Source organism: Glycine soja, chromosome 14, assembly GCF_004193775.1.
Source record: "Glycine soja cultivar W05 chromosome 14, ASM419377v2, whole genome shotgun sequence".
Lineage (NCBI taxonomy): Eukaryota > Viridiplantae > Streptophyta > Magnoliopsida > Fabales > Fabaceae > Glycine > Glycine soja.
The window spans coordinates 24,001,420-24,063,500 of record NC_041015.1 but is presented as its reverse complement, the minus strand read 5'-3'; the positions used below and the strand labels follow the sequence as shown (position 1 = coordinate 24,063,500).

Sequence of the window (62,081 nt, the reverse complement as noted above, 5' to 3'; positions counted from 1 at the left end):
ATGGCCTGGTAATGGAGCGATCAGCTAGTTGTAAAGTCATTCTAGTTGGCATTATCTCCAATTCTCCCAATCTTCTGCACATGGAGAGTGGCATTAGATTAATGTTGGCTCCCAGGTCAATAAGTGTTTTTCCCACAGTGACTTCTCCAATTGAATAAGGAATAGTTACACTCCTAGGATCTTTATGCTTGGGTAGAAGGATCTTTTGAATCACTGCACTACAATTTCCTTCCACTACGATGTTTTCCTGGTGAATATACTTATGTTTCCTTGTTAACATATCCTTCAAGAATTTGGAGTAGAGTGGCATCTGCAACAAAGCTTCTCCGAAGAGCATGGTTATTTCCAGTTTCCTGAAAATATCTAAAAATCTCACCAGATGACGATCTTTTTCTTTCTTGGAAGGTACCACGGGATATGGTACTTCCACACCTTCATCCACAACTTTTTACTTCTACTCTTCTTTGCATTCTTATTTTTTTCTTCTTTTTCATTTTTTTCATTTTATATTTCTTTTTCTTTTTCTTGGTCCTTCAATTCTTTATTTTGGACCATTATTTGTTTCCCTTTTTCCTGATTGCCTTGACCTCTCACATCATTTTTCTTAACTTTAGTACCTTTCTTTTCAGCCGCTTTCTCCTTGTGCACTACACTTTCTTCATCCTCAACTTCCACAAACCTCTTACTTCTTGTCATCACAACTTTGCATTCCTCCTTGGGATTCTGTTCTTTATTTGCCACAAAATTGTTGGATGACTTGTCAGCTATCTGCTTGGCCAGTTGTCCCATTTGGACCTCAAGGTTCTTCAGTGCTGACTTAGTGCTTTTATGATTTGACATTGTTACCTGCATAAACTGAGTCAAGGTCTCCTTCAGCTTAGTAGTCCTTTAGAATATGTTAGGCCCTTGTTGGATGGGCCTGTTTGAAGGCCCACTCTGGTCTTTGTTGAACTGGTTGCCAGGGTGTCCTCCACTGTCCTTGTTGATTATAGGGACCCTGTTGGAAGCCTAAAAATCCTCCTTGAGTATACCCTTGTTGTTGTTGATTTCCCATATAATGAATTTCTTGAGTGTTTTCTTCAGTGGGAATACATTGGCCTGTTTCATGAGCCTCACCACAGATGGTACAACCTGTAACCTGCAAAATAGACGAGTGCGTAGGTTGACCAATAGACAACTTAGTTGGTAGCTTACCGAGTGTTTCTGTTAAAATCTCAAGTGGCTTAGAAAGAAACTTGTTCTGTGCCAATAAAGCGTCATGTGATGATAGCTCTAACAAGCTTTTCTTCGTGGGTTGATGGGTTCTGTCTCATAGAATGAGATGATCACTGGCTAACATGTTCTCAATTAGCTCAGTTGCTTCTTCCGGGGTCTTCAGTTTTATCTTTCCCCCTGCAGAAGCATCTAGCAATTGCTTGGTTTGTGGTCTCAACCCATCTATAAACATATTCAATTGAATTGGCTCGGAAAACCCATGGGTGGGAGTTCTTCTCAATAAACCTCTGAACCTCCAATGCTTCACTCAGATATTCATGAGGGAACTGATGAAATGAAGAGATTGCAGCTTTCCCTTCCGCATTCTTGGACTCTGGGAAGTATTTCTTTAGGAACTTTTCAACAACTTCATCCCAAGTTTTCAAATTGTTACCCTTAAATGAGTAAACCACCTTTTGGCCTCTCCTGCCAATAAAAATGAGAATAGGCTGAGTCTAATGGCTTCATCTGGCACACAAGCAATCTTAACAGTGTTGCATATTTCAATGAACGTTGCCAAATGTGCATAGGGGTCTTCATTAGGTAATCCTTGGAATAAATTCCCATGTATTAAATGAATTAAAGAATGTGGGTAGTTGATGTTGTGAGCTTGCACTTTAGGACGTGCAATGCTAGTAAAGAATTGTGATACTGAGCTGCTTAAATAATCCTCAAGGGTGCTTCTCTGGTACTGCTCCTCTGCCATGTTAGCGGTTTTAGGAAATTGAGTAGCGGATTCCCTTGATGATGGTGAATCAAGTGATAATGAATCAGAAAAATGAGTTTCTTCCTCAAGAATGAATGCAACTGTTTTGTCTTGTAGAAGTTTCCTTCTCCTCTCGGCCCTATTCCTTCTCAATGTAGCTTCAATTTCTAAGTCCAGAGGAACTAAATTGTCTGTGGGAGATATATGCATATAAAATACTAACAGAAAAGCGATTATCCAGTCCAACAAGAGAAGACAAATACGAATTAAGAACAAATATTCACATATAATCAAAGAATAACGAATAAAGAATAGACACCTAAAAACGATCTAACTTCCCAAATAAAAAGAAGTTCCCCGGCAACGGCGCCAAAAACTTGTTTGCTTCCGACAAGTGCACCGGATCGCACTAGTAGTATATTTTCTATCTAACAATGCTCATGTGTTCCTATGGTGTCTCCTGAGATGCTAAACCCCGATTCCTCATGATAGTTTAGCCTAATCCTGATCAAGCATCATCCTCAGATTCCTCTTGTTGGACTAAACTCAATCAGGACCGCATTAAGACAAACATACTACAACTAAATTATCGCACCCCGATTCCTCGTGATAGTACAACAACTTAGCCCTGTCCTATCAAGGTCATCAAAATCAGACCAGTTTCCACTATTGAATGACCCTAACAAAGCATTCATCTACGTGATCAAGGTAAAGGCATACTAGAATGAAAAGCTGATAGCATAGAGAACACACAAAACATCATTAAATAGATAGAAAGATATTTACGTCAAGTACCTACAGGGAAGATCCAACAGAGGATTTTAGCTTTCCATAACCAGGAAGCCTCCTTTACAACAAAGAGAAGTACAAGATGAAAGATTGTAAAAAATACAAGTGGTGAGGATGTCTCCTTCACCTCTAGGATCTCACAACCACTCACAAACTCATCTCAAGCTCTCAAAACAACTTCCTCTTCAAGATCTGGTCTCTACAGATCTTCACATAGCAAAATCTCTCAAAACTCTTTGGAACTTGGACCTTTCTCTCTCTTGAATTGCTAGACATGCAAAGCGAACCGGTACGTTTAGCGAGATGAAGCGGTGCGCTCAGCGAACCTGTATAGCTTATCTTCTTCCAGATTCTTCTTCACACTTAGCCAATGAGTGTTGCACTTAGTAGACGCTCGCTAAGCCAGTAGATTGGCTTAGCGAGAAGGTGAAAATCAGCACTTCAAAACTTGCCAAATTAACCTGAAATTGAGAGAAAATGATTGTTAAACACACAAAATAGAATTACTAAGTATTTATTACCTATCTTTAATTAAAAGAACCTATAACACTACAAAATAACCATAAATTGGAGGAGTTTGATACAATTTACACAAGTTTTATACACAAAAGTTACTCGTATTCACCGACTAACACCGCACGTGAGAACAAAAACAGCAAAGCTAATGGATGAAGCCATTGGTGGCTGTCGCAACCTACCCTTCGACGGGAGGGCGACGCGAGGGCTCACGGGTGCGTCTTCCATGGGAGGAAGATGCGCGGAGTCGCCACCAACGTTTATTCGAGGAAAACATCGGAAAAATTGGAAAGGTGTGGTCTACGAACTTTAAGTGTGAAAGGTTCGGGATTTGTATTTACGCATGGGGAAGGTATTAGCACCCCACGCGTCCGTCACAAGGGACGGTAGCCTTTAATCAAGTGTGCAAATATGACTTCAATTTGTTTTATTTTCCCTTTTACGTTTTTTATGTCTTTTTATGCGTTTTGTATTTTTTTATCTTTTTGTGGTCGACAAGGGTGTTTCCCTTGCTCCTACGTATTCCTCAATTGTGATAAGGAAATCAGACCTACGTAGTTCTTTCAAAAGGGGCGAATCAAGTGATTCTTTTTACTCGGAAGGGGGTCATTTAAGGCGTTGGACCTTAAAATGATCCATTTTACTTGGTGAGAAAGCTAAGGCGTTGGACCTCTAACCATCTCACGAGGTCGACAAAAGCAGATCTTTTACTCCTACGTATCCTCCATCGAAGAGGAAATCAGACCTACGTAATTCTCGCAAAAGCAGTAAAGTTACATGTTTATTTTATGCTTTTGAACGGTCCATGTTAACCGATAAAAGCAAAGAGGATCGTTTAAGGCGTTGGACCTTAATACGTTTTTTAGTGATTTTTTGCGGACAAAGCTTGATTTGTGAGTTGATTTTAGCCTTAGTTTCACTTTGGTTATTAGTCAATTGATCCAAGGAAACTTCCAAAGAAAAACGTCCAATTGATTTTTTTTTATTATTTTATTCAAAGATATTTTGATTATTTTATTATTATTTTTCAAGATATTTTGATTATTTTATTATTATTTTACTTTTTTGGTTTAACCGAGATTACAGCGTGAATGATCGGTTAGATTTTGTTTTAATAGTGATTAAACGAGATTACAACGCAAATGATCGGTTGAAATTCATTTTATCATTTGTTAGGTGAGAAAACAACTTAAATAAACGGTTAAAGCACGTTAAAAATGGAAGAAAAGAAAACTGAAAGTAAGCGAAATTAAAGTGAAAGTACATAAAACAAGTAGGGACCACTAAGGGTGCATAGAATGAATTGAAAGATTCGATTTCGGGAATTTACCGGTTGAAGACCGAAGAACGAAGAACGGTGAAGAACAATGAAGAATTTCCACATAATCGCTTACGGAAGCGTTACGGAAGCACTTCGACTCGATTTTTCTTCACGAAAACGTGTTATTTGCCCAAAATAGCCGAAATGCATAGCTAAGGGGTGATGAGTATTTTTTGAAACAACCCCCCTCCCCTCTTTATAGGGAAAAAGAGAGGTGTTTGCCTCCCAGAGACTTAATAAAGAAGATTTCTAAGCGCACCTGAATTACTAAGTTCACCCCCCTTTTCATATTTTGCGGAAAAGTTACGAAAGCCTTACGGAAGTGTTTCGGATTTGATTTTCATATTTTTTTTCTCTTCCCTTTCATCAATGTTAAGTGAAATATGCTTACCCAAGGTTTTCAGAAATTTTACGGAAGCCACGGAAGTCCTGGAAACCATTTTTCAAAAACGTGGAGGAGCTTGCCGCCCAGTTGCTTCCTCCTTAAGCAACCCAACTTCCAAAATGTTCCGGAAGGGCCTAGACTCAAATTTCTATTTACACCCCTATCTTGATAAGTTCACCCCCCCCCCATTTTTGTGTTTTTGACTGTTTTCTTTCCGAAATCTCACGAAACTTTACGGATTATGTAACGACATCCATTTTTTTTTCCAGAATGTTGCGAAACTTTACGGATTACGCAACAATGCTCTTTTTGACTTCCAGAATGTTGCGGAACTTTACGGATTGCGCAACAATGTTTCTTTTTTACTTCCGAAATGTTGCGGAACTTTACGGATTACCTAACGATGGGAGTTAAGTATCTCGAGGTGGTCAAGCGAAGGTTGCATGCCACCAAACAATGGTCCCCGGATGAAATTAGGGTATGACAGTGGCGCCGCTGCAATTCTTGGAGGTCATCATCATCGTCTTGAACTCCTTGAAGTTGATGTATCCGTCACCGTCGGCATCGATGGACTTGATCATGTCGCGGCATTCATCGACAGAGCACTTGAGGCCAAGGTGGTTGAGCGCGAGGTGGAGCCCCGCGACGGAGATAAGGCCATTTTTGTTATGGTCGTTGAGATCCACCGTCGGTAGAGGCGTCAGAGCGACAAAAGGTGGCAAACTTTGTGAGGCTGATGAAGCCGTCGCGGTCAGTGTCAAGGTCTTCTATGATGCGGTGAAGATCCTCTAGAGAGACGCCAGATCTGAGCGACCGAAGCACACTGTCGAGCTCATCAGCGGAGATCTTATCGTCGCCGTTGGCGTCAAAGTGGTTGAAGACTGTCTCGAGTTTGTTCATGTCTTTGAAGTACTAAAAGAACTTGCTCTCGAGGATTTGAAATTCACTCTCTTGAAGATAGAATTTGAAATTCTATTCTTTCAACTAACTAAAATCCTTTTTAAAATTCTAAAATTTTGAATTCTTTTTACTAAAATATCCAAACTGTTACTTTTAATAAAAAAAAGAATTTAATTCCCTATAAAATATATATTACTTAGTTAAATTACCCTATCCAAACACATTCTTAAAAAAACTCATCAATAGGCATAAACTCAAAAGGCATATGATTTATGTCCAAAAGGTCTGCCATAATTAAAAAACCAAGGGTTTTGGACTCAACAAAAGTCATGACTAAGGAAGCCTAATAAGCATAAGTAACAAACATAATAAGCATAACAATGGCTACAAAGTTCTGAAATTTGTTTTGTGATAATACCATAAACCCTTATAAAAAGCATTTCAACACCAAATGACAATCATATTGCCACCCCTAATGTTGCCACGATAGAAATTTCCTAAAAAACATGTGAACAAATGACAACCATAAACCCTTACAAAAAGCATGTCGGGACCAAATGACAACCATACTATCGACTCCAAATCATGATAATTGTTCACAAACTACAAAACAAAAAACATAAGTAGATCCCATATTTCACTTCTTCATATCCTGGTGATAGGACAACCCATGTGTGGGAATAAAACTCATGAAATTCGGTTGGAATAAACATTTCCCAGATACAGTATTCACCATCAACATACTCCAAAGCCATATACGCATTTCGTTCTAGTTTACCCTTGTGATGGAAAATAAGATTGATTTCATCACACATCCTACAAGGAAACATAACATATTGTAAGCATGAAATCAATATTTTCGCAAACCCTGTATATTTGAGAATGATAAAAATAATAATTATACACACCATCAATAATTAAAAATAAAAAGAGCATTACTTCTCATTCAAGTGAAATGATCAAAACGATTATACTCCATATCATTGTAAATCCTAAAACATTGAGTTCAATTCAAGAGACACTAACTTCCAAACAAGAGAGACCTAGATATTGAAATAGAGAGAACCACATGTTTCATAAACTTTAACAAAGAAGAGAAATTATGGACAAAAGCTAGTAACTTTCTTACCTTGCACTACACCGTAGAACATGAAAGGTCGGATTCGTGTTCGATGGTGAAAGAACAATGTTCCTAAAGGGTGGCTAAGGAGGTTATCAGAAGTCCTCAAAAGGCAAGAAAAGGAAGGTGAAAAGTGAAAATATGTAACAAATGACCCTTATGTTTGGGTCTGACTGAAGTAGTAACAAAGACTAACATTTTGTTGACGTTTTCATGCTTATGAGTCACTGCATCAATGCCAATCAATGAATGTCATATGAGCAATTTTTCATGACATTTTCGTCTTTGTGTGCCAGGTAAGAGACTTCACTAACGTTAATGGACAAAAGTTAACGATAAGATGATTTTGTAGCACTTTTTACACTTTAAAGACTAAATTTTGAATCTTCATCTTTCAAGGAGAATTTGTCAATCCTCTATACATTTAAGGATGAAAATAACTATTTACTCGTTGATCACGTTATCAAGTAAATAATTTTAATACTTACGCTAACATTCCCAAATTTTGGTTAAATTACATAAAGTTTCTTTTCTTTATACTAACTTTTTAATTATTTTAAAATATTAGAAGAATGTTACTCCCTTCACCTTATTATAATTATTATCTTAAGTTGTTTTACACACACTTTAAAACCTTAATAAATTGATGAAAGAGAATAATTTTTTTATATAAAACTAACCTTATCATTAATATATTAAAAAGCTAAAATGAGATGATTTTTAGACAAATTTTATCTTCATACACTATGATTATTATGAAACGGAGGAAATAATTCTACTACTGTAATAATTGATGATTGGTTAAAATTGATTGGAAATCTACTTTGGTGGGTCACACTTATAATTTCTTATTTAATGATTCTCTTTCTCGATTTAGATTTGATACTTGTAAAAATGATGGTTTTTAATAAATTTTTGTTGGTCAGGGATAATATTAGAAAAAAGATATTTCTTCCATCACATTATAATTGTTGTCTTAAGTTACACATACTAAGAAAAGTTTGTAAATAAATGAAAAATAAAAACAATTTTACAAAATTAACTTTATCATCATTAATTTATTTTAGTTTTTGTAGCCTATATCATTAATATTAATATTATAAGAATATAAATATAGTAAATGTTTTTCTATTAGATAAAAATAAAGAATATATGTGAAAAAATAATATTATATTAAAAAATTAAAATAATAGTTAGTTTTAGCATAGTTTTTAATCCGACCTGGTGATTGATCCGGTCAAGACCCTAGGTCATTGGATCATTGGTCGAACCGGTGGGTCATTAGTTGACCCGCATGATCTGGTTTGTAATAAAAAAGTATAAATTTTTTATAGTTGTCTTAAAATATTTAAAAATAATATCACAAATTAATATCATTTCATAACAAAGATTATTAGATACCAAAATGTTAAAAAAAACATCATTGTCCAATTTCAAACAAACATGTAACAAAGATCACAAACATAAATAAATAGCTAAATAAGTTCAAGTTTAACATATACTTCTAATGCTCAATATCTAATATAATATCTAATTGTATTCACTATTGTCCAATATTTTGGTATTGGGATATGTTCTCCAATCAACTTACATTTTTTCTAATACAATATCTAGCTCAACAATAATAATTATTCTACTCATAACAAATTAAACAAACTAAAAATCGACTAATCCCTTATATGAAAAAATTTAGCTTATAATCACAAACAAAACTACCTCTCACTAAGCAAAACAACACTTAACTAGTTCAAAATAATAAAAATCAACAAAAGCACAAAAATTTAATTTTCTCCTTTTATAAAACCCTACAATCGTCACAAAAATAGCCACCCATGTTTCAACAATCTTTCTCGTGATGCATTGAAATTCACACGTCTTAAAAAACACAAACAAAATCTAAAGAACTCAAGTTAAAAAAATGACTATAAAAAAAAGAAAAGGATAAGTGACCCAGTCTGGGTTGATGAGTGATCGGTTTGATCATAAACCCAACTAAATCGCTCGGGATTGAAAACATACTCGATTGAATGTAAGATCCAATCATCGAGTTGTGATTCGACTGATCAGATTGATTGGGTCAGTTTGAGTCTCAAAACATTAAAATATTCTTTTTTTCACGAAGATTATAGTATAAGAAATGAAAGTATTAGGATGTGTTTGGTTTGCATTTTCATTTTCTATTTTCATTTTCTAAAAACTGTTTTCATTTTCAAAAGATTAGAATTCTGAAAATATGTTTGGTTTGACTTCTTGTTTTTTGTTTTGAGGAAATAAAAACACTAAAAATTTATGATATATTGACTTCTTGTCTTTTTTGTATTTTTAGATTTGCTTAAAATTACTTTCCTTCCAATCACATTTTCATTTTACCCAAAATGAGGTTCCTATTTTCAACTGAAAATATTTAAAATGAGATTTTATTGTTTTCATTTTTTGGTTGTTTCCTGATTTCATTTTCACTTAAAATATTTTAAAAAAATCCAACCAAACACATCTTACCATTTTTTGTTTTAAGTAAAAATGAAAATAGAAAACAGGCAAACCAAACACCCCCTTAAAATACTATCACTAGAATTAAGACTTTGACCATTTCACATATCTTATATATTATACTGATTTACTCTAAGTTTTTTGTCTGGTTAATTAATTTTTGTAAGGGAGGTGGGTCTGCTAGGCTGGCCTATGCAACCTCAAGTGCAGAAGGGATTTGCTAGGGGCACCCAGCAGAATTGCTGGTGCACCCAGCAAATTTTCAAAATCCCAAAAATGCCCTTGAGCGTTTTTGTCAAACTTATTCTGATGACACTCTCGGAAGAATTCTTCCGCGGGACTCCACAGAAGAACCTTCTTCCGCAGTTATAATATCAACTGCGGAAGAACCTTCTTCCGTTGACTCTCACGAAAGAACTTCTTCCGCGAGACTCAACGGATGAAGGTTCTTCTGCTGGATTCCACGGAAGAAGGTTCTTTCGTGGATTAATTAGTTAAACTATTTTGTTAATTTTAAGATTATTTTGTATTAGTTAAATGACTTTTTCCTCTCAGAAGTTGACCAATGGCCGATTCTTCTACGCACCGCATGATATGTGTCGGTCACATTTTTCCTCAAATTTTTTACAGTAAAATTAATTTTGGACTCCTCGTTCTTCACAGTTACACACACTCCAGTCACACACTTCTTCCTCTCTTCATTTCTCTAACTCTGACCATGCAATTGGTGTTGGTCTCATTGCATTCTCTGTAGAAAGGATGAACAAGGCCAAAGGAAAAGGCAAGGAGGTCGCCGGAAAAGGTTCTGCCGGCAAGTGCAAGGGCGCCTTCGACGATGACAAGACCGGTGGCGGCCGCAAGAGAAACAAGAGAGGTGTCCTTCAGTTTTTTCTGACGACGAATTAAATGTCGCGCCAAGAAGGATGGACATGCCAGATAAGGGCCAGAGTAGCAACCCACGTGTTGTCCCTAAAGAGGAAATGTTGGGCTGAAACTAACTTTTTTGAGTTTTGGGTCTTCCGTTGCAAGCCCTGTTCAAATGAACCGGTCTCTGCTGTTATTTTTTTTGGATTCGTTGACGTCCAATCATGAGACATGACACCTTTGAAGAGTCTCACGGCTTTCCCAGATAATTTTTAAAAAACCCCGAGCAGGGGTACTTAGGCAAGTTTACATGACCCGAAACCAACTTTTTTTAGTTTTGGGCCTTCCGTTGCAAGCCCTTTTCGAATGAACCGGTGTCTCCTATTATTTTTTTTGGATTTGTTGACGTGTAAGCATGACATAGGCCACCTTTGGAGATTCTCACGGCTTTCCCATATAATTTTTAAAAAAAAACGAACAGGGGTACTTAGGCAAGTTTACATGACCCGAAACCAACTTTTTTGAGTTTTGGGTCTTCCGTTGCAGGTCCTGTTCGAATGAACCGATCTCTCTTGTTATTTTTTTGGATTCGTTGACGTGCAAACATGAGACAGGCCACCTTTGGAGAGTCTTACACCTTTCCCATATAATTTTAAAAAAAACCCGAACAGGGGTACTTAGGCAAGTTTACATGCCCCGAAAGCAAAAAAATAAGCAGTTCTGTGACTCTTCCACGCAAGGTTTGATGAAATAAGCAGTTCTGTGAACTGGGTTTCATGTTACACAATAGTTAATGACGTCAGACAACAATGATTGACGTGACCCGACAGTGAATGACGTGACAGGAGGTTGCTTTAGTTTTACGCTTCAAATGTAAAATAGTCACGGGTCTGGTAAAAGTGAAGCCATGTGCCTGGCTGGGCCATCTATATAAATGACAGATGGGGATGTCCATGGTACTCAACAGCAACTGGTATTCAGAGTTTGACAAATTAATTTTCGATAAACAATGGCATTCTTAGGAGAGACTTCATCCCAGATGATTGTGAACTCGAGGTTGGCATTCATTTTTCCAAATGGAACCGTCATTCACGAGTGTGGGGTTTATTTTCAAAGTTCTAGTCTAGTGCCCATGCGAGTACCAAACCTATGCGATTTTTCAACTCTCAAAAGCAGAATACACAACACCCTTCAGCTAAACAACAATCAAGTTGTGGATGAAATTCATTATCGGCGACCAGTGGAAGATACAGGTAACAACATTCACTTTGAAAGTATGCAATTGAAAAATGGCATGGATGTGAACACCATGTTAATGTATAATGATCAATTTTCATTTGTTGGACCGATTGAGTTGTTATGTACCGTTGGTAGAACAGCAGATGCAATTTTAAACTTACTTGAACGCCCCAACATCCCTACACATGATGCGGTTCTGTATTACAACGGAAGATGGAACATGCCACGCCAAAACAACTTTGTGGGTTACGCGTTCACCGGAATAAATCCGAAAAAATTTGATATTCCAAAAGGATGTAGCATAGATCAACTGAAGGATTTGATCAAGCAAGTAGCACCTAAAGGGAATCCTCCTCATGGGATTCATGAATCCCAAGTTGTAAGGCGTTTGTTTTATCGACAACCTAGTCATTTGGAGTATTCTGAGAAAGTTTTAGAATTTGAAATTATTGAGCTGAAATGTGAGGACGACGTGCTAAAGGTGCTGGTAGAGTCCAATTACTGGAAAAAATTTGTGCCAATAGAAATTTTGGCTCTCTTTAGTAAAGTGGTTTTGGAAAATGAGGACGATGTGGTTACGTCCTTGCATGATTGAATGCTAGTTAAATGTTAGGCTGTTTCGTGCAAATTAAATTTGTGTCCATGATGTTCTAGTCAATGTAATATGTCTTAATGTGTCAATTTGTTATGTTTGTGACCCGTTTGTAATGTGTAGTATGTATCAAAAAAGAATAAAAGTTTTATCATCAAATTTTATCAAAAAGTTTTATAAGGAGTTACAAAGAGAAAAAAAGGTGCAAACAGTACTTTTATCCTCTGCATTACAAGCAATTGAGAATGAATAACAGAACCAAAAGCAATTAAAATTTCTAACTTATTTTGTCCAATCAATTACATTTAATTAAAATTTTTAACTTATTTGTTTCAATCAATTAAAATTTGTAACTTATGTTTTGAAATTTCTAACTTATTTTTTGAAATTTCTAACTTATTGTTGTTTAAATTATATAATAATTTTTAGTATAAATTAAAATTTCTATCTTATTTTGTCCAATCAATTACATTTAATTAAAATTTCTAACTTATTTGTTTCAATGAATTAAAATTTGTAACTTATTTTTTAAAAATTTGTAACTTATTTTTTGAAATTTGTAACTTATTTTTTTAAATTTCTAACATATTTTATTAAAAAATTTGTAACTTATGTTTTGAAATTTCAAACTTATTGTTGTTTAAATTATATAATAATTTTTAGTATAAATTAAAATTTCAAACTTATTTTGTCCAATCAATTACATTTAATTAAAATTTCTAACTTATTTGTTTCAATCAATTAAAATTTGTAACTTATTTTTTAAAAATTTGTAACTTATTTTTTGAAATTTCTAACTTATTTTTTAAAATTTCTAACTTATTTTTTTAAAATTTGTAACTTATTTTTTGAAATTTTTAACTTATTGTTGTTTAAATTATATAATAATTTTTAGTATAAATTAAAATTTCTAACTTATTTTGTCCAATCAATTACATTTAATTAAAATTTATAACTTATTTGTTTCAATCAATTAAAATTTGTAACTTATTTTTTGAAATTTCTAACTTATTTTTTTAAATTTCTAACTTATTTTTTTAAAATTTGTAACTTATTTTTTGAAATTTCTAACTTATTGTTGTTTAAATTATATAATAATTTTTAGTATAAATTAAAATTTCTAACTTATTTTGTCCAATCAATTACATTTAATTAAAATTTCTAACTTATTTGTTTCAAGCAATTAAAATTTGTAACTTATTTTTTAAAATGTCTAACTTATTTTTTTTAAATTCTAACTTATATTTATCACATACATAAACAAATACTAAAATTAACAATTTAAGTAAAAAGATAATTTAAATACATAAAGAAATAGATACATTATCTAAGTCAATGTGTTTTAACAAATACAAAAAGAAATACTAAAATTTAAATACATAAACAAATACAATAAAAAAGATAAATCCTAATCTATGCGGGGTCTCTGTCGCGACCTAAGGCTGTCATCAGGATCGTCATCTCTAGCTATCCTCAAACAAAGATCCATGATATCATATAAGTCAGTCCCTTCAGTCACCATCCTGAAGTTGATGACGCACTCCAAATGCTCAGCAATCCTTCCAATCCTTACACATGTTATGCAATCAACCTGTCTCAGTGAAAATAACAAGCCAGTATGAATTTATAAAAAATAATTAAGTTAACAAAAACTACACAAGTTATGCTTACCACAGAATGCGTAGGGAGATCCAACGCGACTAGAACCTCGGGGACAGGTGGCTCGACGAAGTCATCATCATGAGTGGGAGGGGGAGGCGCAGGTCTCGGCTCAGTAGTGTCCTCCGTCGGCGTCACAGAAGGGTGCGAAATTTGAAAAAACTACTCCATGTAGTCTGGGGCCACCTGCCCAGGAACTACACTGAGCTCCCTTGTAGACACCAAATGATCTGAAAAGTGTACCCATCGGTCGTCTATATCAGTACCTGTCAACGAATCACGAACCCGTGGCGGAGGAACGGTATGAATGTACCCCATCTGCCGAACCACCCTCTCCGGTCGAATGTAGACAATGATCTGACCCCATCTGACTTGCCCCATGCACGAGGAGATCAAGTCATAGCCCTGAACTCCCCGATGCTCAGCATACGGCATCCAACATACGTCGATCACTGTCAGGGCATCAATACGTGCTCTGTAAGGGGCTCCCTTAATCCCGGTCATATAGGCCTTACCCGTAAGCCACCTACAGGCACGTGGGCTAGCCTCAGCATAACCATCATCAACGACACACCGATGGACTGATGGAAAGTGCTCATAGATCCAACACTACAAACACAAAGTCAACATCAACAAACAAACATGGATTGAATTTTACTTTAATTTAAATTACAAGCAGCGATACTCACCTGAAGTAGTGAAATGTAGTCGGCCATCTGCCGTGTAGGGGCCTGCGACGCCTCGTTAAGTTGATCGTACAAGTGGACCAAAGTGGCTGCTCCCCAAGAGAATGCCCCTGCCTGGCCCAGGTCCCTGAATGCCTGCAGGTGCACAACATGGACATGAGTTGCACTCTTGTTAGCGAAAAGAGTGCAACCAACCAAATGAAAGAGGTACGTCCAAGCTGCAGCAACCCACTGACTGGTCCAGCACCTACTCTGGTACATGTCCCGAAGCCAGGACAACCGAACATGAGGCCCAACTGCCTGACGTGTCTCAGTTGTACCCTCGTCTGGGGTGACCTCAAGTAGCTCCGTCAACAGGGCCACTGCGTCAGATGTAACCAGCGGCTCGAATGAATGCAACACCCCAGTAATCGGAATGTGCAGGAGTGAGGAAACGTCGTCTAGAGTGATCGTCACCTCCCCTACTGGGAGGTGGAAACTGCTCGTCTCCCTATGCCACCTCTCAACAAAGGCGGATATAAGTCCAGGATCAGCGGTGATTACAGAACACCTGATCAATGGATCCAATCCGGTGGCCGCAATCATACCTTCGATTTCAGCAGCCGATCTCCCAAATTTATCTACTTTCCTACCATGGGAGACCAACTTGAGATCGGGTCGCTCCTAAATTGAATAACAGTTTATAAATTTGTGTATTTCAAAATAAAAGAAACTACGAGACATTTTTTTCTAATTGCTGGAATAAAAAAAGTACATACCTGTCCACTCCATATGTTGTGTGCCACATGATCAGCAAATCCTATCAAAACAGATGGATCGCGTGGCCCACCGGGGAACTCCTCATCATCAGCAAGTGCCCCCAAGCTCCCATCACTAGCCACTCGATCTGTCTCAACACCATCGGCGGCGCTTGTCATCTCTGGGTTACCATCAGACACATGAGGCACATCTTCAGGCAACTGAGGAACATCCTCGACTCTCTGGGTAACCCGTTGCCTATGTGCTAAGGCAGTGGGCCTACGACGCCGAGGAACATCAGCCTCAGGCAAATCCTGACTAATGTCTCTGCCTCTACCCGTGCCTAACACATGACATAGACCTCGTGTTCTAACCATGATCTGAAATCATGAAGAACATTTACTTTTATTCGTCAAATTAAACATTCAAATAATTTGTAACAAAGCTTTGGAATCCTAACTAATCCACCAAAGATTATATATTTAGTTCAACATAATTTATCCAAATAATTGACATACAAATGCATATATAACAAATACATATATAAATCACACCAAATAATAACCAAAATCATTTTTGTATTAGTTTTAATTTGCAGTTACACGTATCTATAGTAATTGTAGGGGGGCACATTAACTGTGCTCATACATTGAGGGTATTATTTTTGTAATGATTATATATTAACATGTCATCAAAGCTTCAAGTTCACCAAGTTAATCAGTTAAGGGAGATTTTCGATGGATTTGACAATGCTAGAGCTAGAAGCCCTCGGGTGACCAAGTCCAAGCCCTCTTATAGCCAACATGGACTCAAACGACAATGGCAAAGTGGAGTCTCACGGAGATGATCAAAGAGGCTGACACGGATGGGGATGGTGTAATTAGCTTCACTGAGTTTGCTACTATCATGGCTCGCTCTGATTATGATTTCTTAGACCTCTCGTTGTGCTTACCATATAACATATTCATTCATTTCATCCAAGTTGTAGAATATTCTTGATTTTTTCTTTTGAATGAATCATATTAAATAAGGATATTTGGTTTGTATTGAGTATTACTAATACTAATTACCCATAATTCCTGCCAATTTCTAGCCTTATTTTTATTTTTTAAATTATAATTAAGCTAATTATGTCAAGGTATATGCTTTGTAAAGAAATTCCTACTAAACTTTTTCATACCATTTAGAGTGCATATCTTACCGTGTGTTTGGAATGGCTTGGATTTGTAACTAATACAAATACGTGTAACTAATACAAATGTGGGTGCTTGGATTTGTAATCACCAAGTGCATCATTTTGTATTCAAAATTCTCAACACATCATTTTGTATTCAAAATTCTCAACACATCAAATTAGAGGGATCAAGGTGCTCCAAGATTTGGTGTTCAATTTGTTAACTAGCTATTTATGTTGTATTTTACAATATTATCTTCTACTAACACATGATGCTACTAGCTAGACTCGTCTCATGCTCGATCTCTGTCCAATAACAGGCATAGCACAACATGTTCTTTTAAATTGTAGCTAAGGTTCCTCACCATAGTGTCATATTTCCTGTGAAAAGGAATTGGATAACCAATTTAATTTTGCTCTTTCATGTTGTGTTCCACATAACAATTCACATAATTTATGCAGTGTATACAATCATTTAGACATCCTAACCAAATGACAGCAAATAACAATTCAATTTAGACATCCCAATGCATATATCAATCACACCAAATATATTTTCAATTTACATCCTAAATGCAATTTTTAATAGCAACTAAAAAACACAAAATTAGGGAGTTTGTGTAACTTAAATACCATATACACTTTGTAACAGCTAATACATAAAAAAACTAACTAATAATATCAATAAATTGGTGGTTCAGACATAATTTTCAAGAAAAAAACCAATATACAGCAAAATGTAGCCTGTGGAAGAAGTTTGGCAGGTTCTTCCGCGAGAAGGATTGAAAGCCTGCGGAAGAAGGTGTTCTTTCGCGGGCTCCTACGGAAGAACACCTTCTTCCGCAGGCTACATTTTCATCCACTTTCACACACGCGGAAGAAGGTTCTTCTCGCGGAAGAACCTTCGTCTTCAACCTCAAGCACCAAACAACAACAACGTCGTCTATCCTAAGGCCATTTACGCGATTCAAATAGAGAACCAAAGCCAATGGGGTTAGATCACTAACCTGGATGGTGGAAGAAACGCTCACAGAATTGAAATGAAGAAGACGAAGGGAGGGAACCAAAATGGAGAACGAAAGCTTGTGTCGGCGAGAACAAGGGCCCGTGGAGGAGAACAAGGGAACCAAAATGGAGAAAGCTTGCGCGGAGGAGGAAGAACACCAATGAAGAACACGAAGGGAGGGAGAAGACGAATGCTGGGTGCACAGACGAAGAAGAAGCGCAGAAGAAGAAAAGTTTTTTTTTTTTAATTTATTAACTTTTGTTTTTTAAATGAAGGACATTTTTGATAGTTCATTGAATTGTTGGGTGCACCTCGCAACAGCTAGTGCAGAATGTTGATTCAAAAGTGGTCGCAAAAGAAATAGCATCAGGGGGCAATCGCACCTTCATGGACACGTGGCACCTTCTCATAAGCCCAATGCTTATATTCCTCTTTCCTCTATTCAAACTTCAAACTTCCCATTCTAACCCCATTCCAAACCTTTCCGTCTGCAACAGAATCCATCAAACTCGCTTCAATCTTCGTTTCTTTGAATAGAGAAACAAGAGCGTGCGGTGTCAGAATCGTTCTCCGATCGCACCGTTGGTCGGTTTATGGTCATCGGAGAATCGCCGATCTCGCCAAGTTTCGAATCGCAGCGGTGACAGGAAATGGTGAATTCCATGGTGGAACGCGCTACGAGCGACATGCTCATAGGGCCCGATTGGGCCATGAACATCGAGATCTGCGACATGCTCAATCACGACCCTGGGTGCGTTTTCCTTCTCGCACTCTTTCCTCCGAAACGCACCGTTTTTTCTAATCCGCCAAACGCGAATAATCTTTTTTGTTTGTTTTTGATCATTTTTTGCTCTTTTGGCCAACCGAAAATTTAAGGTTGAAATTGCGCATGTTTTGGTGGTGTGAATGGATTCCGATCGATGCATGAGCTGTTGTAGGTTGGAATGGAACAGGAAATTTTCTGAGTGATTTGGTTTATGTGCGTAGTAATTGTAACCGTTTACCTTATGATACGTGCGTGTTTCAAAAATTGGTTTGGGTGATAGTGTTCTTGTTGTATAGAGTTTTTGTTTTTTTTTTTTTTTTTTTTCCGAAACCTTTTGAATTGTTCAATCAGTGATGGTTGATGGCTACTGTGGGTTCTCCTAGATTGTGTGTGATTCCGACGTGTGCGTATATGCTAGGTGGCATCTAATTTGCTTGTTATATTCTATGTGGAGTTATATAAACTATAAGCCTTTCAGTGATATTTTTGCCTGCTCTGTTATGATTTTAGTTGATACTACAAAATTTGGTTCAGAAAGTGGCATCTTGTGTTGCTTTGGTTTATGAAAGCTTTCATTTATACAAATTATTAGTCGTCATTCTAGGGATGAAATTGTTTGCTAGTTCACAAATGGTAGTCTGAACTTGTTAACAAGTTGACACTTTTGGGGACTAACGGTACATTTTTAGGGATCAAAGCAACATAAATTATCACTTTCAGGAATCTGATTTTTTATTAACTCTTTTTGTTTCAAAATTTACACTTCTTTTTTATTTTGTATTTTTTAAAATTTCAAAACTTTGACCTTGTATATTGGAATTGGAATGTTTGAAGTTTATTCTGAGTGATTTGAATGTTTGGTTTGGGGGAGAACAGGGAGGAGTGTCTGAACATATATATCTTTGGCATTTCTACAAGCTTGTGTTTATACAGTTTTACACCGGATAGTTCTTTTTCATATAAGTGTTTAAGTGGAATTAGAGTATTTGATGTATAATGTTTGAATTTTTCTCTTTGTTTATACTTCCAAATATTCAGAACTCTGTTTGGTTATGATTATCAGGCAAGCAAAGGATGTTGTTAAAGGCATAAAGAAGCGGATTGGAAGTAAAAATTCAAAAGTCCAACTTCTTGCACTAACTGTAAGCAAAATAGTCTTGCGATACAACCTTTTTTCTCTTTAAACTCTGATGTCAGTATTGTTCTAGATTCTTTTGGATTTAAGCATGTTTGCTGTAATTGCATTTTTCAAATTTCATTTTGGCCTCCCAAACTTCACATTGTTGACTCGTTCATTTTTGAATGTTTTTGTTGAATGATGATGATGTTTATTGTAGTAAGTTTTATGAATAATTTTAAGATGCTTTTCTTTCCGTTGTATAATATAGTAAATACTAAATAGTAAAATACCAAGAAGTGCTTTTATTTTCAGATAAAATAGTAAGCTTGTTAGATAGAAAAGGACAATCCAACTAGGGAGAGGATATCCTCAAAAACAACAGACCTAATAATTACAATGATTTTTTATTCTTTGTGCTTGTTTGGAATGGATATTTGGTTTAAACTACAGAGCTGAGAGTGGATACAAAAATAATTCTGTTCCTTCTCAAGCTTAAGGTAAAATAGATGCCTTTGAAAATATGAGAATTCCACTCCATCGAAATCTCATCAGATAAAAGAAATTTTGTTAGATGAGAAGGAAATTTAATGTTTGTCTGGTTCTTTGGATTTAAATTTTCAAGGTTGATTGATAAATACGAGAAGGAAACTTAATGTTTGTCTGGTTCTTTGGATTTAAGTGTCTTGCTGTTCTATACCACTTCGTGCAATTATGAAAACTACTTTTCTACCAATTAGTGTTTTCCCTCTAAATGAGCGGTTGATTGGAGTATTTTACAATAGGATGTGATCTGGTGTTTGTGGATTTCATTATCTGAAACATTTGAAATAGTAATTTCCATTACAATTAATAGGCTCTAAATGGTTGAATTATTTTGTCTGATTTGACTTGCAAGCAATTGAGACTATGTTTGCAATAAAGAAAAGGATGGAGTTGAATGGCTCTTAATGGAGTGGTGGAATGTTGTGGAGTAGAAAGGATTATGTATACAACTCATTATTGGAAGTTTTGGAAGGGGGTTCCTCTCTATTGATTCAAAGTTACAATGTTAATTAATAGAGTGGAAATATGAGTTTAATTTCTAGTTTTGCTGAAAACATAGAATTGGAGGGGGTTTCTCTGAATTTTCATTTTTTCAAGCATGAGACTATCACCATACTAGTGTCTTACTGCTCTTAGCAACCTCCACACAGACTGTATAGGGTTCAAATCAAAACCTTGGCATAATATATAGAGGGGATGTTGCTACTTGTTCCTTGAGTTGAAATTAAAAGTCACTTTCAGTAATCAAATCACATTAAGCTTTTTTTTTTTCCATATTTCTTTTTCTGTGGTGTTTGTAAGAAGGGTTGTAGTGTTCAGGCTTGAAATTGTATATAATCATATAAAAATAAAGATGGGAGAAGTGTTCCATTCTAATCCCCTAAACAATGCTGTTCCATTCCAATACCCCAAACCATGGATTGAACCCTTTACTATACTACTCCAATACTCCATATATTACCTCTCTAATCTGTCCATTCAGTCTTAAAGTTTCATATTGTCAGCCATTCCTTTTTTTGTATTGTAACGGGCATCATTAGAAGTCTGTCATTACATTTTTTGTGTTCAAATTGAAAGTCTTTTAACTATGCTGGCATTAAATACAAACTAATTTTTGAGAGTACCTTGGGTGCCTTTCCAAATGATGCTTGTTCAGCTAGGATGCATTGTTTCTAGTGTATAATTGACTTGTCCAGATCATTTGATGATTTGAAAAATTCATTTGGTTTTCTATTGGTCCGCTGTATTAAAGTTGTTGGAGACAATCATAAAGAACTGCGGAGATATTGTTCACATGCATGTTGCAGAAAGAGATGTGCTTCATGAGATGGTGAAAATAGTAAAGAAAAAGGTATACATAGTTTCTTGAATATTTTTTCAGTTTTCTAATGTCTCTGTTTTCTTCATATATATATGTTGATGTCATTTGTCATACCAATTGTAGCCTGATTTTCATGTCAAAGAGAAGATACTGATTCTTATAGATACTTGGCAAGAAGCTTTTGGAGGCCCGAGGGCAAGATATCCACAATATTATGCTGCTTACCAGGAACTGTTGGTAATGTTAACTATAAATTTTTAGACAGAGAGATTTTGTTGCCAAGTTTTCCTCTTGCAATTGTGAAAATGAAGGAAAGCTGTTCATTAGAGTAATCATAATCTAGCATTTTGTTTGGATGCGATGTTCTTATCTGATTGCTATATAGGTTTTGGCATTTGAGTGTGAATTGTTACACTTCAAATATTTACACAAACCTTTTAGAACTGTATAGTTTATTATATAAAGTATTTGTTTATTTCAGCGTGCTGGGGCAGTATTCCCTCAGAGGTCTGAACAATCTGCACCTGTTTTCACACCTCCACAAACACAGCCATTGGCATCATACCCTCAAAATATACACGACTCAGATGCTCACCAGGACACAGCTCAGTCCTCTGCAGAGTCCGAGTTTCCAACGCTTAAGTATGGATCAAATGCCTTTTCTTTTTATATAAAAGGAGGTTGACATAATTCTTATTGATTCATAAGTTTAATTATGTTTGTGACATAATGTTATACAGTGTTGTGCATAGTCATAAGTATCATAAGTACATTACCATATCTATAACAATGAGAGAGTTTCTTTGCCGTTCAGATTATCACATTTGAAGCCATGTTCTTTTTTGTGACTGGCCTAGCCATGTACATTTTAATGGCCGTTATGTAATCTTTCTCCTTATGGAATCAAGCAAAGTAAAAGAAATAGGAAAGATATAGCTTAAATTAGGAATCAAGTTTTGATCTTAGATTGTTTCTTTATTCATCGGTGCCTTTTTAACTGTTATTAAATAAGCTGTATGAATTTCCATGGATTTAAATTTCGTTCCCTTGGTGTAATGAGCATGGTGGAATGAGCACGCTACATGTAGTATGTACTAGTATTGGTATTATGACGATGATAATGAGAGTTAAGTTTTGGTACAGATTGCCATATATAGTTATGCAGTATTATGTTCTAATATCTAATTGATCTTTCTTTTATAGTTTGACTGAAATTCAGAATGCACGGGGCATCATGGATGTTCTTGCAGAAATGCTCAATGCCTTAGACCCTAGTAACAAAGAAGTAAGTTACTCAATTCAGACATTCAAATTATGATAAAATAAATGTATAAAAATACATTATATTGTAATGATTGTGAAGATTATGGGTGTGATATATTGAATAAAATACATTCTAATGTGCTGTTGATCTGGTTGAATGTTGTATTGTATTGAATGTCATTCACCAAATTCAATTTTTGTTTCTCAAATTTTTGTGTTTTTTCTTGAGGTTTCTAAATGATTTATTGAATAAATTTGATACTCAATTTACTGTCTGTTTTTGTGCTCCCTCTTTGTTCTTTGTCATTATGCTTTAACTGCTGATATGGGTGATAGTTATTTATTTGGTGTAGGAAATTGTTTATGGGACTAGGAAAAATAGGTTTTCTCTAGTGATGCCACCGATTACAGGAATGAAAATAAACAAAAAAATTGGCAGTAAACTAGTAGTGATTGAAGTTGACTGAATGAAAATTTGGGGACAGAGCTTAAAATTGAATAGAAGCTACGGGGATGAAAGTTGAAAGTTGGGCAATGTTCGGTGCATTGTATAACTAATGGCCTGTATGATATTTTGGACATATTATCTGCTTGAAAATATTTACTTTTGTTTCATCATTTTTAGACAATAGACTGCAGCACATTATATATTTTTAACTGACAGTTAGTTGGAGGTTTCCTTGTTTCTTTAACCCGAAAGCATGATATAGGTGTAGCTTATGGAAAGCACAATAAACGTAAAACAACATTGTGATGATTTCTTTTGAATTGTTAGGCTATGTTTGGATATCTAATGATTGGTGGAATGCAATGGAATAACATTATAATACCTGTGTTTGGATATTTTATGATGAAATGGATTAATGTTTCTATTTCATTGTTTGGAAAGAAAATGGAATCAAATGTTATCGCTCTAGTAGAATAGCTACATCCTATAACCTGTAATTGAGGGAACAGGGTAGAAAAATGCAGGTTTTGGATGCAATAAATGTCATTTGGCTCCATTTGGAATAAACAGTCTAATAAATAGTGGCAACCTATAAAGCACAAATACTTGAAATCACATGGATACAAGAACATGAGTTTTAAAATTTTTGAACATGGTACATCACATGGATTAAAAAAACCATATACTTTAAATCCAATATGTTTGTAAAGATAATGGATGGTGATCACAATTTGCAAGAGCAGTGTTTGTGATTGTAACAAAAAGCCATAGTTACAAAATATCTTTTCATTACCTATCAGAATATATTTCTTCCCCTAAGAACATGTTACAAAAAATACATATTTCCCCCCAACCCATGTTAGAATGTCACAAAAAGCAGTAGCCCGGCCCCTATCAATAGAAGTCTTGACTCTATAGTTGTGGATTATATACTGTAGCTTTAACCTATAAGGATACATAGGACAAGATAGTTTCTATGGTGACATTTGTCTCAATTGTTATTATGGATAACTAGCTACTAGACGATGCAGTTTTCTTATTATGGACGTGGCTCACACACTTGGAGAAGGATTTTAGTACCCACTACAACCAGTGGTCTTCCAATATCAGAGAAGGGTTCTCTAACAGGGCAGGATAGCATACTAGTGAAAATATATGTAGTAATCCTAATTATTAGTCAGCTATGGGTTCAGTGAATCATGTACATTGTCTCGGGACGCTGACCAAAAAAAACATTGTCTCGGGACCAATTCTGAGCTATATATTGTATTTCCTAGTACCTCTGGTACTCAATTAATATAGTCATTATTTTTGCTGAAAAAAAATTGTTAGTTAGTTAAGAGGCTATAAATAGCATTGGGAGGGGTTAGTTAGAGGGTAGACAGAAAATTGGAGATTGTAGGAGGGTGATGAGACCTCAAATTCATCGGAGTGTGTAACTCTTGTATTGTAGCATTTTAATTCGAACAAAAGGTTTTTTACCATGTTCTGGTCCAGTTCTATCAATTGGTATTAGAGCTTCGATCTTGGAGCGAAGAATCATTAATGGTGACGAAGGTGAACGCAAGAATGGAGATGCGCATAGAAGCTTTGGAGAAAGCGATAGAGGAGAATCACGATTGAGCTCATCAAAGGGCTGATCCAAAGGTTGGTGGTGGCATGCGAGAAAAAATCTCCTGCGACGAATGTGCATGTAATTGACGCGACCGGAGGAGATGATATTACGGTTGTGCACGATGGCAATCGGTGGAGGAATTTGGAATTGCCCATATTCGACAGTGAGGATCCTATGGGCTGGTTGAGAAAGATCAAGCAATATTTCCGGTTACGCATGGTTAGGGAAGAGGACAAGCTGGAGGTGGTAATGGTCGTGATGGATGGGGAAGCTTTGGGTTGGTTCCAATGGTAAAAATCTTGGAAATCCAAATCATTCTTGGGATGGGTTCAAGATTGCTGTCATCCAAAGGTTTCACGTTTCGAGCTTGGGAAATCCTTTTCAAGCGCTGCTGGCACTGCAACAAGAAGAGACAGTGCAGGGATTCATAGGTCAATTTGAGAAGTGCGTTGGAATGGTGAAAGGGTTGGAGGAGCCATTTCTGGTGGAAGTGTTCCTCAAGGGGTTAAAGGAAGAGATTAGCACTGAGGTGAGGCTTCATGAACCAAAGAACTTGATGGAAGCCATGGTTAAGACTCAAAGAGTGGAGGATAAGAACAGAATTTCAGGGAAGTTACCCGTGGATAATGGTAGAGCGAGTAATTTGCAGAAAAATGTTCTTTTGGGGCAGAAGTGGGTAATGGGATTGGCAGCCTGCAAACAATAAGGTGACCGACCTTCAAAATGGTGCAAAAATAGGGACAAGTGGTTGGAAAGGTTGAAGGACGTTCCACAATTCGTCTCCTGTGGAGGTAAATGAAAAGATGAGGAAATGAGAGTGTTTGACATGCAAGGAGAAGTATAATCCTACACGTGTGCAAAAATAGACTGTTTAAATTGATGATTATGGAAGAAGAGGATGAAGCAAATCCTAAGAGCCAACAATGGGAGGATAAGGAAGAAGAGATGGGGAGTTTCACCAATTATCCATGCATAGTATTGAAGGCTTTACCACCCGAAAATCTCTTAAATTGTGGGGAAAAATTAGGAATAAAAGGGTGATTGTGCTAATTGATTGTGGAGCCACTCATAATTTCATATAGCTGAAGTTAGTTAAGGAGCTAAGCTTGGAGGTAACCCCTACAAGCCCATATTTTGTAGAAGTAGGAGATGGACAAAAGGTTAGGTGTCAAGGAGTGTGTAGATCCTTGCCTATTGAATTGCAAGATTTAAAGTTCACACATAATTGTTACTTGTTTGAATTGGGTGGTGTGGATTTGGTGTTAGGAATGGAATGATTGAGGCCAATTTTGAGAAATTGACATTAATAGTGCCAGTGCAGAACAAAAAAGTCTTATTGAGAGCTGAACCAGAGTTGATAAAAGCTTCCATTAGCTTGAAAATGATCAAGGGGACCATTTTGGAGTTTGACCAAGGGTTTATGATGGAATTAAAAAGGGTGGAAGGAGAGAAGCGTGTGGAAGCAGTTTCTGACCTAGTGGTACATCTGTTGACATTAGGAACCTCAAGGGCTACCACCACATTGGGAAAGAGATCACGCTATCACTATCCAGGAGGGAACAAGGATTCCCAACTTAAGGTCCTACAAATACCCACATTATTAAAAGGATGAAATTAAAAAGATGGTAAGAGATATGCTAACTGTTGGAATTATTAGAACTAGTACTAGTCCATATGCTAGTCCAATTATTTTAGTTAAGAAAAAATATGTGAGTTGGAGATTCTGTTTAGACTAGAGTACTTAACAAAATTACTGTGCCAGATAAGTTCCCTATCCCAATTATAAAGGAATTATTGGATGAAATTGGGGGGGCTAATTGGTTTTCCAAGCTAGAATTGTGTTCTGGATATCATCAGATTCGAATGAAGAAAGAAGATATCCAAAAAACAACTTTCAGAACCCATGAGGTTCATTATGAATTCTTGGTCATGCCTTTTGGGTTGACTAATTTACCATCCACCTTTTAGGCACTTATGAATGAGGTGCTTCGACCCTTATTAAGGTAGTTTGCATTAGTATTTTTTGATGATATACTTGTATATAGTAGTAGCCTTGAGGACTACCGCAAGCTTTTGAAGGCAATCTTACAAGTTTTGCAGCAACATGAACTGAAAGTGCACAAGAAAAAATGCAACTTTGGTCAGAATTCATTGGAATATTTGGGGCATATCATTTTAGGAAAAGGTGTGGAAGCTGACCCTAGTAAATTGGCAATAATGGCTGAGTGGCCTAGGCCTAAGGATGCTAAGGGATTAAGAGGATTCCTGGGGTTAATAGGGTATTACAGGAGATTTGTGAAGGATTATGGAAAATTTGCACAACCCTTGAATGCACTGCTCAAGAAGGATGCATTTCATTGGAGGGAAGAAGCTACTCATGCCTTTGAAGAGCTTAAGGCAGCAATGAGGAGGCTTCCTATTTTGGCACTACCAAATTTTTCTATAAGTTTTATCTTGGAAACTGATGCATCAGGAACTGGACTTGGGGTAGTTTTATTGCAAGAAGAGAAATTTTTATCTTTTTGGAGCAAGGCTCTATTAGACAGGGCTCAACTCAAGTCAGTATATGAGAGGGAATTGATGGTAGTGGTGTTAGCTATGAAAAATTGGAGGCATTATTTGCTAGGTAAGAAATTTTTAATTAGGACTGATCAAAGGAGTTTGAAGTTCTTAAATGAGCAGAGGCTTATGAGTGAAGAACAATGTTGTTAATGGTGGACGGCGGTTCATGGTGGAAAGCCAAAAATCCACCATAAAAATATGGCGGATGGTGTAGCGGAAAATGACGGATGTCATGGCGGACAAAAAAAAAATATACATATATATAATTATAAATAACCAAGTACCAACACCAAATAAACTCATTGAAATTGAAAAAAAACAATGGATTGCATTCAAATAAACTAAAAAAGTTAAAAAAGTTTCATGAGTTCATACAATAACCAAGTATCAACACCAAATAAACTCATTAAAGAGTTCAAAATAAGAAAAGGATAAAAACATAATGCAAAGTGCTAAGTGAAGGTTGAGGCTCTCCAACCCCCGAAGCCTGATACACAGTTGTCCAATTTAGAGCATCATCATCTTCAAATACCAAATCATTTCCAGCATCATTATCATCATCTTCATCCATCTCTCCCACGAGCCATTCATTGCACACATCAATATCATTAAGAGAAATTGGATCAATTTCATCTCTTGCATTATATCTTTGCTTCAATTGTTGGTTGTATTTGACAAACACCAAATCATGCAACCTCTTGTGCTCAAGCCTATTTCTTTTTTTGGAATGAATCTACAACATAACAAATAAATGTTGATTTCAATCTCAAATATACTCCAAATAAAACTTGACCATCAAAATTAAATAAAATTAAAAGTATAGTTAGAGTTTTGTCACAATTACTTGCTCAAACACACTCCAATTTCTTTCACATCCTGAAGCACTGCAAGTCAAACTCTAAATTTTAATAGCTAGCTTCTGCAAATTTAGAGTTTGTGACCCAAACATTCGCCACCAATATGCTGCAATACCAATTACCAACCAAGAGCATAACTTAGAATTCTGAATTATAACATTAATACATAAAAAAATGGTATAGTATTTGTATTTGTCATATGGTAAAAGTTTCTTACTAGGAGAATGAGTTTTCCTTTGAGCCATTGCAAAGTCAGAACCAAAGTGTTCAACACTAATCTTGTAAAGATGCAACTTGGCTAGAATTTTCTGTTGCACATCAAATTGTGGAATCAACTTCTTAATGCAATCAAACAAACCATTGGTGACCTTAAAATCAAACTCCAAATCAGTGTTTTCATAAAAGAACTTTGGATTTAAGAAGTGGGCAACTGCATGCAATGGCCTATGAAGCTGACAATTCCATCTTTTATCAATGATTGCAAACACATCTTTGTACTTGCTTTCATTGTTGTTGAAAGACTTGATAATTGTTTCTTTTGTCTTGTCCATTGCTTCATAAATATAGCCCATGGCTGGTTTCCTTTCACCATCCACAAGACGAAACACTTTCACAAGTGGAGCCATGACTTTAAGAGTGTAAACCACACTATTCCAAAAGAAGGCTTTAACACTACCTTTGTAGCTTCATTTCCCTTAGGCTCCTTAGATAGCTTGTTTAAGGTCAATTCATCAGAAGTAAACATCTTTCTAATATTGGCTTTCTCTTTGTGTAGCCTTTCCAAGGTTAGATAAGAAGTGACAAATCTAGTAATAGCATGTCTCACCTATTCCCTCTTGTTTGTAAAATTTCTCAACAAACTTAAGGTACTAGAATGGGCATAGATAAACCCAACTAGATTAATTGCCCTTCCAAATGTCTTCCTTATCAAGGGAAGCTTCCCAATATCTTCAAGCATCAAATCAATACAATGAGCGGCACAAGGAGTCCCATAAATATGTTTCCTTTTCTCCTCCAACAACTTACCCGCTAAAACATAGTTGCTCCCATTATCGGTTACAACTTGAACAACATTCTCTTCTCCAACTTCCTCCACAATGGCATCAAGCAACTCAAAAAGCTTTTCACCTATCCTTACAAAATCAGAGTCATCAACAGACTTCAAAAACATGGTACCAGCTTGAGAGTTAATCAAAAAATTAATGATGCATCTTTGTTTCCGATCAGTTCATGCGTCAGATATAATAGTACAACCATACTTGACCCATTGCTCCCTATGGCCTTTCATCAAATTTTCAGTATATTCAACTTCCTTCTTCAGGAGTGGAACTCTGATGTCATGATAGCTGGGAATGGGCAAATGTGGCCCATATTGACTAATGGTTGCAACCATATTCTCAAAGCTTTTCAATTTAATAAGGTTGAATGACAAACTTGCTTGGTACCAAAATCGAGCAATAAGTTGATGCACCTTCAATACTTCATTTTTATCCATTGACTCTCTTATGTTCATTTGCCTCAACATGTCCGTTTTTCTCTGATTGATTGCATTTTCTGGATTCTTACAAAATTTCTCCATTGGTCCTTTTTTAGTCCCACACTTTGTCTTTGCACTTGCAGTAGCATTACAAGAGTCCGCAAACTCATCATCTTCACTTCCATCACATCCAATTGGTTCACCAAATTCAAAATCTCTTATATTTGTCATATTACCACTGTCAGAAGTACTGTAAGTGGTCCCACTTTTTTTGATAGTCATATATTCCTTCAACTCTTCGACTACATTTGGTGGAGTTTTCTTTCAAGCTGCAATGTTACCCGACTTCCTAATCAAGTATTGTTTGACTCTGGTTATTCCTCCCTTTGTGATTTTTTCACAGAAATTACAAACGATTGTGTTTGTATCTCCTTCCACCAGTGGATGACAATATTTCCAGCCTGGGTTTGTCTTATTTTTTCTTGTTGCACTTGCAGTAGCAACATCGGACGATGGTTCAACCATTTAAAAGAGGATTGAACAGAAAAAAATGTGGTGTCAAATAGAAAATAAAAATAAAAATGGGACTGTCAAAAGTAAAAGAGGGTGTCAAATAGCAAAACGAAAAAAAAGTTGCAGACATAAAAAGGGGTGTCAAACAGAAAAAACAAAATTAAACAAAAAAATAAAAGGTAGTGCGCACCACTGGAAAACGCAAAAGCCGCGATGTTTGCCGTCGTTCATGCAGGTGCTCGTCACCGCCATTTGTGTCGGTGCTCATCGCCGCCGTGAGGTCGTGTGCCCTATGCTCGTTGCTGCTGGGGTTGGCGTTGTTGGCTGCGTTCTGCGTGCGGCTGGGTGCGGGGGGTCATGGCTGGGTGCAGGGGTTGCGCTTTTAGTGGGAGGGCTGCGTTCTGATTCAAGCTGCGTGGGAGGGGAGGGCTGCACTTTTGAATAAATTACCGGGTAGGGTTGGGTTGGGTCAGCCCAATTCCTATCGCGGAAATAAAACCAAAAAAACTTGTTATTTCTGCCATGCTGTCCTAACCGCCATGGCGCCACCATTCGCAACCCACCACGCCACAGTTATTCGTTGGCATTTTTTCAAAAAACCGCCACATCTTTCCGCCATGGCTGTCATTTGACAACACTGGTGAAGAATAGTTCAAGTGGGCTACTAAATTGATTGGTTATGATTTTGATATTCAGTATAGACCAGGAAAGGAGAATATAGTGGCTGATGCACAGGTCGTTAGAGAGAGAGGGAGAGAGAGAGATACAGCCAGAGAGAGAGAGACAGAGAGTGGACCATTGTGAGGAACAGAAAGAGAAGGAGAGCGAGAGTAGACCCATGTATGACAGCGGACCCCAGAGAACACTATGGCGGAGATAGGCCTGGACCGCAGCGTAATCACCATCACACAAACTGGCGAGACCGAGCCAATATTACCTCATTTTATTTTACTAGGTTCCCCGACAATGCAACAGAGAAGGAGCTATGGTGGCAGTTCAAACAAATGGGGGACGTGAGGGAGATTTTCATCCCTAAACTGAGAAATAAAGAAGGAAGGAGGTACGGGTTTGTGAGATTCAAAGGAGTTTTTGACGTGAGATATATGGAAAGGAAGTTAGATAATATTATCGTAGGGGGCCTCAAGTTGCATGTGAACATCCCAAAGTATGGGAGAGGAAAGGAGAGACAAGAACCAAAAACAACCAAGCAAGGGAGGCAGAAGGTGGATGAAAATCAAAAGGGCAGAGCGAAGGAAGCTCCAAATATGAAGAGGTCATATGCCGTGGCAGTGGCCTCACACACAGAGAACATAGGACGACGATGATTCACGCCTCCAACCTTGGTGCCGTACGGGGCTTCACATTTATCTGTCACACTCGAGATCCCGGAGGGGATGAAGAAACGCTACACAAATACTTGGGTAGGGAGACTGAAGAGACAACAAGTTTTCGAACGAGTGAACGATGAACTTTCATGGATTCTAGGCTCAGAGGTATCGCCCAAGTATCTAGGAGACGACATGGTCCTCCTTATCGGACTTTCAGACACAAGAGCACATGAACTGATCAAGGAAGAAATCAGCCACGGAACATCCGCGTTCTACTCGATGGAGAAATGGAACCTGGAGATCAAACCAGGCAACAAATTGGTCTGGATGCAATGCTGGGGCATTCCATTAGTCGCGTGGAGCATCGAGCATATGCGCAACATCGTGGCAACAGTGGGTGATTTGGTGGAAGTTGATGACTTCGAAGAGATGCAACGGCTTGATAGAGCACGGGTCCTTGTCAGAACACCGTGGACACCGACGATAAAGCACTCGGTAACGGTCCATATCGACGGTGATATCCACAAAGTTCATATTGTCGAAGAGAACTGGAGTGTAGATCCGTCATGTGCACGACACCGTCAGAGTTTTTGGGGATCCTCTGAAGAAATCCTTTCCGACACTCGCCAGTCAAGGCTCAGTGTCACCTTGCCGCGACTTACCACTGCAAAAGGGAAGGACGATCTCACTCCCCGATGGACCGTGGATATACCCAACGGTCAAAATGTCAATGACAATCCACTGGGCAAAGACCGCGGGGAAAGGGCACGCTGCCCTAGCACAGTACTGAAACAACCAGGAGCCAAGAAGGGAAAGGAAACATACCTCGAAGAATGCCATCCGATAATAGCAGCTGCATGTTACGGTGAAGTGGAAAGTCATCCTGCAGGGGCAGTAGCTACGGTTTCGCCAAAAAGGAAAGCTACTCCCAGCATGGAATTGGCTAGCGTGGATGATATTCAACAATTGGGGACATGTATTCTTGACCAAGGGCAAAAGGGGGAAAGTTGTAGTAAGCAAAATAACGGGCCACTGAAACATAATTTCAAACACTCACGTGACACTAACGTGAACTTATTTGGGCCTAATAATACTATGGACCTTATTAGTCCCACAACTCCTGAGGACCAGCAAAAGGGCCAGCAACACGACCAGAAAAAAAAGCCTACTAGCGCCTTTCAAGTTTACTCAAGGAAAAAAGGGTACACAAAGAAATGGGCCCTGCTTACAAGGAATGAGTCATGCATTGAGGAGTGCAATGCAGCTCATGGGCAAACATGGATGGCATCGGAGACAGAAACAGGTATCACCATTCCAGCAGCCCATACAGGTGGATCCATCGAGCAAGATTCAAAAGATCCCGACACACAACCTCAACAGGGGAGGACAATCCAAATTGAGGAGGAAGCTTCCACAAACCTGCATGCAGATGCCATAGCCCAATGGGAAATGGCAAAACAATTGGGGATGTCCTGTAGGAAAGACCAAACAAGAATCATTGACAAGATTGCAGAAATGGAGATTAGAGATAAACAAGAAGCAGAAAAAATGGGAAATAGAAGCAATATCCCATGAATATTTTGTCTTATAATATTCGTGGGTTAAGACGGGGTGAAGTGGTCTGCAATCAGAAAACTAGTAAAACATCACCATATTGATTTGTTGTGTTTACAGGAGACCAAGAAGGAGCATATTGATAAAACCATGTGTCAGGCGCTTTGGGGAGATTCTGACTTGAGCTGGGAATCACAACCTGCGTTAAATACAGCAGGTGGCCTGGTTTGTATTTGGAATGACCAAGCTTTCAGGGTTGAAAGGAGAGCAACTGGAAGGGGTTTCATATTCTTGCAGGGAGTCTGGACCCGAGACATGCAGCGAGTATACATAGTGAATGTATATGCTCCTTGCGACGCCCCCAGCAAGCACACTCTTTGGGAAGATATCAAGCACCTCAAAAATCACGATCCAGGTGGAACTTGGTGTATCCTTGGAGATTTTAACTGCATTCGAGACTCATTTGAAAGGGTAGGTGTCACTCAAAGGGAGGCAGATAGTAATTCGATCACCGAGTTCAATAACTGGATAATGGATATAGATGTGGAAGAAGTACAGGGTGTGGGGAGAAGATTTACATGGTATAGACCAAATGGGACTACAAAGAGCAAGTTGGATAGATTCTTCGTGTCAGATTCATGGATATCTAAATGGTCTGGAAGCACTCAGTTCACCTTGAACAGAAACTTCTCAGACCATTGCCCTATCATGCTTAGATCTACAAATGTCGACTGGGGACCCAAACCCTTTAGGGTCCTAGACTGCTGGCTGAAAAATAAAACATTCGAAAATCTAGTTAAAGACATTTGGACTAACACACATGTCAGGGGGTGGGGGGGTTACTCCCTGAAAGAAAAAATTAAGAGACTTAGGGAGAGAATGAAGCAGTGGAACAAATAGCAATTTGGAAACACTTCCAAGAGGGTACAACAGCTGGAGTCTGAACTTAATAAGCTGGAGATTGGTAACAACGACAGACAACTAACTCCTCTTCAATTGGCAACCCACAAAAAGTTGCAGGAGGATCTATGGACAACAGCACAAGCACATGAGTCCTTGTTGAGACAAAAGGCAAGATGCAAATGGATTAGAGAGGGGGATTGTAACTCAAGATATTTTCATATACTTATGAATTCAAATTACAGGCGTAACGCAGTCAATGGTGTGTTTATTGAGGGACTATGGGTGGATGACCCAATCAAAGTGAAAGAAGAAATTCGTAATCTATTTCTGGCCAGATTTAGTGAACCTGACCCCATCAGACCTGAGTTGATAGGAATCAGATTCAGGGGTATCAGCATGCAGCAAAATGACTCATTGGTGAGAGCTTTTCAGGAGGATGAAATACAGCTAGTTGTTTGGGAATGTGGTTGTGATAAAAGCCCAGGACCGGACGGCTTAAACTTCAAGTTTATCATACACTTTTGGGAGGTACTCAAACCTGATATACTAAGGTTTCTGGATGAATTTCATGTCAATGGCTCATTCCCAAAGGGCGGTAATGCTTCGTTTATTGCTCTATTACCCAAAGTGAAAGACCCACAATCAATTAATGAGTTTAGACCTATCTCATTAATTGGTTGTATATATAAGATTGTGGCCAAGACATTTGTCAACAGATTGAAGATGGTCATGCCGGACATCATAGGCGAGAGACAATCTGCATTCATCAAGGGCAAACACGTATTGCATAGTGTACTGATAGCCAATGAGGTAGTGGAGGAGGCAAAAAGGAGCCAAAAATCATGCTTAGTATTTAAAGTTGATTATGAAAAAGCATACGACTTTGTGTCATGGAAGTTTCTATCCTACATGATGGGCCGGCTGGGATTCTGTCCTAAATGGATACAGTGGATAATGGGTTGCCTCACCTCAGCTTCGGTTTCCATCCTGGTAAATGGTAGCCCTACTAAGGAATTCACTCCCCAAAGAGGCCTTAGGCAAGGGGATCCCCTTGCCCCCTTGCTGTTCAACATAGCTGCAGAAGGATTAACAGGTTTGATGAGGGAAGCAGTGGACAAAAAGCTCTTCAACAGCTTTCTAGTGGGGAAGAATAAGGAGCCAGTAAGTATACTACAGTATGCTGATGATACCATCTTTTTTGGGGAGGCTATGACGCAGAACGTGAAGGTCATAAAAATCATCCTTAGATGCTTTGAGATGACATCAGGGCTTAAAATCAATTTTGCAAAGAGCCAATTTGGGGCAATTTGCAAATCTGACCATTGGAGGAGGGTAGCTGCGGATTTTCTAAATTGTAGTACGTTGTCCATGCCATTTTCATATCTCGGTATACCAATTGGGGCAAACCAAAGACATAGTGTGACCTGGGATCCTATCATTAGGAAGTGTGAGGCAAGACTAGCGAGATGGAAACAAAAACATGTTTCCTTTGGAGGGAGAGTCACCTTGATCAATTCAGTCCTCACAGCGCTTCCTATATATTTTCTTTCTTTTTTCAGGATACCGGACAAAGTTGTTGAAAAGTTGATCAACACACAGTGTAGATTCCTATGGGGTGGAGGCTTGGAACACAGAAAGATCGCTTGGGTCAATTGGGAAACCGTGTCTCCCAAAAGACAGAGGTGGTCTTGGCATAAAAGATATCCGGGCATTTAACACGGCATTGCTAGGAAAGTGGAGGTGGGAAGTGTTTCAGAAACAAGGGGACATGTGGATCAGAATACTCACTTCCAAGTATGGTGGCTGGAGATCCCTTGATGATGCAAGAAGGAGCAGATATCTCTCCCCATGGTAGAAGGATCTTATGCAGATTAATCAGCAGTTGAATGCAGATGTAATTAAGAAGCAGATACAATGGAAGGTGGGATGCGGAGATAAATTCAGACTTTGGGAGGATACTTGGACAGGTGATGGCAGACCATTAATGCTAAAATATCCCAGATTATATCAGATCTCTAATCAGAAACAGAAACTCATCAGCTGTGTGGGGAGTCAAAAGGATGCAGGGTGGGAATGGGAATTGAGCTGGAGGAGGTCTCTTTTTGAAAACGAAATTGATATGGCTGCTGAATTTTTAGAGGAGCTAGCACAAGTCACAGTTCATCAACACAGAACAGACTTATGGGTATGGAAGGCTGACCCAAGTGGGAACTACTCAACGAAATCTGCATACCAGCTACTGGTGGAAGCAACGGGGGCTGCTGAAGATCAGACCTTTGTGGAGTTATGGAAGCTAAGATCCCTCTTAAAGTAGCAGTGTTCACATGGAGACTCATTAGAGACCGTTTGCCAACTAGGACCAACCTGAGGAGCAGACATGTGGAGATAAATGACTCACGGTGCCCATTGTGTAACAGCCCGGAGGAGGATGCAGCACATTTGTTCTTCCAGTGCAAAAAAACCCTACCTCTATGGTGGGAATCTTTGTCATGGGTGAACTCATTGGGTGTATTCCCACAACATCCCAAACACCACTTTCTGCAACATGAAAATGGATGTGCTGCTGGAATTAAAGCTAAAAGATGGAAGTGCTGGTGGGTAGCGCTAACATGGACCATTTGGAAGCATCGAAACGGGGTAGTTTTTGAAAACAAATCCTTCGACGGAAGCAAAGTGATGGACGATGCACTGTTCCTACTATGGTCTTGGCATAAGGCAATGGAGAAGGGCTTCACAGTGCACTTTAGTCACTGGTCCTCCCAACTCAAAGCATTTTTTTGTAATTAGGGAGTGACGACAGATGTAGGAATTCCTATAGCTCATGCAGGGTATTTTATTTCCTACTATGGGTCCAATCAGGTTCTTAGTATTCCTTGTATAGCGATCTGAACCTGTTGTATAACCATCCTTTTATGTACTTTAGTACCTCTGTTACTTATAATATATTACTTATTTTTGCTGAGCAAAAAAAAATAGTGGCTGATGCACTATCCAAGCAGTTTTCATTTTCAGCAATTTCATTGGTGCACGAGGAGGAATGGGCTGATTGGGAGGAAGAAATACAAGCTGACCCCCAATTATATGGAATTTATCAAGGGGTTCTGACTAAAACAGAAGAGAAGCCTGAATATGCCATTCATGGAGGTAAACTATACTTCATGGATAGACTAGTTCTGTCAAAAAATTCCACTAGAATCCCTCTACTCTTGAAAGAATTGGATGACTCCCCTTTGGGAGGACATTCAGGGTTTTTTTAGAACCTTCAAGAGGGTGGCTAATGTGGTGTTTTGGCAAGGAATGAAGAAAACTATAAGGGACTATGTTGCTGCATGTGAAATCTGTCAGAAATAAGGCCATTAGCTCTTGGAGGGTTGCTGCAACCCCTGCCTATTCCAACTAAGGTATTAGCTCCTGGAGGGTTGCTGCAACCCCTGCTTGTATGGACTGATATCTCAATGAATTTCATTGGAGGTTTACCAAAGGCTCAAGGGAAGGACACTATTTTAGTGGTAGTGGATAGGTTGACCCAGTATGCTCATTTTTTTGCATTAAGTCATCCTTATACAGCAAAGGAAGTAGCTGAGTTATTCATTAAAGTGGTGAGACTGCATGAGTTCCATGCCTCAATAGTATCTTACAGAGACTAACTTTTTATGAGCCTCTTTTGGAAAAAGTTGTTCAGGAAAGCAGGCACCCAATTGAAGATGAGCACTGCCTATCATCCTCAAACGGATGGGCAGATTGAAGTAACTAACCGATGCTTAGAGGCTTATTTTTGGTGTTTAACTGGAACCAAACCAAAACAGTGGCCTAACCACTTGGCCTGGGCTGAATTCTGGTTTAATACCAACTTCAATATCTCTGCCAAGATTTCTCCTTTTAAAGCTTTGTATGGATAGGAAGCTCTGCTGTTAGTTAAAAGAGTTGACATCCCTTCCAAATTGGAAGGGGTAAATTAGTTGAGTAAGGACAGGGATGAATTATTACAGGAACTTTGGAACAATCTGCTAAAGGCTCAGGATCAGATGAAAAGATCTGCAAACAAGTATAGGAGGGAGCTAGTCCTGCAGGAAGGAGATTGACTCTTTTTGAAACTACAACCTTATAGAATGAAGTCTCCAGCAAGAAAGCCGAAGGAGAAGCTGAGTCCACAATTTTATGGACCCTACAAGGTGATACAACGAATTGGAGAGGTCACTTATAAACTGGAACTTCCAGAGGGTAGCAAGATACATCCGATGTTTCATATATCCCTGCTCAAGAAAGCAGTTAAGCCCACTTGTTCCCGTCAACCATTAGCAACAACCTTGAATGAGAATTGGGAAGTGCCGGTCCAACCAAAGAAGGTCATGCAGGACATAATTTCAGAAGATGGCAGAAGATGGTAGAAAGGAGGTTCTTATCAAATGGCAAGATTTACCTGACCATGAAGATAGCTGGGAACTTGCTGATGAAGTGCAAACTGTTTTTCCTCAATTTGTCCTTGAGGACAAGGTCCATCTTGAAGGGGGGGGGGGGTATAGATGGGGAAAGGTGTATGTTAGAAAATATCCTTGGAAGAGTTAGAGAGCTGTCAGTTTTTAGTACAGCCAGGGTAACTAACTGTTAGTTATAATCAATTGTTAGTTAGTTAAGAGGCTATATTAATAGCATTGGGAGGGGTTAGTTAGAGGGTAGACAGATAATTGGAGATTGTAGGAGGGTGAAGAGACCTCAAATTCATCAAAGTGTGTAACTCTTGTATTGTAGCAATTCTATCAGAATATTTTTTAAAATTCAAAATAATTGGAATACACATGAAACACAATCCGCATTTATAGAAGGAAGACACATGTTACAAAGTGTGGTGCTTGCAAATGAGGCGGTTGAAGAAGCCAAAAGATGTCAAAAACCATGTATTGTCTTCAAGGTTGACTATGAAAAGGCATATGATTCTGTATCCTGGGATTTTCTGATCTATATGCTTAGAAGGATGGGTTTCTGTTCTAAATGGATTCAATTGGACAGAGGGTTGTCTAAGATCAGCATCTGTATCGGTTCTGGTAAACGGTAGTCCTACAGATGAGTTCATTCCTTGGACGGGATTGAGGCAAGGGGATCCATTATCACCTCTTCTTTTTAATATTGTTGCTGAGGCACTTAATGGCATTATGTCGCAAGCTACGGTGAAGGGGCTATTCCGGGGATTCTTAATTGGTTCAGACAAGGTGGAAGTCAGCATCCTTCAGTATGCAGAAGATACAATCTTCTTTGGTGAGGCAACTATGGAGAATGTAAGAGCAATCAAGGCAATCTTGAGAGTTTTTGAGATGGTATTGGGACTCAAAATTAATTTTGCTAAAAGTGGTTTTGTTGCTTTTGGGGTGTCGGAACAGTGGAAAACTGAAGCAGTAGATTACCTCAATTGTAGCTTACTGTCCTTCCCGTTCGTATACCTCGGCGTTCCTATCGGAGCAAATCCGAGAAGATATCAGACATGAGACCCTATTATTAGAAAGTGTGAGAGAAAATTAGAGAAATGGAAGCAAATACACTTATCATTTGGGGGGCGAGTGACTCTCATTAAGGCCGTGCTAACATCCATTCCTATCTATTTTTTCTCTTTTTTCAGGGTTCCTAAGAAGGTGGAGGACAAACTTGTGAGTCTACAGAGAAGGTTTCTATGGGGTGGAGATTGTGAACAAAAGAAAATAGCCTGGATCAAATGGGAGACAATATGCCTTCCAAAAGAAGATGTCGGCTTGGGAGTCAAAGATATCAACTCGTTTAATTTATCATTGTTGGGCACATGGAAGTGGGACTTATTCCAGCAGCAAGGGGAATTGTGGGCTAGGGTACTTGAATCAAAGTATGGTGGCTGGAGGGCGCTAAATGAAGCAACTAGAGACAATACCGGATCTATATGGTGGAGGGACCTAAAGAGGGTGGCTCAACATCTGCAACATGAGGCCATAATGAAGAACACAACATTATAGAAGGTAGGGTGTGGGGATAAATTTAGATTTTGGGAGGACAAGTTGATAGGGGAAGAGGATTCGCTATTAGCGAAATACCCTAGGATGTACAGTATCTCTGCTCAACAAGACAAAAATATACAGCATATGGGGGCTTTCAAAGACACAGGCTGGGAGTGAGATTTCAGGTGGAGGAGACCATTGTTCGATAGTGAAATAGATATGGCGGTAGCATTCCTAAAAGATGTTGAGTGTCACAGAATCCAGCCTCAGATTAGCGATCAATGGGTGTGGAAGGCAGCTCCAAGTGGTCAATATTCGGCCAAAACTGCATACCAAATGCTTAGGGAGGACATCTCACAGGAGAATCAGGATGGGGCTTTCGAGGAGCTATGGAAACTCAAGGTTCCATAAAAAATTGCTGCATTTGCATGGAGGCTACTCAAAGACAGGCTACCAACCAGAATAAATCTGTGAAAGCGGCAAATAGAGATGGTAGAATCCAGCTGTCCATTCTGTAGTTTGGTGGAGGAGAGTGCGGGTCACCTGTTTTTTCAATGCAGCAAGATAATCCAGGTTTGGTGGGAATCGTTGTCATGGGTGAACTTGGTGGGAGTTTTCCCACACCATCCTAGACGACATTTTCTCCAACACATTCATGAGGTGACACGGGGAATGAGAGCTAATAGATGGAAATGGTGGTGGCTAGCAATCATTGGTCTACCAATCTTAGTGCAGGATTTTTAAATATACCATGATATGTGTCTTATTTCTGTATTCACAGTCTATCTATGGTCAGAATTAGGTCTATCAGGAAACCAATCTGATCTGTAAAGTGTATTTCTAGTACCTCTGGTACTCATTAATATATATATTTTATCTTTGTTGATAAAAAAAAAATTGGAATAAAAAGTAAGACTGAAAATGGAAGTTCCAATTGAGTTAGAAAATAAACTCTTAGGATATAGCATTCTCACCCCTTTCTATGAGAGTAAAAATGAAGTATAACAAGGTATTTTACTACATTCCTAGGTATGAAGTATGAACAATACTTGGGAGTAATTTTTTAAGGCTTATGACAAACATTTTACACTGTACATTACATTCCCAAGTTCATAGTCCCGGGAATAAATTTTTAAACCTTGATCTCACACCATGTAGTTTTAGTCCTATTCGAAGTATCTGAATTCTGAACATCCTAAACGTATTACAGTATTAGTCAATAAAAGTTAAAAATAAATAAATTGGAGGATACTCCATGTATATGTATCTAAGAGTATCTTACATGTATCAGTATGTGGATGTGGATACGATACCAATACTTTGCCATTTTTGGAGTGTCTGGACTTTATAGATGGCAACTAATGTCATTCCATTTCATTCCCCTCCATTCCACCCTTTCCATCAAATCAAAACATAGTCTTCCTGTTGCAGTAGATTTGTTTTTGCCCTTCTAAATCTGTTGCCCAAGTCTAATATGTTTTTTCATTTCATTCCTCTCCATTCCATCCTTGCCATCAAGTCCAAACATAGCCTCACTGTAGTAGACTTGATTTTGACCTTCTAAACCTGTTGCCTAAGTCTAATTATGTTTTGTTTAAACATTTAATCCAAACACCTACTTGACATCTCATGGGTGACCTTTGTTATTATTTTCAGGGGATTAGACAGGAGGTTATTGTTGATTTGGTGGAGCAGTGTCGAACTTACAAGCAGAGAGTGGTACACCTTGTCAACTCAACTTTGTAAGGCCTGGAATCCCTTTCCATGATATAATATAATGATGACTGCGTACAATATTTTTAACTGCTTGGTTCATGTTCATTGTATTTTTAATAAAATGTATTCTTTTTATCCAAACAATATAACAGTTATTATTATGGTCTTTTCTGTCTATTCTAGGGATGAATCACTGCTATGCCAAGGACTAGCCCTGAATGATGATCTTCAGCGTGTACTGGCTAAGCACGAATCTATTTCTTCTGGAACTTCTACCAAAAATGAAAATCACACACAGAATTCGAAACCTGCACCTGCTGGGGCTCTTGTAGATATTGATGCTCCTTTGGTTGATACTGGAGATACTAGCAAACAAACTGATGGGAGGTAATTAAGTCTTTTGTTTCTTTTCATTATTGCTTTGCTCATGTATATCATCTGCATTCATTTTAGCATGTTACTATTAGTTTTACCATATTAGAATCCATGCAATTTATTGTTTATGGCTAATTCTTCATGTAAATAAGTGTACTATTAAAAATAATAATTCCAATAAATGTGTGCTCTAGCAACTTGTTATATTATTTCTATTGGAATAATATCTTTGATATTAGGAATATTTTATCAGATATATAAATTAAAATTGAGTTCAAAATTGTTTGCTTTCATTAGAGTTTGATGCTATGGAAAGTTCTTTTCTATTCTTTTTTTTGTTTTTTAATAGTTTAATATAGTCATTAAGATTTACCAAGATAAGTATGGAAGTGTTTTAAGATCTAGGGAGGGTATTGCACTTGGGACGCGTTATATTAGACCATCGAAATTCGAAAGTCACAATTTGTGTTTAGCTCACTCAGGATAATTGATTGATTGAGTTGTCATTCATGAGCTAGGTCATAACCTTTGATTTTGGCTGCAGATCTACATTTGTTATTTTAATTATAAACATGTAGGAATAGATTGATTTATGAACTACTTTCAAGTTGATCTTTCCCATCTGATGGCTTTGGCTATATGGCTCTTATATGTATTTACTTACATACATGCGCAGATCCTCTTCTAATGTCGAAGCAGGGTCCCAAACACTGAATCAGTTACTGCTTCCTGCACCTCCAACTTCTAATGGATCAACAATTCCTGCCAAGGTTGATCCCAAATGGGATCTGCTCAGTGGCGATGACTATAACTCACCAAAAGCAGATTCATCAAATGTTCTTGTTCCTCTAGGAGAACAACCACCTGCCAGTCCTGTTTCTCAGCAGAATGACCTTGTTCTTTTTGATATGTTTTCTAATGGAAATAATGCACCTACATCTGTCAACTCCCAGCCACCCCAGCCAACTAATGTTGCTGGCCAAACCAGTCCATATGGTCCTCAATTTCAACAACAGCAAACAGTCGTCACATCTCAAGGTGGATTTTACCCCAATGGAAATGCCCCAAATGCAGGTTCACCTCAGTATGAGCAATCACTGTATACACAAAGTACAGGTCCTGCCTGGAATGGTCAGGTTGCACAACAGCAACAGCAACAGCAACAACCACCTTCTCCTGTTTATGGTGCATTTAATGTTTCTTTGTTGGATTTAAATGTATTTCTAATTGGCCGTAATCCTTCACAATTACATTCTCTTTCTAGAAAATGTTTTTAAATTGGTTCATGGGGAATGTGTAAGTTGCAACAATTTTCTTTATCCACTGACTGACAGTGATATGTTGGGTACATGGGTTGGTTCCGGGATGGATTGACAATGCAAATGTATATAGGATTTGTGCCCCATATTTTGGACATCATCGCATAAGTGCATAATACATTTTTTTTTTTGTTTTTGTTTGACAGGTTCACAAGGCAGTGGATCATTGCCACCTCCTCCCTGGGAAGCTCAACCAGCCGATAATGGAGGTCCATTAGCGGGAACTCAGTATCCACACATGCAGAATGCTGGACATCCGATGGGGCCTCAAACAATGGGCAATGACCAGGGTGTTGGTATGTATATGCAGTCAAATGCTAATAGCCATACGTCAGGAATGAATAACCATGTTGGGAGCAATCAAATGGGCTTGCAACCTCAGCATGTGCAAGGTGTTGCAGGACCCTACATGGGTCTGGCTCCACATCAAATGCAGGGTGGTCCTGTGATGTATTCTCAACAAATGTACGGAAACCAATTTATAGGATACGGCTATGATCAGCAACAAGGAGTTCATTATCAGCAACTAGGAGTTCCATATATTGAACGGCAAATGTATGGTATGTCTGTTAGAGACGATAGTAGTTTGAGAAACCCTTACCAAGCTTCTACCACATCTTATGTTCCCTCTGGGAAGCCTTCCAAGCCAGAGGATAAGTTATTTGGAGACCTTGTTGACATGGCAAAAGTGAAGCCCAAACCCACTCCTGGCCGAGCTGGTAGCATGTAAAAACTATATTACCGGGTTTGCACATTTCATCCGATTGCTAATTTTTGTGCCCGATTTTCCTTGATATTTTTTTTTGTTTTATAATATTATATATATATATATATATATATATATATATATATATATATATATATATATATATATTTGGTTCTTGTTACATATTGTTTGCTTGTCTGGGAATTAGCATTTGATTTTGTACATTCGTTCTAGAGAAAACATTAAAAAGTAGGGGGAAAGGGCTAAACCATCATTGGGTTGGATTGTAGTTTGTTGCAATTTTACCATGTGTAACATTACCTTATGGTTGTAGTTATGGTCAAAAGGTTCTTTAAGCATAAACGCCATCTAAACTATGGAGAAGGGATGTCCTACCTGTGATGATATCGAATATTACGAATTATGGTTGTCGTTAGTAGGTTGTATAAATGAACTGGAAGATTTGATGGAGGATTTGTATTTTCAAGTACTCCTTTTGTTTTCCTGCTTTGCCTTTTTATTATGAACATGTGTTACTTTGATATGAAGGGTGAAATAGAGGAAAGAAAAAAAAAATGAAAAAACGGTAAAAGATTTATTCGTTTTCGTTGTATAATTCTTTAAATTTCAAGTAAATTAAATTTGACCTAAAATGTAAAATTTTCAATAATTTTTTTTCCTTGATATGTAATTTGTTATTATTTATCGTGTTATGAAAAATTATTTAATTTTTTAAACAAATTAAAACAAAAAACATTGTTTAAAATAAAAAATAGTCATATTTGTTGAGACAAGAAACATATTTAACCTTTTCAGATTTAAACATGGATTTTATTCATCTTAGTTGAAATCATAAGGCAGCTAAAATATGTGTCCCGTATAAGAGACACTATGAAAACGAGGATTATATAAACACTACATTCCTACTCTTTATTCCAAACCTTAAAAAACACTACTATGATTTTTTGTACCCTAGATAGCTCAACTACGTATTACACAACAAATAAAAACCTAGGCAGAGTTTAAGCATTAAGTATTCCAATGAGCCTAAAGTGGTACTCAAACTATTGTTAAAATCTCGAGCTAAATAAAACTTTCTTCATTATTAAACATTATTGAAAAACTAGTTATAATATATAATCATTCAGACATCATAAACAAATAAGCTTCGAATATAAAATACATCATAAACAAATAAACCTCAAATATAAAATAAAACATACACCTTTCACAAAAGAAGTAGAAACAAGGTAAGCCTCCATGATCACCAAAAACATATATAAATAAGCATGAGGATTATCTCCGAGTTTACCATTCTAAAATAATGTAAAGTCTCTATTCACCATAAGAGCCCATGTTATTAAACTTGTTGTTTGGTGCTCTCCCCTCTTTGGCTGGACCAAGGCTGCAATAGCAGCACTTGGTCTTGTTGCTTGGGGGTGCATCTTCAAGGACTTTCGAGGCAACATTTTGTGGTGTTTCTCCTTGCACCTTGGAGTCACCATAACTTTTTGTGTCGAGCTTATTAAAGCTATGAATATTATTAAGATTTCTCACAAACATGGACGACGTCGATTACGGTTGGAATGCGACTCTAGTTTGGTTGTCACTTCGTTTAAGATTACAAATATTGTTCCTTGGCAATTGAGTACCCGTTGGCATAATTGCATCCACATGACCAAAATCATGAATTTTGTTGTATTTGATGTGTATCATGAAGGAAATGCCTGCTGAGATAAATTAGTGGACTATGGGCATAATGTTGCTGGAATTAACTGGTGGGATCTTATTCCTACTTTCCTTAGGAATGTATTCTTTCATGACAAAGGTTGTCTTCCTAGTTATAGGTTTTGTTGATTTTTTGTTTGTTTGTATTACTCTTTTTTTTAAAAGATTTTAGTAATATTTAGCATGTTTACAGTTAAATGTTAGTTGCTTTAGTGCCAACCTAGTTGGGATCAAGGTTGATATCATTATGCTAAGCACGTTCTTAGTTAAAAAAAATAAATTGACAATAAAAAATATATAATGTGCATAATAATGATGTCTAAGGTACAAAATAAGTAGCATAATTACAACCCAAAGTACCAAAGAAAGGTATCAAAAGATAAAGTAAAAGGGCTAAGTAAATATAAAATGCCAAGCCTAGATCTATCCAAAATAAACACATAAAAGGAAAAATCTAGCACACAGAGCAGTCTTAAGTATGGTAAAAAACCTATATGTATGTAATATTGTACCTCCACCCATTAGCTCATATCAATAGTCGACCTAAACTTAATTCCTTGGAGAGTCATCGTGGGGCATCTTCTTTGACTCCTCCTCCATCATATTAGGGTTCTCTCTCGAGTAATCCTCCTCCTTTAACGTTTGAGTTTGATGACAACTCAACAATCTCAACAGAAAGAGAATTATGGTAGTACGATGGCATTATCAAGGTCCACCATTGTAGAAAATCAAAAGTTTGGGGGGATACTTCTGGCTCATTCAACCTCGTCATGTATACCTTGAGAATTCCAACAAAGTCGCCTACACACACACACACACACACACACACACACACACACACACACACACACACGGTCTCACTTGTTGGCCATGGGTCAACTCTCAATTCTCATTACATAAGGCCCATTGCCACTAGAACTCCTAGAACTTAGTGCACTTACGCTTTTTAAGTTGGATGACTATTAGGAGTACACCCACACCATGGTATAGTGGCAGACTCTCACAATTGATGATGACTCACATCTTGTGTAAGGGTTGTCAAGTTGGATCATGTTATCAAGCATTGCAATTAAGCATAACACCCCCTAGGATGACTATGCCATGCGATTTTAGGGACTAAGTAAAAAATGTCTGTTTAGGTCATTTTCAATCATTTTTTTCATAAATTGCAAAATAGTCCTTTTCCAATTAATGACCTAAAGTTCATTTTTTTTTTCTAACATCATATCTCCCAAATTAATTAATCTACCCTTAGCCAAATTATTTCCACTAATGCCCCATACTCAAATTAATTTTAGGTAATTACTTCACCTAAGAAATTAAATAAGGCAACATATGTGTCAAACATCTCATTTCATTTTTAAATACTATAACCACATATAATTCTTGTCATCCAAGTAATTTCACAAGCAATATGAATTAAATACAATTATTCATAAATAGATTGTAACACCCCTGATTGTCGACTTCTCGACGACTCTCACACTACAACGTTGGTCCAAACCCTCCAATAATCACAACCCTCTATAGGTAGTCCTTTTCGTTACCTCAACAACCAGTTCTGATATCGCTATTGCTCTTAAGATCATTGACTATCCCCACAAACCAACATGAGATTTTTCAGTGTGCTTTGTCCTCATTCACTTGCTTTCAGGGAAACATCTCAAAAGGTCACCTATCTCATAACTACTCCAAGTCAAACACGCTTAAATTGTGGAGTTCTTAAGTAATAAACTATTGAAAGTAGATGCATTTATTGGTATAGGTAGTACCAATTAATTCATTTAAGACATCCTCAATTGTATAGTCCCATACTTGCCCAACCTTTGGATCCATCTCATTTTGGTGTGATTTGTTCGAGGCATTATATAGATCACACAAAAATAAGAAATTGAGTGTTAGAAATTTAGGATGTTACATCTCTCTGACCTTTTTAGGAATTTTGTCCCCGAAATTCACTAACCTTGGACAAGATGTGGATGTAACTTGTTCACCTTGTCCTCAAGCTCCCATGTAGCGTCACCTCATCATTAGCACTTCATATCACCTTTACTAAAGTTATACTCTTACCCTTCAACTATATACTATTTAATAACCTTTATCTTCAATTTTTTTTTTTAATTTTGGGACTCTTTTTGAGCCCAACTACTTTTAATCACTTTTGTTTAAAACAAAACATACGATAAATAATAAACTAAATAATGACTATTAATAAAAATAAATATAAAAGCTTTTATAATTTTCGCAACCCATCCTTCGGTGGGAGGGCGATGCGAGGCTCATGGGAGCGTCTTCCAAGGGAGGAAGACGCGTGGAGTCGCCACCAACGTTTATTTGAGGAAAACGTCGGAAAAATCAAAATGCGCTCTACGAACTTTAAGTGTGAAAGGTTTGAGAGTTGTATTTACGTACAGGGAAGGTATTAGCACCCCATGTGTCCATCACAAGGGACGACAACCTTTAATTAAATGTGCAATATCATGACTTCGATTTGTTTTATTTTCCATTTTTATGTTTTTGTATTCTTATGCTTTTTATGTTTTTTACTTTTTGTGGTCGACAATGGTGTTTCCCTCGCTCCTACGTATCCTCAATTGCGATGAGGAAATCAAACCTATGTAGTTCTTTAAGAACTAAACATTGGTTAAGTTGTTTTTATCTTTTTTCGCAAGATAGATTTTAATTGAACAAAGGTCATTTAAGGCGTTGGACCATTAAATGATCTTTTGATTTTGGAAGGAGAGAGACGTTAAGGCGTTGGACCATTAACGATCTCTTGTTTTTGAAAGGAGAGAAACATTAAGGTGTTGGACCATTAACGATCTCTTGGTTGTGAAAGAAGAGAAATGTTAAGGCGTTGGACCATTAATGATCTTTTGGTTTTTAAAAAGGGGTGGTCGACAAAAGTGGGGCTTTTGCTCCTACGTATCCTCGATTTGTGGTGAGGAACTCAGACCTACGTAGTTCTTGCAAAAGCGGTAAATTTACGTGTTGTTTTTATGCTTTTGAACAGTCCATGTTAATCGATAAAAACAAAGAGAATGGTTTAAGGCGTTGAAACTTAAAACGGTTTTAAAGGATTTTTGCGGACAAAGCTTGATTTATGAGTTGAGTTTATCCTTAGTTTTTTTGGATCAAGTGGCCTCGGAATAATTAAGAAGGGAAGGGGGTTGAATTAATTATTAATTTGCCTTGACTAATTAAAAAACCTATCCTTCTTAATGTTACTAGATTTAATTATGTAGAAGAAAGCTTCATGATGAATCAAGATTGATTCAAAGAGTTTTGATGATAACAAAGATGATGATCTCAAGATTCAAGAATCAAGAAAAGACTCAATCAAGATAATGAAGTACACTTCAAGGATCAAGAGGAAATTTGATTTCAAGAATCAAGAATCAAGTTTCAAGATTCAAGTTCCTAGAATCAAGACTCAAGATTCAAGAATCAAGAAAAGACTCAATCAAGATAAGTATTAAAAAGTTTTTCAAAAAACTGAGTAGCACATGAATTTTTCTCAAAATCTTTTACCAAAGAGTTTTTACTCTCTGGTAATCGATTACCAGATTGTTGTAATCGATTACCAGTAGCAAAATGGTTTTCAAAAAACTTTCAACTGAATTTACAACATTCCAATTAATTTCAAAATGTTGTAATCAATTACAATTATTTGGTAATCGATTACTAGTGTGTTTGAACGTTGAAATTCAAATTTAATTGTGAAGAGTCACATCCTTTCACAAAAAAGTTTTGTGTAATTGATTACAATGATTTGGTAATCGATTACCAGTGATAGTTTCTGAACAAAATCAAAAGATGTAACTTTTCCAATAGTTTTCAAGTTTTTCTAAAAGTTATAAATTTTCCAAATGGTTTTTAAGTTTTTCTAAAGGTTATAACTCTTCTAATGGTTTTCTTGACTAGACTTGAAGAGTCTATAAAAGCAAGACTTTGATTTGCATTTCAACATTCATTCAATTCATTCTTTAGACAACAAACTTTTGCCAATTGATTTCTGAATGTCTTTGAACTTCTTCTTCTTCCTTTGCCAAAAGTTTTCAGGTTTTCCAAACCTTGAAAACAAAACTGTGCTATTCACCTTTTTCATTCCCTTCTCCCTTTGCCAAAAAGAATTCGCCAAGGACTAACCGCTTGAATTCTTTTTGTGTCTCTCTTCTCCCTTTTCCAAAATAACGAAGGACTAACCGCCTGAATTCTTTTGTGTCTCCCTTGTCAAAGAATTCAATAAGACAACAGTCTGAGAATTCTTTGGATTCTTTCCTTTCCCATAAACAAAAGATTTCAAAGGACTAACCGCCTGAGAATTATTTTGTTTCCCCCTTCACAAAATTTCAAAGGTTTAATCGCCTGAGAACTTTGTCTTAACACATTGGAGGGTACATCCTTTGTGGTACAAGTAGAGGGTACATCTACTTGGGTTGTTGACTGAGAACAAGAGAGGGTACATCTCTTGTGAATAAGTTCTAGTGGAGGGTACATCTACTAGGTTGTTCAAAGAGAACAAGGGAGGGTACATCCCTTGTGGATCTTTGCTTGTAAAGGAATTTTACAAGGTTGAAAAGAAATCTCAAGGACCGCAGGTCGCTTGGGGACTGGATGTAGGCACGGGTTGTTGTCGAACCAGTATAAAACTCTTGTGTGTTTGTCTCCTTCTTCCCTACTCTTTTAATTTCTGTTGTGCACTTTAATTCCCTCTTTTACTTTTGGTTAAGTTTCTTGTTTATTCTTTATTTCCTTAACAACATAGTAAAAGCCTAAGAAGGAGTAATTTTTAATTAATAAAGGTTTAGGAATAATTAATTCAACCCCCCTTCTTAATTATTCTGAGGCCACTTGATCCAACAAATTAGGCTTTTATTAGTAAGTTAAGAAAGTAAGGAACAGAAACAAAAACTTAACCAAAAGTAAAAATGGGAATTAAAAGTACACAACAGAAATTAAAGAGTGTAGGGAAGAAGAAGACAAACACAAGATTTATACTGGTTCGGCCACAATCTGTGCCTACGTCCAATCCCCAAGCAACCAATGGTTCTTGAGATTTCTTTCAATCTTATAAAATCCTTTACAAGCCAAAGATCCACAAGGGATGTACCCTTCCTTGTTCTCTTTGAACAACCAAGTGGATGTACCCTCTACTTGAACTGATCCACAAGAGATGTACCCTCTCTTGTTCTCAGTACAACAACCCAAGTAGATGTACCCTCTACTTGTACCACAAAGGATGTACCCTCCAATGTGTTAAGACAAAGAATTCTCAGGCGGTTAGTCCTTTGAATCTTTGTAAAGGGAAACAAAAGATATCTCAGGCGGTTAGTCCTTTGAAATTTTTTGTTTAAGGGGAAGGAAAGAATCAAAAGAATTCTCAGACGGTTAGTCCTTTGAATTCTCTTGGAAGAGAGAAGAGAGACACAAAATAATTTAGGCGGTTAGTCCTTCTATTCTTTTGGCAAAGGGAGAAGTGAATGAAGAAGAAGAATAGCACAAGTTTTTGGTCAATGATCTTTTCTTGAAAGAGAAAGTATTGAACAAAAAACTCTTACAAAGATGAAGTGAAATGAATTAGAAAGTTTTGTAAAAACGTTATTTAAAATTCATGCCATGGTCACATATTTATAATCATTTGATGACTCAAGTTAAAGTTTGTGACTCTTGGCAATTTCTTTAAAACTAGTCATGTTTTAAAAATTGTGACTCTTTTGAAAACTAATCACTTAAAAAGTTGTGACTTTTGAAAAAATCTTCAAAAACAAGTCACTTTAAGAATTGTGACTTTTGGAAATTTATTTTTCGAAATGAGTCACTATTAATCGATTACTATTAAGGTGTAATCGATTACACATCAACAGATGTGACTCCTCAGTTTAAATTTTGAAAATCAAAACGTTTAGAAGCTTAGAAGCTTTGGTAATCGATTACAAGTATTGTGTAATCGATTACACAAGTTTAAAATGATTTGAAAATGTTTAAACACAAGTTGTGACTCTTGAAATTTGAAATCTAACATTTTAAAATACTGGTAATGGATTACATGATTATGGTAATCGATTACAACTTTGTAAATCAGTTTTTAAAAACAATGCTGGCTACTGATAATCGATTACTACCTTCTGGTAATCGATTACCAAAGAGTAAAACTCTTTGGTAATGATTTTGTGAAAACTTCTTGTATTATTCAATGTTTTGAAAAACTTTTTTAGTACTTATCTTGATTGACTCTTCTCTTGATTCTTGAATCTTGATCTTGAATCTTGATTCTTGAAACTTGATTCTTGAATCTTGTATCTTGAAACTTTGGAATTTGCTTAACTCTTGATTTTTTGACATCATCAAAATAATCTTGGAAGACATTGCTTCCACAAGTTTCACTTTGGTTATTAATCAATTCATTCAAGGAAACTTTCAAAGAAAAATGTCCAATTAATTTTTTTGATTATTTTATTCAATGATAATTTGATTATTTTATTATTATTTTGTTTTTTTTATTTAACTGAGGTTACAACGTGGACGATCGATTAGATTTTATTTTGACAACGATCAAATGATCGAAGAACGGATGAAGAATGGTGAAGAACGGTAGAAAACCTTCACGGATTTGCTTACGAAAACGTCTCAGAAGTGTTACGGAAGCACCTTGACTTTGATTTTCTTCACAAAAACAATTTTTTCACTTCAAACACTTGAAAAATAGAGCATAGGGGTCGGGAACCCCTTTGATTCAGCCCCCTCCCTTATTTATAGGAAAAAATGGGAGGTGCTTGCTGCCTAGCTCGCCCAGGTGAGCTCTGCTCGCCGAGGCGAGCAGATGGCTTCCTCAGGAAGCTTCTTGAGGCACCCCCTTTTACTAAGTGCACCCCTCTATTTTTGTAATTTACAGAAAAGTTACGGAAGCTTTATGGAAGCATGTTGGGCTTGATTTTCTTCTTTTTTTCTCTTCCCCTTCACCAATTTTAAGTGAAATATGCTTATTCAGGATTTAGAAATTTTTTGAAAGCATTACAGAGGCCCTGGAACCATTTTTTTCAAGAATTGGGGGAGGTGCTTGCCACCCAGCTCACCCCGACGAGCAGGTGGCTTCCTTAGGAAGCTTCCTGAGGCACCTCCCTTTTACTAAGTTCACCCCCTTTTTCGCTTTTTTGTGTTTTTCGTTCTTTCCTTTCTAAAACGTCATGGAACTCGCGGTGATGGGCGTTAAGATTTCCAAAGCGATCGATTAAGTTCCGTATGCCTACAAACGATTATTTCTGGACAAAAATTAGGGCTTGACAGTCTATTTACACCCCTCCATTTGCTAAATGCACCTGCCTTTTTTGTGTTTTTGGCCGGTTTCTTTCTGAAACCTCTCGAAACCTTAAGGATTTCATGGAGAGGGGTGGTAAACATTTTGAAGTGGTCAAACAAGGGTCGCATGTCGACAAACAATTGTCCCCGGAAGAAATTAGGGTATGACAATAATATAAAAAAATATTCATTTTTTCAAATTTTTTTTAAAAATTATATACTATATACTTTCACTTTATTCCTTATTCACATGTAGAAAAAATGATTTTTTTATTTATAAATACAAATTTAATGGCTCTTTTCTTTTCCTTCGTATCTCTATATGAAAAATCTCAATAAAATAAACACAAAAAGGATCCACTAATGCTAAAATGCAACATAAGTCAAATAATCATTGGAAGCAATACATTAGCTAAACGAAAAAGAACAAGATCTGGAATAAACAATGGGAGTTGAGTTATGAAAACAGTGTTACCTCCATGAATAATTATTCGAGGAAGTTGTGAAATCAAGATGAGATTAAAGGAAACCCTCAAACATGCTAGGGAGAGATAGATATCTAGATCCATGTTGCATTAATATTTGCCTGATCCACTTTTCTCAAAAAAATAGTCGTGGAACTCATGTGGTTCCCAAAATTGGATGAACAAAAGTCCATCCAAGAGGATACATTTGAAAGCCTCAAGGGCATGGAGCACCTGATCTGAACCTTCTCCCAGCATCCTTCTTACTTAAACATTGAACTCACCGACGTTATTGTTTCAAAGTTCAAGAAATACATTTCACTCTTAGACTTAAACAATCACACAGAGTTTCAAAGTTCAAGAAACTCATTTCACTCCCACCATCCTTCTTGAACTTTGAAATGATAATGCTTGTGAGTTCGGTGTTTAACTAAGAGGGATGGTGGGAGAGGGTTTCTATTAGGAACTCCATGCCCTTGATGTTAGACAAGTAGCCTCAGATATATTTAAGAAGGGTGGGGGGTTGGATTAAGATATCAAAAACTATTCCCCAATTAAATTTTAACTCTCTTTTCGAGAATTAATAAATTACACTTAATATGAATTACTCAAAAGACAATTCAAAGCAAACTTCTTTAAAGCAAAAGACAAATATTAATAAGTAAAAAAAGTTTAAGGGAAGATAGAATGCAAACTTAATTTTTATACTGGTTTGGCCATGCCCTGTGCCTACGTCCAGTCCCCAAGCAACCTGCTTGAGATTTCCACTATCTTGTAAAATGCCTTTTACAAAGTCTGAACCACACAAGAACAACCATTCCCTTACGTTCAAAAATTCTTACAACTTAAGAGACCCTCGGTCTCTTAAACGAATCTTTGAATAAGAAGAAGAAGAAGAAGAGTGTTTTGTCTTTAAGAGAAGGATATTACAATGTGAAGATCTATTCCTTATTGAATTTGCAAGTGTTTGGGCCAAGGAATATTTTGAGAGTTATAAGACAATTTGTTTTTGAGAGGATAAGACAATGTTGTTCAGAAAAACTCTCTAAGGAATTTTGTAACCCAAGTCACCTATTTATAGGCCTTTGATGACCATTCAAAAACTTGTTGAATAGTTGTGACTCTTGGGAGTTATTTTCGAAAATTCCTTACTCGTAATCGATTACATAAATGGTGTAATTGATTACACAATTAGTTTCTAAAGAGTTGTGACTCTTCAGATTTGAAATTTGAATTTTTATGTCTGGTAATTGATTACACACAAGTTATTTTTATTCAAAATTTAAATCTCTAACGTTTAGAAGCTCTGGTAATCGATTACATATAACTTTCAAAATCATTTTTGAACATTTTAAAGAATGAGTAATTGATTACATGTATTGGTAATCGATTACATGTTTTCAAAATTGAATTTAAAACACTTGAAAGCTGTTTTTAAATGTTTTAAACTAATGGTAATCAATTACATAGTTTTGGTAATCGACTATAGCTTTGAAAACTTTGAAAATAACTTTAAAAACATTTTCAGAAAGCTTTATGGCCACTGGTAATCGATTACAATGGTAATCGATTACCAGAGAGAAAAAATCACATATTTGAAATCACAAAAAACTTTTGTAAAATATCCTTTGGCCAAACCTATGCATTATCAATTAAGGAATGCTTTCTAAGATTCTTGGAACTAAGTTTATCATTTTTCTTGAATTTCTGAGTTTTTGACTTGGATCAAAATTTAGAAGCACTTATCTTTGGCATCATCAAAACTTCTTATCATATATGCTTCTACACTTGAGGCCTTCTGATGTGCCCTATTGGATGGCCTTTTGTTCATATAATTTTGGGAATCTAGGAGTTCAACAGCTATTTTCTGTGAAATAATATTATGGGGCACAGTAGCTGTTGAACTCCTAGATTCCCAAAATTATTTCACAGAAAATAGCTGTTGAACTCGAGGAAGTCTTTGTGCAACACTACTAAAAAAAGGCCTTCTACATCGGTTCTAATGACCTTTCTACATCGGTTATGACGCGTGGTGGTAACACAGTGTCGTTGAATACCAACATCAGTTGGAGGACCGTCTTTGAAGGGCGACCTTTCTACATCGGTTGTGTAACTCAATCGATGTAGAATGTGAGCTTTCTACATCGATTCTAAGGTTGAAACCGATGTTAAATGGTAGGGTTTCTACATTGGTTATTAGTCAACCGATGTAGAATGAGTAATAATGGCAAGGTTTCTACATCGGTTATAAGTCAATCGATGTAGAATTTGAAGGATTTCTACATCTTTTATTACTGAACCGATGTAGAATGGGTAGGAATGACAAGGTTTCTACATCAGTTATAAGTCAACCGATGTAGAATTTGAAGGGTTTCTACATCGTTTATCACTCAACCGATGTAGAATAATGAATTTTTTTATTATTATTTTTGCGAAATTTATAATTTCCCCTTCAAATATTGATGTGATGTTAAAGTGCATGATTGTGGTTTACTAAATGTAAAAATACACATATTAGAAAAATCACAAACTACGTGCTAATTTAACTTACTAGAGCTAATTACTATCTTAAATTGTATTAGTATTTAACTACTATATATATATATATATAATTATATATTGTGCATTCTTCCTAATATTTCAACTCAGTGCTAATTTAAAAATTAAAATTCTATACTAGGAAATAATAGCCACGTACGTTATCTAACTTTCAAACCAAATTATTGTATGAATAAATTTATTAACCTAAAAATCCAGCATCTTCACATAATAAATTAAACTACCAAATCACCAATAGTCTTCAAACACTAGTTAACAGGAAACTAACAAGGGGTCTAGCTCATTCAAATAATACCATTAACTAATGACGTAACAATTATAATTCATTGACTAACCATAAAAAAAAATTGACAAGACATAATTGCGTGTTTTGTTTTTGGTAACCTGTTTTTTAAATCCCATCATGCAAGCGTAAATAAGAGGATTCCCTACCCATATTCACGTTAAAAGAAAAGCCCAATTGAGGCATTATCACCTGGATACATTTACAAGGCTGATTGGGTAGAGGAAGAAAATTCAATGCGAAGAAACATGTAGAAAAAAAGGAGAAAAAAGTAAAGAATATAAGAAATAGAGTGAAACTAAAAAATAAACGTGCCGAACAAGATATATAAAATAAATTAAAATTTTAATGTTAAATTCATCACTACTTTTTTGGATGAAAAAATATTAGACATGTGATGGATGCCAGCGTATCCAACAAATATTGGATTGCACCAAGGACTTTTTCAAGTTAGAGAATAATTCTTAATTTTGAGTACTGTGGATATTGTTTTGTCTCTTTAAAAGCTTTTTCATAGTGGCGAATCAAACTCAACAATAGCGAAAAAAAAAACAGTTTAAGAAACCCAACTATCTTTCAATTAAGCCAGTCTTTTTCTGTTTGCATGATAACTAGTGTATTAGATAATATAAATAAATGTTTATCTTCATATAATTATATTTATAATAAATATTTTTTTAATATATAACTTATATTATAATTAAAATTCATAATAAACATAAATATTTTTTAAAATATGAATTGTATTTCAAGTTTATAAAACAAAAGATTATTTTAATTAAATTTTTCTTTAAAAACTATCAAAATTTATTTTAGAAATAGGGATAAAAGATTATAAATTGAAAGGGATAAACAGTTACGAATATCAAGTATCTAGGTAATGAAAAGAAAAGATAATAGTTTGAATTGATTAAGAGAGGAAAAAGGCTAATTAAAGTACTAATTACATTATTAGTATGTGTTTTGGGTTATTAGTGTAAATGGGATTTTAAGTAAAAAAATTTAATAAAAATTGGCATACACTCTGCTATGCACGTAAAATTAATAAAAATTTATTATTTATTCTCTTATATTCTTAATTATAATTAGCAGACTCTTTGTATGAATTGTATGGTAATTTATAAATAAAATATGCACGTAAGTTTCATTTAAGTTAAATCAGCTTTTAATTTTAGTACTAAATATGAAATTTACATTGATACGATATGTCTGGAATTTTTTAAATATGACGTACGATATGCATTTTTTTTAGAGAGTAATACTAATTTTTTTTTTTTAAAAGTTGGCTCAATAATTTGATAAGAAACTTACTCGGTTCCTGAATAGAGACCAGAAGTCCAATCATCTTTATAGTACACAGCTCTTCCTCGAAGATCGTTTATAACACCCTTCAAAGGTGTTTTTAAGCTTTCCATATATCTGCATCCACACTCTAATGAGTCATTACAAATTAAAGTTCTTCATATCCAAAAACATACAAAATGTGAAAGTGAAAAACATATCAGGAACCTAGAAAACACGAACATATATACATGCTATTATGTTTCTTTGATTCTTTCTATTGGAAAGTAAACCCCGATTGATCATCAATGCAGCCCTATTAAGTATTTAAAGAGAAAACAAATATAACAAAATAGTAAGTAATTGAACATACACAACTCATGACTTCACATGACACTAGGACTTCGCAGGTATTATCCAAATAAATCTATTTATTTTTAATTACTTTAATCAGTACCCTCAATATTCTTTGATTAACCCTGTATATAATAGAGTATTTTCAAATCATTATTAAAATAATATTATATTAATTAAACTAACATTTAAATATTTTAGATATTCAATTAAGAAGTTTTATATATGTTAATTAACCCTCTTTTTTATCACATCAAATATCTATTACATATATTATTTTCTTTTTTTTACGTCAATTATATATGACAATCAATGCAACACCATATTGACATGTATGTGCCGTGCTCTACTCAACTATTGAAATACAATGATCAGAGCTCAAAGCCTAAACACTAAATCCGATGTTACTCAAAGAAACTAGCTTTGGTGGGGCACTACAGCGGCCCAATAATCTTTTCCAAAGTTAGCTCTCTCCACTATAGTGCATGCTGAACTCTAGTCCAAAATCCACCTACATTTAATTAATTAGTAAAGTTATTAACCTGTATATAAACTTTTAAAAAATAATGCAAAACAAATGTTTTATATGTATTGTTTATATAATAATAATATTAGATCTTCAATGCTTCTAAAGGGACAAAAAGGTTAAGTGATCTCTACTCTAGTGAATATGCCTAGAGTTTTTGCTAATAAGTGCACTATTTTATTTTATTTTAAAAAAAGTAACATTTTGTGCATATACCAAAAATGGATTCATTTTGCTTCTGCACTCGTGGACGTGGACATTCCTTTTTTCTTGCCTCTTCAAGTAGAAACTCTCCTACAAAACCATAAATAACGATCAACTATATATAATCTCTAAAATCCATTATTAGAACCATATAACATAAACATAAATTTAAATAATGTTCTTCACCATATTAGCTTCCTCATAATCCTTTGTGCTCATCATTCATATGTTAAAAACTTAGTTACTACAAATTTAATTATAATATAATTTATATATTTAGAAATATTTATTTATTATTTATAAATTATAAATTTTAATTATATAAAACAAAATGTTCTACGCTATGCACAGACAAAAATCATGTAAACTTTTATTAAAAATAACATCATTTAAATTTATAATATCATGCCAGACAAGTTCACATGCATGTTTTTATTTTCATTTTAAAAAATTATTTATAAATTTAATTTTAATTAAAATTGATTTTCAAGTAAAATAATTTATATTTGAATGCTTATATCATGAAAGCATGCAAATAACCATTAGATAACTTGTATCTTCCTTTCGTGATTCATGAAAACACCAATAGCAACTCCCAAAAAAAACTATTGGGGTGGTTGTGTTCAACGAAGCCTAGCAGTGTCCTTTTACCCAGTTACCTCTCTTTTTTTTTGGTGAAACCAGCCAAGGTATAAGGTAGTAGTTACTGGGCTTGATATATTCGTCAAATTCAAAGCAAATTACAGGCAATTATTTCCTTCCCTTCCCATATTATTTTTTAAATAACCAAAATATCATACTCCAAAGTGCCAGTGTCAATATATTTTGATTAACTTCTGTAACGACCGAATAATCATATGCAAATAAGTGAAGTTATTTATTTATTTATCAATTGCTTTAAAAATTTATTTTATATATATATATATATATATATATATATTTTGTTTTATCCTAAACTTGACAGATTTCTTTGCTCGGAGCACTATGTGTTCCCAAATTTGGGAAGGTGAAATAAAGGTTGAATTCGGAAATAGAAGGTAGAGAGCGGAATGGTGGAAGCCTGGAATGAAAGGTATTGTTATTTTTTACTTTAATTTAATATTATTTTTGTTACATCATGATGAAATGTCACCTTTCTTATTTGATATGTCTATTGTTAGCCACTCCAGTATAAACCCCATGAGACATAAAAGTATAAAACTAGAGATACGAAATATACCTCACCTTGGAGTATGAAGGATCCTTGGGATTTAGGTTCAAGAAATCGCCATTGAGGACTTGTATATGTTTGAGCTTGGGGTTAAGTTTGACAGTTAGCAACACAAACTGAAAAGAATAGTCTCAGAATTTAATGCTCCTCAGCTGTGGAGACATTAAAAGGGATCTTGACAACTAACAGTGATATGGTAAATAAAAAATCCAAGTCACTGATTATTGTGACATTGAAAAAGCTATATCAGTAAGCATCTTTGATATTACAAACATAATAAAAAGGATACTAGAAGCACCAAATAGCTTTATAGTGTCTTTCAAACGTTTAATAATCCTTTCTTTTTGTAGCTCACATGCAATAAACTTACTCTTTCTCTTCATAAGGGCAGCAAGGTGAACAGTTTTGTTTCCTGGTGCTGCACATGCATCAAGAACCTTGAAATATATTTGAAGAGTGCAACTAGTAAGGATTGGAACAAGTAGTAACACTAGATTACATAGATCCAACATTAATTTTTTTAATCCTACTATCATATTTTATAGTTATAGTTTAATTTATGAATTGAACATTCATAATATGTAAGCTAAAAAAAGCAGGCAGCAAGCATAAACCTCATATCTATAGAGTGGTTGCTCGCTTATCTTCTAGTAATTAATTTACACTTTGGGTATGCTACCAAACTGTTATATGAAAAATCTACAACTTTTAACTGAACAAACCTCCTCATTGGCAAACTAGTGAATAAAAGAACATAATTACAGAGTGAATAAAACAAACCTCCTCATCAGTTTTGATTTCACAAAATAATTGGGCAAACTGTTACCTTCAAGTTGGAATAACTCTATAAATTCATCAGCAAACTAGTAAAAGACTAAAAGTTAAATTGTATAAAGCTCTGAATCAATGTGACTAATAACGACTGTCATTCTCATAGCTGTGCATAACTGCTGTCTTTTAATCATACTCAAATCATACTTCAACACTTATTTGTTAAATCTTTTTTTCTCACCTTCATATAAAGTACATTAATGTTGAATTAGCATGGAAGTTTATTCTGATAGAAAGAATCAGTGATTTGATTGTTGATTGTAGATGCAAATAACTACACAAAACTATCCCCCCTTCTCTTTCTATTTTTTATCCTCAAGATTAAGATTTTACCATAAATATTACCGATTAACTTGCCACACATTAACGCTGTTTCTAAAGAATATGGCATTGAAATAGCTCATCACAATTCCAAGGTTCATTTGAGCAACTCCAAGAAGAATTGACATTTTCATTTTCAATGAGTTTAGGAATGGTTGTTCACTTCGTGTGCCATGTCATACAGGATCCACTCCAAAAGGATAAGATTCACACACTTTTATCAGGCCCACTGTTGTAGCATCAACAACAACAACAACAACAATAACAACGCCTTATCCCACTAGGTGGGGTCGGCTACATGGATCAACTTCCGCCATAATGTTCTATCAAGTACCATACTTCTATCCAAATCATTAAGTTCGAGATCCTTTTTGATAACCTCTCTTATAGTCTTTTTGGGTCTTCCTCTGCCTTGAATTGTTTGTCTTCTCTCCATCTGGTCTACTCTCCTCACTATAGAGTCTACCGGTCTTCTCTCTACATGCCCAAACCACCTAAGTCTATTTTCCACCATCTTCTCTACAATAGGCGCTACTCCAACCCTCTCTCTAATAGCTTCGTTTCTAATTTTATCCTGTCGAGTCTTACCACACATCCACCGCAACATCCTCATCTCCGCTACACCTACTTTATTCTCATGTTGGCTCTTGACTGCCCAACATTCTGTTCCGTACAAAATCGCCGGTCTTACCGCAGTCCGATAAAACTTTCCCTTTAGCTTGATCGGTACCTTTGCATCACATAACACCCCCGATGCTTTTCTCCATTTCATCCATCCTGCTTGAATGCGATGATTCACATCCCCTTCAATTTCCCCATCATCCTGTATTACAGACCCAAGATATTTAAACCGTGTGACTTGAGGGATAATATGGTCTCCTATTTTCACCTCTGAGTTAGAAACCCTCCTTCTTTTGTTGAACTTACATTCCATATACTCCGATTTGCTTCTGCTTAGGCGAAAGCCATGTGTTTCTAGAGCTCGTCTCCAAGTTTCCAACCTCTCATTCAACTCCTCCCTCGACTCTCCAAGGAGGACTATGTCATCTGCAAAAAGCATGCATCTCGGCGCTATCTCTTGGATTTGTTCCGTGAGGACATCCAGAATTAAGGTAAAAAGGTAGGGGCTAAGGGTTGACCCTTGATGCAAACCAATTGTGATGGGAAAATCGTCTGACTCTCCACCCTGTGTCCTAACACTACTCGATACCCTATCATACATATCTTGGATAGCTCGAA

At 36.4% G+C, this 62,081-nt stretch overlaps 2 protein-coding genes and 1 pseudogene across 2 annotated transcripts; 1 reads left to right on the top strand and 2 right to left on the bottom strand.

The window, feature by feature from the left end:
- Positions 1-5,444: 5,444 nt before the first annotated feature.
- LOC114383935 lies at positions 5,445-6,626 on the bottom strand (annotated as a pseudogene).
- Positions 6,627-13,584: 6,958 nt separating this feature from the next.
- LOC114383933 (protein MAIN-LIKE 1-like) lies at positions 13,585-15,636 on the bottom strand. The gene is made up of 5 exons (XM_028343632.1): positions 15,280-15,636; positions 14,525-15,184; positions 14,079-14,444; positions 13,848-13,997; positions 13,585-13,767 (listed from the first exon to the last, which is right to left on the bottom strand). The coding sequence occupies exons 1-5, from the start codon at positions 15,634-15,636 to the stop codon at positions 13,585-13,587; spliced, it is 1,716 nt and encodes a 571-aa protein (XP_028199433.1).
- A 2,244-nt stretch (positions 15,637-17,880) lies between these two features.
- On the top strand, positions 17,881-43,872 carry LOC114384765 (TOM1-like protein 9). Its single transcript, XM_028344550.1, has 10 exons — positions 17,881-18,190; positions 19,269-19,347; positions 21,121-21,219; positions 21,313-21,426; positions 21,671-21,831; positions 22,393-22,474; positions 41,323-41,408; positions 41,566-41,769; positions 42,434-42,942; positions 43,223-43,872. The coding sequence occupies exons 1-10, from the start codon at positions 18,090-18,092 to the stop codon at positions 43,804-43,806; spliced, it is 2,019 nt and encodes a 672-aa protein (XP_028200351.1). The 5' UTR covers positions 17,881-18,089; the 3' UTR covers positions 43,807-43,872.
- The last annotated feature ends 18,209 nt before the right edge of the window (positions 43,873-62,081 follow it).

Bases quoted from the DNA above. Each gene is read 5' to 3' on its own strand.
- LOC114383933 (XM_028343632.1), bottom strand. From the start codon at position 15,636: ATGGTTAGAACACGAGGTCTATGTCATGTGTTAGGCACGGGTAGAGGC. The intron at 13,998-14,078 runs GTACACTTTTCA...TACATGGAGTAG, and splicing joins CTGATATAGACGACCGATGG to TTTTTTCAAATTTCGCACCC. The intron at 13,768-13,847 runs GTAAGCATAACT...TCACTGAGACAG, and splicing joins ATCTCCCTACGCATTCTGTG to GTTGATTGCATAACATGTGT.
- LOC114384765 (XM_028344550.1), top strand. From the start codon at position 18,090: ATGGTGAATTCCATGGTGGAACGCGCTACGAGCGACATGCTCATAGGG. The intron at 21,220-21,312 runs GTATACATAGTT...TACCAATTGTAG, and splicing joins TGAAAATAGTAAAGAAAAAG to CCTGATTTTCATGTCAAAGA. The intron at 41,409-41,565 runs GTAAGGCCTGGA...TGTCTATTCTAG, and splicing joins CACCTTGTCAACTCAACTTT to GGATGAATCACTGCTATGCC.